The sequence below is a fragment of the Lissotriton helveticus genome, chromosome 1_1 (assembly GCF_964261635.1).
Source record: "Lissotriton helveticus chromosome 1_1, aLisHel1.1, whole genome shotgun sequence".
In the NCBI taxonomy this organism is placed as follows: Eukaryota; Metazoa; Chordata; class Amphibia; order Caudata; family Salamandridae; genus Lissotriton; species Lissotriton helveticus.
In genome coordinates, this window is record NC_136057.1 from 1,738,961,824 (window position 1) to 1,739,033,912 (window position 72,089).

At 48.4% G+C, this 72,089-nt stretch overlaps 1 protein-coding gene across 1 annotated transcript; it reads left to right on the forward strand.

The window, feature by feature from the left end:
• The first annotated feature begins 34,759 nt into the window (after nucleotides 1–34,759).
• LOC144834087 (RING finger protein 11-like) lies at nucleotides 34,760–60,315 on the forward strand. Its single transcript, XM_078689214.1, has 3 exons — nucleotides 34,760–34,925; nucleotides 35,494–35,663; nucleotides 59,110–60,315. Exons 1-3 carry the CDS (start codon nucleotides 34,827–34,829, stop codon nucleotides 59,279–59,281), a joined length of 441 nt encoding a protein of 146 aa, XP_078545340.1. The 5' UTR covers nucleotides 34,760–34,826; the 3' UTR covers nucleotides 59,282–60,315.
• The last annotated feature ends 11,774 nt before the right edge of the window (nucleotides 60,316–72,089 follow it).

Genomic DNA, 72,089 nt, shown 5'->3' on the forward strand with positions numbered 1-72,089 from the left:
CTCTGTTGCACGGCCGGGCTTGGCTCCGCCTACAATCACCGCGAGCGACCGGCCGGGCTTGGCTCCGCCGGTCTGACACAAGGACCACAATCCCCAGGATCCCTTGGGGCGCAACGCCGCCGCCGCTGCTGAGCGCGCCAGGAGGCGCTTAAAGCAGAGCCAGGTGCTGAGTCCTTTGACAATCACTCTTTTGCTGCCGGGGCTCACTGCTGAATTCTTGCTTCTCTGTTGCACGGCCGGGCTTGGCTCCGCCTACAATCACCGCGAGCGACCGGCCGGGCTTGGCTCCGCCGGTCTGACACAAGGACCACAATCCCCAGGATCCCTTGGGGCGCAACGACGCCGCCGCTGCAGAGTGCGCCAGCAGGCGCTTAAAGCAGAGCCAGGTGCTGAGTCCTTTGACAATCACTCTTTTGCTGCCGGGGCTCACTGCTGAATTCTTGCTTCTCTGTTGCACGGCCGGGCTTGGCTCCGCCTACAATCACCGCGAGCGACCGGCCGGGCTTGGCTCCGCCGGTCTGACACAAGGACCACAATCCCCAGGATCCCTTGGGGCGCAACGACGACGAAGCTGCTGAGCGCGTCAGGAGGCGCTTAAAGCAGAGCCAGGTGCTGAGTCCTTTGACAATCACTCTTTTGCTGCCGGGGCTCACTGCTGAATTCTTCCTTCTCTGTTGCACGGCCGGGCTTGGCTCCGCCTACAATCACCGCGAGCGACCGGCCGGGCTTGGCTCCGCCGGTCTGACACAAGGACCACAATCCCCAGGATCCCTTGGGGCGCAACGACGACGACGCTGCTGAGCGCGCCAGGAGGCGCTTAAAGCAGAGCCAGGTGCTGAGTCCTTTGACAATCACTCTTTTGCTGCCGGGGCTCACTGATGAATTCTTGCTTCTCTGTTGCACGGCCGGGCTTGGCTCCGCCTACAATCACCGCGAGCGACCGGCCGGGCTTGGCTCCGCCGGTCTGACACAAGGATCACAATCCCCAGGATCCCTTGGGGCGCAACGACGACGACGCTGCTGAGCGCGCCAGGAGGCGCTTAAAGCAGAGCCAGGTGCTGAGTCCTTTGACAATCACTCTTTTGCTGCCGGGGCTCACTGCTGAATTCTTGCTTCTCTGTTGCACAGCCGGGCTTGGCTCCGCCTACAATCACTGCGAGCGACCGGCCGGGCTTGGCTCCGCCGGTCTGACACAAGGACCACAATCCCCAGGATCCCTTGGGGCGCAACGCCGCCGCCGCTGCTGAGCGCCAGGAGGCGCTTAAAGCAGAGCCAGGTCCCTCTTCCCGCGAGGACGCGCGCGGGACGTGCCAGACGAAGCCCGGACAAAGGGCGGACAGTCTTAGACAGTCCGAGACTGGCCGCGACTGGACTGGGCCGACCACGCTGCCCATATTAAGTTCGAGGCATCTTCTTGCAGTAAGACTATTTTGCCTAAATCTTATAGAGGATTGTTGTTGTGTCCTCCCTTTTTCTAGTTTGAGTACTGCTTATTCTGGGCTATAAACTTCCAATATTCTTTTGAGCGCTAACCTGCAATTGTGTAGCATGCCGAAAAAACTAGCTCCAACCACGTCCAACACGATGGATAATTACATGGTCCAAGTGGTAACGAAAATCAATAGCGAAAGGCGACAGTCATTAGGACTAAGTCAATCCCCAGTTCTCCCTCCTTTGAGTCCATCTCCATCATCCTTCATGGTTGATACATCCTTACAGGCTGCTGGCAGTGATGCTCCTGAAACCGATCTTCATGCAAGTGGCAAGTATGATCAAAGCGCACTCCCAGCGGTTGACTTAGAAATTGACCCTGAAAGTGATGCTGATTCTGAGACACATGTCCATGTCATAGAAGATGATCTTTCCTCTGCAGAGCAGGAAACTAGGACAGCTAGAACATGTAAAAAGACCCAACCCAAGCGTGGCGGGCTACGCTCAGGGTTAAGGAGGAAAAGGGCTTCACCACTACGGAAAACTAAGGATAAGAATATGGATGCCGGGGAGGATAGCGCAAAGCATATTATGGATGATGAGCTATTTCTTAGGATAGCAGATATGATTGAGTGTAAAATCAAAGCTATTATCAAACCAATGGTAGCCAAAATTGATAAGCTCACTGCGGAGGTGCAAAAATTGGGTGGGATTCAAAATAAGGTAAAGGGGGAGGTTGGTAACATAGCAACTCTGGTTTCAAATCTAGCAGGTATATCTGGGGAGAATGGTGTGAGTGTGGTAGAGGCTGAGAGGAGTACGACAGCAATCATCCCCTCTGATCAGGCACCAGCGAATGTAGATAATCACCCTGTAGTAAGAGAGGAGGTTTTGCCAATATCAACCGTACCACCTGTATTTTGTCAAGAGACAGACTCTCCCCAATTTATAGTAGAAGCTTCACCTTTGGTGTTGGTACTGGCAAACGTCCCACCTTTGGTACCTGGGCAGCCAGAATCCCCAACATCTCTCTCTAGTAAGGCGCTGCACTGGCTGTCAGGTAACATGCAGATGGCCCCTGGAAGGAAACAGCAGTTAGCAGGGGAGATTACGTCGGCTAGAAGGGCAGCCTGGATAGGGAACAGACAGAAAAAGTTTAAAGGAGATTGTGTAGTGGTGAACTTCTCCCATTCGGCTGTGCTCCCTAATGTTTTGTCAAATATACTCCCCGCTCAACGCAGGAGTGGCACCATTGTTCCCCTCACCTTAAAATTCTTTTATGGTGAGCGGCAAAATGTGACGTATCCTAAGACTCCAGGGCCAAGGTGGGACACCATGATGAATAGGTGGGGTGCGGGCGCTCCAGCTAATGAATGGGGGATTAGCCTAGGAAATAGGTTTGGGATCCTGTCAGGCCTAAACGACTGCGACTGACTCTTGAGCGATCGTAATACGGCGTGTATTAGAGTATCTGAGGTCTGTGAAATGAATGACACTATAGCTCAGAGTGCTGCCCTTACAAGTGACATCCGCACGCTCCGGACCAACACAATGGGTAAATGTAATATCTCAGTGGATCTGGAAGGGACAAATGGCCTTAATCAACCACTTGATTGTATGGTTGACAACACAGCACAAAACAAAATTGATTTAAATCAGGAGGCATTAGATACTAGTCTATGCGGGGGTTTACTACCCAAAGAGGGCATGGTTAGTGTTGACCCCCACACCGAATTTGAAAGTACGAATTCTCTTGCCCTATCAACTCTGGTGTCATGGAATGTGGCAGGGCTGAGAAGTAAGGTAACATCTCTGGACTGGCTAGCCTTTCTGGATAATAAGGATATAATCCTCCTTCAGGAAACATGGCAGGTAACTCCGGAATTTAAGCAAGGATATCTAAACTTTTACACTTCTGCCATTGCTAGCTTACGGGGAAGACCGAAGGGAGGCTTGCTGACATGGGTTAAGCAGGACAGTAGATATTCCGTTACTCAGCTGGTCACAAATAGCCCAGATATTTTGCTAATCAAACTCAAAAGCTCAGACTTTAAGGACCTCCTTGTCTTTAATATTTATTCCAGGGGGCTCCCAGGTGGTAAACCCACCGAAGCAGTTGATCAGTTAGATATTCTCCTTGAGCGATACCGCTCAAAAGGTAACATCATTGTGGCAGGAGATTTTAATTGCTGTTTTGAACCCCTAGACAGCTATGATATGGATCTTACAGTGGAAGAGGATTACATTTGGAAGATCCCTCAGCTGACAATACCACCTATTAAAAAATGGTCAGAGGCAGCACTACAACTCAAAGTCCTGTGTGTGGAGCATGGCCTACGTGCCACTAATGGAAGAATGGGTTCCGACAAACATGGTGCCTCTACCTTTAACAACGGTATATCTCATAGCCGCATAGATTATATCCTTACAAATAAGGAGAACTGGTCTATTATTGATGACATGCGGATAGAGGAACGGGTAGAGGCTGATCATAACCCATTAATCATGTCATTCAGGTTATTTGAGCTACTAAAACGCGAGGGCCTGGGGGATTGTGTGGAGATAGCCATCTCAAATAACCATAGACGAATCAGATGGGCAAACTCTGTAATGAATGAGGGGTTGCTGCCATGAGGGATCTGACTGTTCAGGCTGTAGTGGAATTAAGGAACAATTCCACTGTGGAGGCAATCATGTCAAATGCTAGTCGGATTCACGACAGTTTTTTTAATCAGTTAAGATCTTTCTTCGTCAAAAAGGTGACCAAAAAACAGAGTAGGCCAGCGAGAAAGGAGGATCAATGGTATGACAAATCCTGTAGGGTTGCATACAGGGTCCTATCAGATGCATTAAAAACCAAAGATATAGTTAAGATCAAGACCGCCCGAGTCACGTACAAAAAAACACAACTTAAGGCCAGAAGTGACTGGGACAATGAATACTGGAGGGAGCTCCTGAGTGCTAGTAAAGAAAGATCTATGTGCTCCTTTTGGGATATGGTCAAATGGGGTAGGGGGATTAAAAGGGGTGAACCTATCAATTATGTTTCACCAAATGCTTGGGTCTCTCACTATGCGTCCCAGTTTGCCGCTGTGGACGAGGAGGGAGAAGAGAGCGAGGCTCTTCTAAAAACAATTGAGGGCACAAATTACCTTTCCTTTACCAAAGCTGATATCACGAAAACTTTGAACAATATCCCTAAAGCTAGGGCACCAGGCCTGGACTCCGTTCCAGCAGACCTTTTTATGCATGATAAGGACCTTTGGGCCTCTTATATCCATCTGCTAGCTAATGGCATTGCGATGGGCTCACCAATGCCTAAGTCCTGGAAGGGTGCCGAGATTATTCCAATTTTTAAAAAGGGGGAGTGCTCGAACCCAGGAAAATACAGGCCAATTAGCTTGATTGCTTGCATACAAAAGGTAGTGTCAAGGCTCTTACTGCAGCGTATTCAGGGCTGGATAGAGGAAAAGGATATTCTGTCGCCTCTACAGGCAGGGTTTCGTAGTCACACCAGTACCATTGACCAAGTTTTTAGATTTGTTTTATTATATTGGCGTGTAGTGTTACTAGGGGGGGGTATGCTTTTTGCAGTTTTCGTTGATCTTAAATCAGCGTTTGATTTGGTGCCTCGTACTAAGCTGTGGGCAGCCTTACAAGAGCAGGGCATCCCCCTTGATATTTTGTCACTTTTAATTAGACTGCATGAAAATAATTATGCCCGGGTCCGCTGGAACCAGCAGGGAAGTGTAACTGATAAATTCCCTATCGCCAGGGGGGTTCGCCAAGGGTGTGTACTTGACCCTACACTCTTCTCACTATACATCAACAGGGTGATCGGCTATTTTGAACAGCAACCAACCGATGCTCCCAAGCTGGATGGCAAGCCGATCCCCCTGTTGATGTTTGCAGACGATACGCTATTAATTTCGAAGACACAGCATGGCCTCCAAAAGGCTGTTGGAGTCTTTGAAGCTTTTTGCAAAGACCATGGTCTTGTCATTAATACATCTAAGACAAAGTACATGGTCCTACATAAAAATAAATTCGTCAGTGGGAAGATGGTTATGGATGGGGTTCAACTGGAGCAGACCCAAGTATTTAATTATCTGGGCATAACCTTATCATCCAAATTAGATTGGAAACAGTACACCAACCAGCTGGTCACGAAACAAGCACAATTGACAGGAGCACTCACTAAGGAATTTTACTTATCTCATACTAGGCCAATTACACCGGTTCTAAAGATTTATGACACTAAAGTTGGAGCAGCAGTTCTCTATGGGGCGGAACTGTGGCGGCTCAGCAACTTGAAAAGGCTGACGGTTGCGCAAAATAAATTTTTGCGCAACATCACAGGCTTACCGGCTTCCACTCCACTGATCCCTCTCCATTACGACCTAGGGTCTCATAGCCTCGAGGATATGGCCAGATATAGATCGGCTGCCTACTGGAGGAGATTATGGGTTACTCCAGAACTCTCCCAGTATGCACAGGCCTTCCTCGAGGTAAGAGACTTCGATAAGGCTCACAAAATATTATGGATGAGGGAGGTAAAGGCAATATACAAGGCTATGGGATTATCTCCATTGTGGGATGACCCAGTAGGGAATCTCTTTCCACCTAGAAAAACATTTCGAGACATGTACTGGAACATGCTTGAGGTAAAGAGATTTGGCCGCTGTACTGAACCATCTTTTACGGCAGATTTCCAAGAACTTAAGCATTCTCCGGCCATAGAGGCATATTGGGATTGGATTACCATCCCAGGGGACAGGAAGAAATATCATCAGCTTAGGGTGGGGACACTACCATTAAATGCTCTCACCGCAAAATGGCGAGGGGGACAAGGATCGGCCTGTCCCTTTTGTCCTGATCAGCGGGAAGTCATTGGGCATGTTCTCTTTGCCTGTCCAGAATATAAGGTTCCTAGGAGATCTTGGTTAAAACCTATTTGTGTCCAGTTAGGTCTTAAAACGGGTTGTGAGGCAGTCAGGATTCTACGTACTGACAACTTCCAAGCCGTAGTTATAGCCATAGCTAAATTTCTCCACTGGATGTGGATAATTCGGGCTCGTAAAATGAGCCTACAGTAATTTTGGCCTAGTGACACTTGAAACTGTAAAATGTATCTAGTGAGTAATGTACCTAGTGATGAATTTTGAAAAATTTTAAAATATTTATGTCTTCTTTTTAACATAACTTATTTAATGATTGTAATCTATGGATTTTAGTTGGGTGGTTGGCCAATAATTGTTAATCGAGAGACGAAGTGATGAACTGTGGATTTTACAAGCTGTCAATGAAGGGTAATTTTAAAAGATTTTAAATTGTAAAAATTTCTGAAAATGTTCAAGGTTGTAATCGTCTTTTATGATTGAAAAAATCGAAATAAAGACTTTTTTGATTTTTGATTTGATTTGGATAAAGCTGCAACTGATGATATATGCTTCTTAAATCAAGTTTAGAAAAATATTTCTCCCATGACAACATCAACAATATTTCATTTATGTTGGGCAGTGGAAAAATATCCATTATCGCATTATCATTTAAACTTCACAAATCCACACAAAAACAAAGTGACTCATCTGACTTCTTGGTGATAACTACCTACGCCAACCATTCTGTTACCTCCACTGCCTCTACGACTTTATCATCTAACAGTTGCTGAATTATTTCTTTCACGTATGCTCTTGCTGCCAGGGTGTTGAAAGGCCTGATAATGGAGGGGCGAGGGAAAAAATTGCCTGAATGGACAAATTTAGTAGCCCCACAATCCTTTAAAGGACTCTCAAGAAGACCTTCTGAGATGAGAGGGCCCATCTCAGCTCCTTCTTGAGCAACATAATCTTTTGGGTTGGAGGTTTTAGATGGGCTTGGATAGAATCTATTTGGAAACACAGAAATTCCAGAGACTGGGATGGAATCAGACTTGTTTTAGAGGTATTGATGATGAACCCCAAATCTTATAAATCGTCTAGTTGAGGTGGAGCAGTACCTTCTCTCAATTCTGCACCATTATGATAATGCCTTCTTGATAGATTATTAGTTTTACACACCTCAGCCTGAGGGTCTCAACTACCGATCTCATTAGTTTGGTGAAACACCATGGGACTTATAGGAGCCCAAAAGGAAGGATGGTGAATTTGTACCAATGCAGGAAAATAGGCACTGCCAGGTACGCATCTTTCAAGTCTAGTCTGACTAGCCAATCTGTTTCCTGAAGAATGCCTCTCAACAGAAGAATCCCCTCCATTTTGAAATGGCGATAGATACCCCAGGCAATGAATTGTTTGAAGTTCAGAACCAACCTGCAACCACCTCCTATCTTCTGTAATAGAAAGATGTACTGACAGAATCTTTGGGTGAGGCTGCATTAGTATAATCAGCCTCCTTCCACAAGAATTACTGAATCTCGATGCTTATGAAGAGTGTTTTTTTTTTTTTAAATATCTGTAGTGCGGCTGTGCCTAGGGCTGGAGGGATGTAGACCGAAATGACATTCAGTGGTTTGCCTTCCCAGGTGGCCTCCAGTACAGCGAAGCGACCCAGGGGGTCAGCCCATGTTTTTGTACGTGTCAGGGCCACATTCTTCCGAACCAGGATACCGGTCCCTCTAGACCCAGAGGTGAAGCCTGCATGCACGAGTAATTTATAGCCTCCCCGGTGTAGTGCTTGGCACGCATTGCCCATTAGGTGCGTTTCCTGGAGGAGAACCAGGTCTGGAGAATTGCGTTTGAGATATTGCATGACCACCCCTCTTTTAATTCTATTGCCAAGGCCGTTAACGTTCCATGTCATGACGGCAAGGGACGTTGTCAATGGGGGTGTCATGGTGGCCTACAGAATTGAGATCGTGCACGGATCAGTGGTTCGTGGTGCAATGAGTGTAGCTTGTAGGAAATTACTCTTAAGAAGGGGGCTACGGTGGAACATTCGCGAGGCCCAGCATACCCAAATTTTGGGCAATAAGTGTACTGTGATGGCATATGGCGATGTGTAGCTGGGCTCGTATTTGAGAAGTCGCAATAGGTAGCGCGTGAGGTTGCGGCCTGCTGTGTGACACGCTCCATGATCAAGAATCCTCTGCAATGTGTGAACAAAAACAAAAACAGAAACCATACCAGTTTCTTCATAAACATCCCAACAACTCCCAACCCTCCCAAACCCACCCCCCTTACCACTTCCCCCCCGCCAACCCCCCTCCCTGCCCCCCTGCCCGCGGACTTGAAACTATCCACTCCCCAACTAGGCAGAGTGCCTGTCCCCCACCCAAACATTGATGAGGAGCGTGGAGAGCCGAAGTTGCCCTCGTCAGCTATTGACAGGATAATATCGTCTAGTGCAATTATAAACAACTGAAATCAGCAGTAGCATTCACATAGCAGAAATTATTAATAACATGTAGGCCCAGGTCAGCCCCACGCCCAGGGTCTCGTGTAAATCAGTTCAGGCGAGGGACAGCGTCTGAAAGCGCCGCTTAGTGTACCCAGACTGTATTTAACAATTAACATGGGAAGGATAGACAGAGTCTGTATCGATTCACATCTTTCTCGAGCATATCGTTAACACCTCTTCATAGTTTATTGAATGGCTTCTGGGGTCAAGATTTGTTCCCCCTGTAGGGGTACCAGGAGTGTAAGTCTGCCCCACCTGAGAGTAGTCAGTTAGAACAGTATCATCCATAGGTCACCTGGAGACAACAGGCGGAGTAACCTGTACAAGAGGAAAAAAAAACAGCAAAAGGATACATAGGAGTCAAGGCGTGCTGCAAGTATGAGGTGGACTGTTTTCCAGTTTAAAGGGTCAATGAGCTACATGGTTTGGTTCATAGCAGCAGTCCAGGAGAACAGTCTGAAGGTCGAAACAGCGAGGAGGTCGCTGCCAGGGAGGCAGGATATGGTGGCTGAAGGCCGTCCTGATGAACTTGGAGAGTCTAAGTAGCAGAGGTACTATGACGGACCTATGAAAGGGTGGTGACCTACTCTAGAGGGCAGCGTGTGGCCTTAGGGCGGGTGGAAGCAGCATCATGAACGGTGTGGAGCCAGTCGGCCCGAGGAAGAGTGATCAAATTGTTGATTAGTCTTGGACTCCTAGGTCACAGCTCCTCTTGCGCGTTGTTTGTGAACAGGTCCTGACTTTCCGGTGGCCCCATTTCGTCAGAGCGATCTGCGGATTTCCTGCGTCGATTCTGGATGGTTGCCGACTGACGCCATCCCTCAAGCCAGTCCCACACCTCAGCCGGGGACTCAAAGAACCAGGTCTTGCCATCTGATTCAATACGGAGCTTCGCGGGAAACAACATGGAGTATTTAATGGATTGTGCACGGAGTGCCTTCTTCACTTCCAGGAAACTGCGTCGACGAGCCTGCACTTTCATGGTGAAGTCCGGGAAGATCGTGATCTGTGCATTGTCAATTCGTAAAGGCGGTCCCGCTCGTGCCGTCTGGAGGATGACATCTCGTCACGGAAGTTGAACACACGGGCCACGATAGGGCGGGGGGGGGGGGCGCCCAGCTTCGGTTGACCCCCAGGGACCCTGTGGGCCCTTTCAATGGAGAAATAGTTGGAGAGGTGCTTTGGTTGAAGGTGTTGTAGGACCAGTTTCTCCACGAAGAGATCAGCAGCGGACTCCTCAAGGCACTCCGGAACACCCAGGATGCGGAGATTGTTGCGCCGAGCGCGTCCTTCGTATTCATCAAGGAGCACCTCCATTTGATGCTGTTGTTTCTGTAGTTGGGCTACCTGCTGTTGCAGTGTGGAGGTATCATCGACGAGTGCCAGGGTTTTGATTTCAATGTCTTTCACTTTGGAGTCCATTTTACGAAGGTCTGCACGTAACAATGTCACTTCAATGTTTACCGAATCAACGCGGGTTTCCAATGAGGAGCGGACCCCGCAATTGCCTCCATGACATCATCCAGGGTGGGGGAGGGCCTCACTTGCAGAGGGGGGGGTCGCTGCCTTGAGGGTAGCGTCTGGAGCCGTGTCTTTAGGTTCCCCCTTGGAGCCCCATGATAGCTTGTTTAGTTGCCTTTGGTTGGAAGGCCGATTCCCTTTATTGGAGGCCATCTTGAGATTAGGTCTTGAAGGGTGTCTGGGGGGGACAAGGAAGCGTACCCCACGTGTCTGCGGTCTCAGTTTCGAAGGGGGCCGTGATTTTCCTAGGCCCAGGTGGAGGCAAACACAAGGAGCCGTTTATTGACAAGGAGCTGGGGGTCGGGAGGAACCACCCACTGTGAGGTCAGCAAGCAGGATACAGGGCAACAGCAAGTGTCTCTCCGGGCAGTTGGAAGGTCCCTGAGGGAGTCGAGCGCCACAGCGTTAGGTCCCAACTATTGCTGGGCATCTCCAGTGGTGGGGGTGCACTCAGGCAGTAGAGGCAGTAGGTGAGCTGGAGAGGCGAGCGTCTGGTGCAGCGCGCCCTAACAGGCCCAAGGTAGTGAGTCGTGGCATCGTTGCGGGCCCCAATGGTTCACTGACTCTTCCCCGTCACAGCCATTCGGATTGGAGTGTGAGTGGGGGGTGGGCCAGGGTAAGAGAAAGCAGCAGTGGCAGACGGAGAATAAGGGTCTCCGGTGGTAGGCCCCGAGCCGGGGACTCGCTTAGATGTTGACGCCGGGTGGGTGGGGGAGGCCGTTGTCTATCGTCTGCTCCTTACCCGTGGGGGCCACCGATGCGTGGACGGGCTGCAAAGATGGGGAATTGCCTCCCCGAGACTCGACTGGGCTATTTGCGCTCAATTAGGACCGGCCGGTGTGCGGGGCGGCCTCGGAGTATTATACGGAATATCAGTTCGTTGCAGCCGCCATCTTGGGCCGATGTGGTCCGATCGCCGGGACCCGATCGCGGCAGCTAGGGAGATCCAGCGGGCATCGGGGGTCAGGCGGGAGCACCCAGTGAGGCAGTGATATGTCTCGAGTTGACCCTGGGCATGGAGGAAGCACTAGCGAAGGTCTGAAGGCAGGTTCGACCATTCTCTCCGGCTACAAGCCACGCCCCCCCATTAAGAGTGTTTCTTGATGGGGAAAAAAGTAAGGTGGGAGGAGGCATGTGCTGTATGGGTGTTTCGTTGTACCCCAATTTGTACACCTGAACTGTCTCTAGCACCTATATATCCATCGTGATTTGCCACCAATTGGAAAAGATATGGCAAACCCTGCCCCACAAAGTGACCCCTGAGGGAGAATTTATGGGTTCTGAAAAAGAGGAGTCAGCATTCCCAGCTGCTTCCTCTCGATAGATGGTCATGTTGAAACGACCTTGGCCGTCTCATGCTCTGGTTGAAAAGAAACTGCCATGGCCTGGGGAGTTATTCCAACTCCCTCTGGGGTGGGAACCTCCATATGAGACCCAGCTATATACTTGGTTTAATGTTTGGCCTCTATAGCATCCGGCTCTGGTAAAAAGGCTATTGCAGAAGACCTTTTTAAGCGAAGCTTGAGCCTTGTCCAGTGTTGAAAATGTTGAGCCAAATTACCCTAAAACCTTTATGAAGTTGTCTTCATAAAATGGTCAATTTGCCAGGGGGCCTGCTTCTGACGGAGCCAACTCCTCCAATTTGGGGTCAATGCACATTAAGATGAAACGTTGCCTTTCCGGTGATATAGCGCAGTTGGCATGACCCAGCAAACATATTGCTCACTGGGTCCATCCCATGATGATATCTGGGTCCAAGGAAGAGCCTGTCTCCTTCGCCTGAATGGCCATCTCAAGAACTTTGGTTAGTGGACCGGATATGTCAAAGACCTTGTCTTGATACCTGCGCCAGGTGCTGTTAATTACCTTTTTTGGGGACTTTTGAGAACTTTTTCATAAAGACCGGCATACCCTGATTGATTTCAGGAGTGTCTGCTACTTTGTCCGGCAGGGATAGACGGGTACATTTGGTACGCAGTTTTGCTCTGACCTCTTTCTCTGACCATTTACCGAGCCTAAACTGAACACACTCCGCCACTTCACTCCTTTGACCTGGGATATATAATCTCTTCTGGATTTAAATCCAGGAGCCTGTTGTGGATTCCTTGCAAATCAAGACAGTGGGTCTTGTGCTTGCGCTTCAGCGTCAGTGGGTGGGATGAATCGTCATCCTGAGCCTTTATGCATTGAAGAGCTGGAAGGCCGAGGCTGCTCAGAGATGCCATATCCATGATCAAGCAAAGCGTCCTTCGCAAACTTGTCCAGAGGCTTCCTGTGTGGCCATGACGGCTCACTTGTTTTAGTCGTAGAGGAGTTGGTTGTGTTATTAGCTACATGGGGTTCTCTGCCCAGATCTCATAGCTCATTAGAAGGAGTCTAAATAGTTGCAGCGCAACCACCAAAGCCTTGTTTACAGACTTCTGCATAGAGCTGTCAATCGCCTCAACCAATTGCTCTTCCAAGTGGTAGTCATTGGGGGCATTGTACTCGTCATAGCCCTCATACACCAAGGATAGTACTCTGCCTTGATGAGAATGTAATATCAGCATTGTGTACTGATCTCCGAAAAAGGGGTGGGGGCAACCCCAAATAGGCTAGATGGTGTAAAGATTGTTGAATGTGCACTATCAATAATACATATACCCAGCCAGTATCCTGAGGAGGGAGCAGTCTATAGCCCCTATAACCCAGCTCTAACTCAGTAACAGTACTGAGCTGCACTGCTTAAATGTTGCGGGCCCCACATGCATGCTCGATTGGGCACCCACTAATAAAAATAGGACTGCGTGCACTCCAAGGGATTGGTTGTGCTTCTTCTTGCTCCTCGCTCCACACAAAGGGATCACAGGGACCATGGTCTCATGAAACCTGTGGTAAGGATATTTGCCTAGGTATCAAAGAAATATGGAGAGCAAATGCCACACACACTTGGGAGGTGACCCGCATGGCCGATCGCGTGATAGCGAGCTATTCACAGACTTCACTACATAAACAAAAATACCGATTCAATACATGAGCAAGTACATGATCATCTCCCAGCATGGCATCAAGCATTCAGTAAGATATACTTTATAGTAATTACTTAGACTAGAAAAGCACTTAGCTAATGGCTGCTGGAGCAGCAAAGAACGATGTTATAGCTCTGTAAGGGCCCTGATTGGTGGAAAGGGTATGGTGTCATGGTGCAGATTATGGGAAATTAAGTTCTAATATGTTTACTGTAATATGATTGGCTGCTGTTTTTAGGTCTCGGCCTGCGATGGCTGCGCAGACATGCACAGTCGAGCTGGCGAGATTTAATGATTTACGGTATTTTTCACTAGCGGGGGGCGCTAGAGGGCGCACACGCAGTATGGCCGCACCTCAGTGAGGCTCCTGCTGCCTGGACACTTTATCCTACAATTATCCTACTTTATGTGATTAATGCGGCTGTAACTGGTGTGTGTGCTGTGTCAGAGTCATATCTCGCCTCGACAAAAGTTTGGAGAAGATCCGATGAAGTGGTGAGCACCGGAGAGGTCCGCAGCCTATTGCCGAGCCCTAGCGGGAAATGGGCGGTGGGAGTCCGGCGGCATCCTGAGATCACGACACCCCGCGGCTCTACACGTGGGTGGTAGGCCACCCCGGGACGGACTGCGGAAACGGATGTACACCCCCGCACAATTGTAACGCAGCAAGCACCAAGGAGACCTGTAATCGGCTGCCGAGCACTAACTGGAGGGGGGCGACCTGATGGACACGATAGCCGCGGAGCTACTCATGTGAGGTAGACCATTCTGGGACCGATCGCAATATCGGATGTAAGCCAATACGTAGCTGTGGCGTGACCGGATCAGCGCTATGGTAGGAGACATTGGGAGAATACATCGCACCTGGGTTATGCTATCGACTGCGACCACGCATAGCGGCTCAAACTCCCTAGCCCAGCGCGACACACAGGGGAGCTGTATGCGCCAGTCTCGGAACACCCTAATTGGAGCGGCGTCATAAGCCCTACACACGCACGACTCAGACCCGAGGCCTCTGCAACGACAGCCCGCGCGAGGGTACTACAGAACACAAACGCCCAAATCATAGAGAGCTGAAAGAGAGCACCCGGCGAATCCCACTTCAAGGCACTCATCCCTAACCTGAGCAAAAGAGATACGGCCCACCGCATCCGGCAGGCTAGCAAGCCACTTCGTTGCTCTATGCTGGACTGTTCAAGAGGGGCTGCAACTAACTCCAGGACCAAGTAGCGTTAATTAGGTGACTTGTTCCAGAGATCTGGCAGACGCTACCTTGCCACCACTGACCGCTACAGCCAACCTTACAACTGTGTGAACTGCGGACTGCCTGTTCTGCCTCAGGTGTGGTGGACATATTAGGGTTGGGAGCCGAAACGCCGAGTCTTCCACTGACACTGTCCATGGCTGAACATTCGTGAGTTCCGCAGAGTGCATGCACCACAACCCAAGCGCTTTGGGAGAAAGCTACACACACGCTACTACCCGGCATACAACTCAGACAACGTAGTGGTCATATAAAGTAGTGTCCAAGTACGGCGGAAACGCGACAGCGTGAATAGTGCAAGAACCACCGACTAGCGCTGATATCGCGAAGACATCATGGGTAAGCAAGAGACCCAACAACCGAAGATCAGCTTCGATACTGCAGGAAAGAGGGGCCTTATACCCACGTCCAGCCCGGGCAGCCCAAGCAGAGCAGACTTGGCAGGGGGAAGTCCAGCGGCACCAGACGTGGACATGCAGCAGATAATGCTGGAAATGCGACAAGGATTTGCGACGGTTGTGGACAAAGTAGACCGTATGTCTTCAAGAATGGACGCTATAGCCCATAAACTTGACCTCCATGAAGAGCGGATTACGGAGGCTGAAAGGCGAATATCTGATGGTGATGACGTCGTGGCATCCCACACATCGCAACTTACAAGGATGAACAATCTCCTCCGAGTGATTGCAGCCAAAAATGAGGACTTGGAAGCCCGTAGCTGACGCAACAACATTCGCGTGACGGACATTCCAGAATCCACAAATACTGGGCGAATGGAAGACTATATAGAAAAACTTCTTCTCACTGCTATCGGCTCAGAAGCATTCTCTTCGCAGTTCATAGTTGAGAGGGCCCACAGATCACTTGGGCCACGGCCCAAACCCGGAGCACCACCGCGACCCATCATAGCGCGCTTATTGAATTACTGAGATCGCGACGTGGCTCTGAAGGCAGCGCGCACCCAAAAAACTTTGTCCTGTAACGGAGTTTCCTTCTCGATCTATCCTGATTTTACGCCAATGGTGCAAGAAGAACGGCGCAAGTTTGTAGAAGTGAAGAAGAAATTACGTGCAACGCAAATTGATTATGCACTACTCTACCCTGGGCACCTACGTGTGACACACCAAGGGAAAAAACGTTTTTTCACCAACCCGCAGCAAGTGGATGACTACCTGCGTACTGTGAGACGATCACCACAGAATGCCGAAGAACGGAATCCAACGCCGCAAAATGAAGCACGAGAAACAGATGAAGAGTCCTAGGGCACGAACATCAAACTCACTCACTGCGAACCGCTGCATGAGTTTTGTTGAACAGAGTTTTTCCTTTAAGATTACTATCACGGCTGGAAGCGCTGGTTGGCTGACACGCACCCGAAGCTTGCAACTCCGCCAGTGGTAATGTATTCCAGGCCCGCTTCCCCTCCTCAGACAAGCCCAGAGGTCACCCAGGTCGTGGGCTCGAGGTGTGGGAGGCGCCCGTGCAGCTCCCTCTGACTGCGCCCCTGTGGGTATTCCCCCATACTGGTTTGAGACGTTTTAGACTAATGTGGTTGTTACAAGGGTGGGAGGGAGGGGGTTGGGTATCTCATGCTGGCGAGTTGGGGACGCTTCAGTGGGTGGGGGGAGGGTCACAAGACCAAAAAGGTGCGCTCACTTGTTCTGATGTATGTTTTTTCCTTGGAATTTGGAATGTTAATACACCTGTTATTGAAAATGGCATGCATAAGATGACAGATACATATGGGGAGGGAGAAGGGGGGGATTGTTACAGCGTACAGTGTTCTGATATTACACGACTGACATGTCTGGACCAAAGAACTATTGATGTAGTACAGTGGGAGGAGCAGGACGATGTGAGCCCAGTGTCCCAAGGCTCCAGCGTTGGGGGTTGTAACGGGGAGGGTATACCCCTTGACGACATGTTTTGCAGGCAGTTAGGCAGGAACACATAGCCCACACGATGATCTTGACTGAACTAAACGACATCACTTGGAATGTCCGAGGGATGGGGAACCCAAGAAAGAAACGCCATATACTGTCATACCTGGACAGGCATAACATCCATGTAGCCTGCTTACAAGAGACTCACTTTAACCCAAACGCTGACAGCGCATTTGCAAGACGGTGGGCAGAACACAGGGTGTTCGCCTCATACTCCTCATATGCTCGGGGCACAGCGATAGTCATAAAGCGAGGCACGCAATTTAAGATGGTAGGACACAGAAGTGATTCTTCTGGAAGGTATTGTATAGTGTGGGGAAGACTGGGGCACCTATCGCTAACCATTGTTTGTTGCTATGGTCCAAATATTGATGACCCTCGATTCTTTACAGAGCTCTGGGCTGCAATATTGGCTACGGGCCCAGACAGTATCATATGGGGAGGAGATTTTAATGTGGCCCATGACCCAGCGGTCGACCGGTCGCACCCAGCCCCACACCACTACACTAAATCCCGCACTGAACTACGAGCGATATTGCTGGAATATGGGTTGGTGGCCACTTGGAGGCACCTACACCCTGACACATTAGAAGGTACACACTTCTGTGGATAGTGTTGAGGTAATCTGGGAGGCTTTTAAAGTGACGCTGAGGGGTATTTGCATAGCAAAAGGGGCAGGAGTCCTAAAAAGTATAAAGACAGTACTCACCAATCTTGAACGCGATCTAAAACAGTTGGAACAGTCACTGACAATGCACCCTACAGCTGTGGTACGCTCCCAAATTAGAGAGAAAATCACAGAATACAAAGAAGAGGCTGATAGGGAAGCGAAGTTCAGAGGCCGCTACTGGACAGCGCGTAGATATGGGGAGGGGGAGCGACCGGGGAAGGTACTAGCAGTGACAGTGAAACTGATGCGTCCTGTGAACGTAATACTTGAAATAGAGGGGGGAGATGGAAAGGTCTACAGAGATACGATGAATGTCCTCAACGCCTTTACTTCACACTACACTAAACTATATACTTCGACTAGGAAAAGCAGGCTTAATCTTGCTGATTTTCTGGGAGATGTATCACTGGCATGGCTAAGTGACACACAACAGCGCTTTCTCAGCACCCCGTTCGAGCTAGATGAAGTGAGAGATGCCATAATGCATATGCAATCAGGCAAGGTCACAGGATCAGACGGCATCCCCATAGAATTTTATAAAACGTACATAGACTTCATGGCCCCGGTGCTGCGGGAGGTTTATGAAGATGCACTCGAGGTGGGCCACCTACCCCCCTCCATGAGACTGGCCTTAATAACATCACTTTTAAAGCCGAGAAAACCGCCACAGCATTGTGACTCATATAGGCCATTATCTCTACTTAATTGTGATGTCAAGATATTGGCTAAAATTATAGCCACGCGTCTGAACCTTCTCATGGAGAACTTAGTCTTGCCTGACCAATCAGGCTTTGTACCCGGCAGGGCAACATCGCACAATTTAAGAACCTTCTTTACGATCCTGAATAATGTTTCTGAAGAGCTACCCATGGCAGCCCTGTTACTAGACGCTACAAAAGTCTTTGATTCCCTGGAATGGGATTACCTATTGGCAGTTATGGAGCGTATGGGATTCCCCCCCGATATTCCTTGCCTAGATCAGGTTACTGTATGACTCGCCCACAGCCAAAGTGGTTATTAATGGGAAATTGTCACAAACCATACCTATAACAAGAGGCACTAGGCAGGGATGCCCACTATCGCCCCTATTATTTGCGATTGCAGTGGAGCCATTAGCAGCGAAGCTGCGACAACATCATAATGATAAGGCCCTGCAGTGTAACTTACGACAAATTCTTGTCTCATTATATGCGGATGACATTACATTATATATTCGAGACCCGCAACAAAATATGAATCCTATACTTAGGGAATTCATAAAATTTTGTAGACTCTCCGGAGTTCAAATAAATTGGAGTAAGTTGTGCTGTGTTCCCCTTACAGTGGCTACGACTAGATTCTCTATGGACTATCCCATACCCTGGTGTGATGACGAGTTTAAATACTTAGGAATCCACGTTTCCAGGGACAGGGATGAACTGATGAGAGCGAACTATGGAACCACAATGGTCCAAATTTCGGACAAGGTGACACGATGGATTGCTTTACCCCTCTCTATGGCGGGCAGAGCCTCACTGATAAAGATGGTGCTGTTACCAAAATTGTTGTACCTATTCCTTAACATCCCTTTTTATCCCGGAAAGTACTTTTTCCAAAAGTTAAAGTCTGAATTAATTCGACCGGTTTGGGGAGGCAAAAACCCAAGGCTGAATTGGGACACTCTTATGAGACCATATATACAAGGAGGATTTGGCATCCCTGACCTTGAGCTTTACTATTATAGCGCGCAGGCCCACTATGCCTTCTACTGGATACATCAGCCCCGATACATGCCTCAAATTGCAGCGGAGCACTGGCTGATACACCCAGTCCCTATAGAAGGCGCTGTGTATGTCCCACTCTCGGGCAGGGACAGGTCCCCATCCACAGTGATGAGCACAAACAACGCATGGGCCCATCTGCGAGATCTACTAGGAACGTCCCTGTTATATTCGCCTCTCTTACCACTAGTGTATCACCCCAATATGCCCCTGTTACAAGAAGTGATCTTTTACAAACTACTGGAACACACTAAGATTAAGACATGGGGGATTTTTATCATGAAGGCACATTTAGAACCCGGGAACATATGTTCATGGGTGTGCAACAGTCACCGCTGGACACATTCTTATATATCAGGCTTCGACAGGGTCTTAGAGCGCTCACGACAGACTTCCCTAACGAACCTCCCACCTTTGCACCGCTACATAGGATTTTACTAGGAGGAGCAGCCAAGAAATTAGTATCAACTATTTATAAAACCGTGCAAGGATTAAGAGAATTTGCCCCCCCCAAGTGCCAGGGCCAAATGGGACCTGGAGCTGGGTGTAGAACTCTCGGACAGCCAATGGGACTTCTGCACACAACAAACAGAATGCATATCGGCGAGCAGTAGGCTTAGAATTATCCACTATAAATTCCTCCACAGATTATATTATACCCCCGCGCGCATGCATAGGCGGCGGCTACGAGACACAGACACCTTTGCCCGCTGCCACACTCCGAGGGCGGATTTTCTGCATCTGGAATGGGAGTGTGAAGTACGGGAATACTGGATGCAGATCTTTAGGGCCTTGTCAGATATGATTAATGAGGAGATATCTCCCTCCCCTGTCCTGGCACTCCTGGGTTACGTGGAGCCACTTCAGGCGGTGCATTGTAAATATATTGTATTGGCATTACTTATGGCCAAAAGACGAGTCGCGTGTAGGTGGGGGAGGGGAAGGGCTCCAAAATTCAAGGATTGGTTAGACGATCTTATCTATTGTCAGGAACAGCTAACAGTGTACGCTGAACTACTCCCACCAACATCAAGACCGACAGATATCTGGGCACCCCTGACATGCTACCTACTATCGCAAACAGGCGCGGAAGACTCGTAGACTGATGATTATTATTATTATTATTATGATTGGTTACTCAGAATATAATGTGCAACTCCTTGCTTACATCTTAAGGTTGGGACACATGAAATCGCTTAGGATGGGGAGGGGCTAATCAAGATTACTTGATGGTTGCCCTTTGAACACCTTACACTACTGAGCCCGACATTGACATATGAGCCTTCACTGATTGCTTTTGACCCCACTACTGATGGTATTTTAACATTGATATGATGATTGAGCGTTGCGCACTATAAACGAATATTATGATGTTAATGCTTGTACTATATGCCCTTGGATCGCCCATTGAGACTGTATTGTTGGGTTACATTTGGGGGATGCCCCCCCTACATAACTATGCTCGCTTTGTGCCTGCATGTACCTATACTTGCTACGAATGGTATAGACTGTCCTTATCCTTCTTGGCCGCACTGTACGCTAGTTAATGTATTGGGTTGTGTTATGCCTTGTACGCTTAAAAATTCAATAAACAAAGTTTTAAAAAAAAAGGGTATTTTTCACTAGCGAGGTTAAGCCCCGGCCCTCTTTTCCATTGTCTGGCGTCACCGTTCATGCTAAACGGTGGCCAGCCATTGGAAAAGAAGTCCTAGTGACGTTCTTCTTTCTCTTTTAGCCCCGTCCCTTTCAGATTGGGTTCCTTGACTTACTGCTGTGGTAAAAGCTTTCTTATCTTCTTTATGGGGCCATCTGTTTCGCCTCATAAAGAAGATAAGGAAAGGAACCTTTTACTCCAGCAGTAAGTCAAGGAAGCCAGTGGCAAAGGGACGCGGCTAAAAGAGAAATTTCTTTCATTTTAGGGGACTGTTGGACCCGGCCTCCTGGCGTGGTCCTACCCCTCCCGCATGGAGGGCCCAGGACGACATCGGCCCTCCATCGAGCCACGGTCGCCCCCTTGGCACAACCCTACACGAACTACCGACGAGAGCAACCACCCTGGCAACCCACGGCTCTCCCCCCTGGAACACGGTGAACCCTGCACGCCCCAACCCTGCCGGTCCGGCTACCACTCCGGACCACCCCTACAGGCCCGACTCCATCTTGGGCCCATCACGCTACGAGCACGAGGCCTCGCCCGACTCCATCTTGGGCCCACCACGTCCCGAGCACGTGACCTCGGCCCCGGCCAAGGCCCCAGCGAAGCCCCGACATCGAGGCACCAAGATCCCCCCAGGTGGTAGAGTGGCCACTCAACGGATCCAAGAGGAGGGGAGTTTCGATGGCCCTCCAGCCGTCCCCGGACGCCTGGTATCGATCGCCCCCGGCCTCCCTGGGCGCTGGCTCCACCCCCCTGCTGGGTGTCTGGACACCACCATCCCGGCCCCTCTGACCCCCAGGCGCGAGGGTCCGGACATCAAAGGACTCCAGTCCTATATCTGGGCCAGCCCTGGAGTAGGACGGCAGTTGTATCCTGGAGTCAAGAGCCCTGCTGACGCTGTCGCGACTGACCCCGAGAAGAACTCAGTACCCTGAAGCCTGAACCATCTTTGGAGCCTGCTGGCGCTGCCGCGGTCCATCCTCGCTGAACCATCTTGGAGCCTGCTGGCGCTGCCGCGGCCCATCTTCGCTGAACCATCTTTGGAGCCTGCTGGCGCTGCCGCGGTCCATCTTCGCTGAACCATCTTTGGAGCCTGCTGGCGCTGCCGCGGCCCATCTTCGCTGAACCATCTTTGGAGCCTGCTGGCGCTGCCGCGGCCCATCCTTGCCGAAACCACCTCGAGGCCTGCTGGCGCTGCCGCGGCTCCCTCTCCGGTGAAGACCACCTGTCGAGTCCTGCTGGCGCTGCCGCGGCTCGACCTCTCGGAACCCCCCGGCTCGAGGATTGAGAGCTGTGCGCAGGGTATCCCTTCCGTCACCCGTGCTGAGACTTTCCCGCTACCCTGTCCCTTATTTACGAGACTTTTCAGATCCCTCGATCTGCCTGTATATATGGTTAAAGACAAGCAACCTTTATTCTTGATAAAGCCTAAGAACTTATCCTCTTGTGTGGTGTCCATTTGTAGTGGTGTGGTTACTCTGCTGTACGATCCTAGGAGAGTGCCCTCACCCAGGAGGCCTCTCGATAGCGCTCGGCTACTTCTAGACGGAGGGGCGGACATAGGAGTGGTCAGTCAGACATCTTCTGCCTCCCCCGGGATCGCCTTTCTAACAGGGACTCCGTGAATCTCCCGGATCGTCGCAGGCTTTTCTTTCTCCTTCTGCATCAGCGTGACATTGGTGGACCGGCTCTTCGTGGTGTGGCCGTCGTGGGCGCACTTAACAGTGATGCCTGAGGTCGGAGGAAGTTGTTGTTCTTCTGGAGGAGGAGTGCGGCGCAGCCGCTAAGAAGAATCGGCATGATGTCAGTGAACCCCAGCACACACAGAAACAGAGGGCCGCTAAACAGACAAGGGAGCTGAGGTGGTTTGCATCAAGGAATGTGAATCAAAGGCTGGGGTTCTAATCCCAGCTCCCCTGGGAAACCACTTTGTGGGATCCTGGGCAGATTTGTGTATTTCACCACGCTTCAGTTCCTTTATCTGACGAGGAAGGCTGAACACCGTGTAAACAATTAGACACTGACGTGTACGGATGTATTCGCAAACGCAGGTCATATGCAGAGTAGTATCAGCCCAGAGCCATGGATCCCCCGCAGCCAGTCACACAGCTGTGTGCAGCGTGTGGGTACACACTGTTGATCCCGCGCAGGGGGCTGGCAGCCTTTCTGCAGTGTGCCCGTTATCCGGGCTCCCCCCGCTGCTGCCCCCTCGCGTGCACTGCTCACGATACATCTCTGGAGAATGGATCTGCGGTGTCACTCGGGACTCCTAAATAGATTTGTAAGCCGCATCCGATGAACCATTAACATTTAGCACAACATGTTAGCAACACTTGCGACTGCTGTCGTCCTGGGTGCTGGCAACTTAGCCTGCATGCGCAGAGGGGGGTGGGCGGAGGGGAAGAGAGGGCTTCGAATACATTGCAGCCTGCTCTATGCCAAGGCTGCGTCCGTTCTTAGGTGGCATTTCTTGCACGGGCGTGCATATCCTAGCACGCGCGTGCTTGTAATCACAAGCAAAAGGCGAAGCGAGTTGCAAACCCGAGGGACTTCTGACTTCGAGGCACCTTTCGCTCACAGACTTCTTCCAAAGATGAGCGCTTTAACTAGTTCCTAAGGAAGAACTGGTGCATTTCCCGGCACCAGCATCGCCTTTCCAACTGCCACGCCTGCTTTAAAGGGGTCTTTCAGCGGGGTCTGAGGCCAGAAGTTTCTGCTCGCCACCAGCTCATGTCCTAATAGTTTCTAACAGATCTTGGAGCAGCCCTCCTTAAGGCACAATCTTTAAAGCTCTCTTTCAGGCGCTGGGAGATGTTCTGATTCCGATGTGTTATTGTTGTTTAAAAGCCGCGTTAGCCACTGTGACTTCATTTACGTGGCTTCTGCTTTATTTGAAGTTTTGTTGCAGACCCTATTCCTTTTTCACACTCAGACCTGCACTTCACGTCGTTTAGACAAGTGACTTGCCAGGTTTTAGACGCCGTATATTTCTCTTGTTTTACCACTGCCGTGTTAGGCTCGGTTAGGCGCTGTTGGAGGTGTTGTGAAGTTAGCAGACTAGTGGTTGTGGGTGGAGACAAGGGGAGGGCAGGAAGAGGAGGAGCAGGGGCGAGGGAAGTTAGTTAGAGTAGGGACAGGAGACAGGCAGGGAGCACAGTAATAAAGCTCCATAGAAACTACCAATATGTGTCTGTGATTATTGTAGCAGGATGCTACAACTGGCGACGAGGATGGGATACAGCAAGCCCCACTGTGTGCAGAGCCCCACGAAGACGCCCTGTCCCAAGCAGCTGTGAAAACGCTGCTGAATAGAACCACGCTGCCGCCCGGAGGTCGAGGCCAGCAGCTGTTGAGAGTAACCCCCAAAGTCTGTGAGGGAGCAGAGGGGCCGAAGAAACGTGCGCTGAACTGCTCGAGAGCAAAGCAGTTCGTCGCGCTGAAAGAGCGCCTCACGCTGGAAGCGTGCGTCCTAGGTGCAGAGCCGGTGTGCAGGAATCGGGAGCCCACTGCGACCCTGTGGAGTGCCCAGAGAGGTAGAAGAAGTGCCCCAGAGGTGTGGACGGCGTCCACAACGAGCCGCCAGCAAGCGCTGCTGAGAGCGCTGCAATCCGAGCCCGGGCGACATCGGACGTCGGAAAACCTCACGCCTGATGCGTGAGGTTTGGGAGGTCATCGGCGAAACAAAAGCGGGAACTGCGGAGGCGAGCCGGGAGCCCACCCCGATCTCACCTGAGGTCCGTGGTGGCGGAGGAGAAGTGAATCCTGGCGTGGACTGCCTCAGAAGCCGACCGCCGGTGAGTCCTGAGTGCCCCCGAGTGAATGAGCCTGGAGAGCCAGCCTCGTGTGTGCCTGCAGTGACGGCGGCCATCTTAAAGTCAGGCGGCTGGGAAGTACAACCCTGTATAGAGCAAAGGCGGCCATTTTGAAGTCAGGCACTGATGACAGAAACAAGCATTGGCGAAGAAACAAGCATTGGTACCTGTGAACAAACAAGCATTGGCAAATAAACAAGCATTGGTACCCAGGAATAAACAAGCATTGGCGAAGAAACAAGCACTGGTACCTGAAAACTAACAAACCTGGACCAGAGAAACAAGCATTGGTACCCGAAAATAAACAAGCATTGGTGAGTCCAAGTGAGTGTGACAAAGACACCTGCAAACCTTGCCAAGATGTCCGGTGATGAGAGAAATCAGCCTAAGGCTCCAGGTGGGTCGCACCTGCGAGCGCCTGAACCCCTAAAAGTGACCACTGGGGGCACCATGGGTCCCAAATGGCAAGAATGGTTCGAAGAATTCGAGGATTATATCGAAGGATCAGAAGTGACTGAGGACAAAAAGAAGTTGATTGCCCTGCGTAACCTGGCGGGGCGAGAGATTGTTAAAATAATTAAGGACCTTCCTGCCACAGAGGCAGATACTTATGACAAAGTGCGTGACGCTCTGAATAAGAGGTTCCTTCACAAAAAGAACGTCGACTATGAACGACACACCTTCCACTCAGCACGTCAAGGGAAGGAGGAACCAATGAGCGCTTTCATGAGGCGACTGAGGAGACTAGCCAGGCACTGTGCATTTGATAACTTCTCCACGGATGCTGCAGTAAAATCACAAATAATTGATGGATGTCACTCCGATCAACTGAGGAGACGGTTGCTGAGGAAAGAACACACACTAGATGAGATCGAGGAGATGACACGGATCTTTGATCAAGCAGAGGAGCATGCGGCTGCCATTGAAACAGGGCACAAAGGGAGTCGCGAGGTAGTGCAACGTGTGCATGCCAGAAGTGACAAGCGAAGAAGCTCGAGAGACAAGCAGTGGAGGTCACGCCCTTCATCTCGTCGAGAACAATCGCGACATCAGCGGCGAGAACCATGGAAGAAAGAAAGGAGATCTGAAAATATAAGGAAGTGTTTCCGGTGTGGATATGACTACCCCCATGTGGATAGCTGCCCTGCCATGGGCCAGAAATGCCGGAAATGTGGCAGAACCAATCATTTTGAAGCAATGTGTGGAGAGTACCACCAAGAGAGAAGAGGCGGAACCAACAGGACAGTTCAACCTGAGCCACGAGGAGGTACCTCAAGAATATCCCGATCTGACGGCCGAAGACACTATGCACGAGCGGTTCAAGATCAAACTGAGCTGTCGTCAGGGTCGTCCCACTCCAGCAGGGAGTCACGTCGGTCCAGGTGGGACCGGAGATCACCGTCCAGGGAGTCCAGGCCGTCATCCAGAGACTCTGTATACACCATTGAATATTTGAACTTAGCTGCGGATCCTGATCAGCTCAAAACATACCCAAGGCTGGACATCAAGGTTGGCAATCATGACACCAAATTTGTACTGGACTCAGGTGCGTCTCTGAACTATATTCCAGTCACTGAATACGAAAGAATGAGCCCGCGTCCCCCTCTGTCGTTCGCACCCGTCAGAGTTTTCACCTGGATGGCCAAGAAGCCACTTCCTTGCCTGGGGAAATTCTCGACAACCCTTACACATGAAGACACAACCATCTCGGCAGTCATCCACGTTATCAAAGGCCCTGAAGCAGACTGTCTATTGAGCTTACCAACAGCAGAACGCCTTCACCTTGTAGAAATTCTTTTCAAGGTCAGTGGAAACCGAGACGTGACCAGTCAATTCCCCAGACTATTTCAAGGGCTAGGCAAGTTGAAGGGCTGTCAAGTGCGGCTGCACATCAACGAACAAGTCAGGCCAGTTGCTCAGCATCCACGAAGGGTGCCGTTCCATTTGCAGACCGCAGTGGAAGAAGAACTCCAGGACCTGTTAGCCGCTGACATCATCGAGCGCACTGAAGGCCCAACTCCATGGGTATCTCCAGTAGTCATTGTCCCTAAAAAGGGCACCGCCAACAAAGTCAGACTCTGTGTAGACATGCGGTTGCCCAACACTGCTATTGAAAGAGAGAGACACCCAGGACCACACTTGAGCGACATGATCTCAGCTCTCAACGGGGCTAAGGTGTTCTCCAAATTGGACTTAAATAAGGGGTACCATCAACTGGAACTAGAGGCAAAATCCAGATACATCACCACATTTGCAACTCATCTTGGGTTGTTCAGATATAGAGGCTCAGCTTTGGAGTTTCCTCAGCAGCTGAAATATTTCAAGAGGCTATTAGACAAGTCATCCAGAACATTCCTAATACGCTCAACTATAGCGATGACATTCTTGTGTATGGCTCTGATCTACGAGAACATGACATTGCACTCAATCGTGTCTGTCACGCACTACTGGAAGCTAACCTGACCCTGAACAAGGACAAATGTGAATTTCATCAGGACACATTAAAATTCTTTGGTCATATCTTCTCCGGTGCTGGCATGAAGCCTGACCCCGACAAAATTGGGACTCTGAACAACACCAAGAGTCCTCAAGACGTCAACGAGCTCCGGTCATTCCTCGGGATGGCCAGTTACTGTGCCCTGTATATCCAGGACTATGCAACGATCAGCCACCCCCTCCGCATCCTGACCAAACAGGGTCAACCATTTGAATGGACTCCACAATGTGAGACAGCATTCAAAGACATCAAGAAGGCGGTGGCAACTGCGGATCACCTGTCATACTTCAATCCACAACGGAAAACGGAAATAACTGTGGACGCCAGCCCCGTTGGGCTTGGAGCCATCCTGGCCCAGTATGACAACGATTCAGATCAACGTCGAATCATTGCTTATGCGAGTCGCAGTCTAACTGACCCAGAGAGGGCATACTCGCAGCCCGAGAAAGAAAGTCTTGCCGTAGTGTGGGCATGTGAACATTTTCATGTTTTCATATATGGTAAGCACTTCACTCTAATTACAGACCACCAAGCCCTTGTCACCATCTACGGAAATCCCCGGTCCAAGATGCCCCCAAGAATCGAGAGGTGGGGCCTAAGGTTACAGGAATACACATTTACAATAGTCCACAAGCCGGGGAAGTCAGAAAACCCGGCTGACTACATGTCCAGACATCCACTCGCATCGTCAGCCTCTAATCCCTCTATTGCGGAAGAATATATACACTTTGTGACAGATCAAGCTCTCCTTCCTGCCATTCCAATGGACACCATCCGTGAATGTACGTCCCAAGACGTTGTCATGCAGAAGGTCTTGCGCCGCCTTCGACACAACAGGTGGAGACACGATCCTACGGATACAGAGACTGATCCACTCCTCAAACAGGAAATGCAAGCTTTCCAACATGTAAGTGGTGAACTGTCTGCCACCACTGATGGCATACTGCTGAGAGACCAGCGAATTGTGATCCCTACCAAGCTGAGACAAGGAGTAGTTGCACTTGCTCATGAAGGTCATCGGGGTATTGTATCAACCAAGCGTGCACTGAGAGAGCGAGTATGGTTTCCATACCTTGACCAAATGGTGGAAGCCACATTGAAGGATTGTCACCTCTGTCAGCTCACAAGCAAAAATGACCCTCCAGCACCATTGAACATGACCCCCCTTCCACCGGGAGTGTGGCAAGAGATTGCCATTGATTTCTATGGACCCCTGTCATCGGGCAAATACGTGTTGGCCATCATTGATGAACACTCCAGATATCCATTTGCACACTTTGTACCGTCAACCAATGCCGCGAGCACTCTCAAGGTGCTTGATGAAGTCTTTGTGGCTTGGGGAGTTCCTTCTAAAGTGAAGACAGACAATGGGCCCCCATTCAATGGACAAGACTTTGCAGCGTTTGCAAAACACCTAGATTTCCACCACCGTAAGATCACGCCCCTCTGGCCACAGGCCAATGGAACAATCGAAAGATTCATGGCCACGCTCAAAAAGACTTTTCAGCATGCAACGGCAGAGGGAAAGGACTTACAAGTAGCCCTCAATGAGGTCCTCCGAGCCTATCGGACAACCCCTCATGCAACCACAGGGCAATGCCCAGCGACTCTCATGCTGGGACGTCCCATGCGGAACCGCATTCCAACATGGGAAGGGGCCTTACGACCGTCAGTGTCACCGGCTCGAGAACATCAAGAGATGATGGTGACTGACAAACACCGGAAAGACAAGATGAAGACATACGCAGATCGACGGAGGAGAGCAAGGTCACTCTCGTTACATGAAGGGGACCAGGTACTTGTCAGACAAGAGCAGCAGAGGAAGACTGACTGCCCTTTCAAGGATGAACCGTTAGTAATCACAAAACGGAAAGGAACTATGTTGACTGCCGAATCGGAGCAGCGACGCATCACCAGAAACATTTCACACTTCAAGAAACTATCGCAGGACACCACCGAAACTGCATCCAGTGAAATAGCCATTCCTGGTTCGGCTGAACCACGGACAGATGATTGTGAGAACAGTAGTCCTGCCGATGAAACACCGAACAGCATTGGTCCGAGTGTTAAATCGCCGCGACCTCATAGGAATACCCGTCCACCCAGGAGACTTATTGCAGAAATGGACTAAGAAGTCAGAGTTTCATTTGTTTTGTTACAAAGGGGGGAGATGTTGTGAAGTTAGCAGACTAGTGGTTGTGGGTGGAGACAAGGGGAGGGCAGGAAGAGGAGGAGCAGGGGCGAGGGAAGTTAGTTAGAGTAGGGACAGGAGACAGGCAGGGAGCACAGTAATAAAGCTCCATAGAAACTACCAATATGTGTCTGTGATTATTGTAGCAGGATGCTACAGGAGGTTGTCCTCTTCCTTATTCGGGATGCAGCTGGACACATCTCCATTCCAATCTCCGCACGTCACATGGAGACCTTGAAAGATTCTTGGGCAAGATTGCAAATATGACAATCTCTCTACGGTGCATTGACGAATGGTAAAGCACGCCCTATGCTTAGAGCACAGGAGTAGCGTAAGATCCGCGCCTGTGAGGAGCGAAGGAAGATGTAGAAATGCCACATACAAGAGCGGCGGGGACACGACTGCTCACTCGCAGCCCCCAGCAGCAAACACTCTCACAGGGAAAAGACACATTGAGAAACACATTGCCCAAAATGGAAGAGAGGAGGCAGAAAGAGAATCATACTGAGGGGCTGAGGCAAAGAGTGAGAATGAGATAGATGGATAGATGGACAGACGGACATTCTCTTGTTGCTGGTGTGCGCACATAAGTAAAACATTTAACACCCTTTAAGTTCAGCACCCCCGCCCAATGGGACGGGCTCTGTCTTAACCAGGGGTCTAAACTTAGAAAATCTCACGAGGCCAGCAATAGACCCACTGCCCTCGATCGCATCGTCCCACAGATTCTTCCTGAAAAAGGCAGGATCAGGTCAAACTTTACACTTGACATCGAAAACAGCGAGGGAGCACACTACTACCCTCTCAGCCGGATAGCCCCTTTGCATTCAGGTAAATGCAGTTCGTATGATTCAGGACAAAGTTCGTAAGTATTTCACCAAGGTTGGTGCAAGTAGGTACTTGGTATAAGGTATCTCTAGACACGAGACACGACTCGTGTTTCTGGATAATATCCTTCATCAGTAGAGATCAGTTTGGGGTGGCTTTGAAAGCTGCCAAACAACACTAACAGGCTTCGTTGCCTCTCGGGTGCGCAGGTGCATCACCAATAGCTCGTCAGCTACGGAGGCTCACGGGAGCCCTTTAACAGGAAACAGCGAGGGAGCACACTACTACACTCTCAGCCGGATCGCCCGTTTGCATTCCGGTACATGCAGTTTGTATGATTCAGGACAAAGTTCGTAAGTATTTCACCAAGGTTGGTGCAAGTAGGTACTTGGTATAAGGTATCTCTAGACACGAGACACGACTCGTGTTTCTGGATAATATCCTTCATCAGTAGAGAACAGTTTGGGGTGGCTTTGAAGGCTGCCAAACAACACTAACAGGCTTCGTTGCCTCTCGGGCACGCAGGTGCATCGGCAACGAAGCCTGTTAGTGTTGTTTGGCAGCCTTCAAAGCCACCCCAAACTGATCTCTACTGATGAAGGATATTATCCAGAAACACAAGTCGTGTCTCGTGTCTAGAGATACTTTATACCAAGTACCTACTTGCACCAACCTTGGTGAAATACTTACGAACTTTGTCCTGAATCATTCGAACTGCATGTACCTGAATGCAAAGGGGCGATCCGGCTGAGAGGGTAGGAGTGTGCTCCCTCGCTGTTTCCTGTTAAAGGGCTCACGTGAGCCTCCGTAGCTGACGAGCTATTGGTGATGCACCTGCGCGCCCGAGAGGCAACGAAGCCTGTTAGTGTTGTTTGGCAGCCTTCAAAGCCACCCCAAACTGATCTCTACTGATGAAGGATATTATCCAGAAACACAAGTCGTGTCTCGTGTCTAGAGATACCTTATACCAAGTACCTACTTGCACCAACCTTGGTGAAATACTTACGAACTTTGTCCTGAATCATACGAACTGCATGTACCAGAATGCAAAGGGGCGATCCGGCTGAGAGGGTAGGAGTGTGCTCCCTCGCTGTTTCCTTCACACTTGACATCGCCCGACTGCCCAAGAGGGCCGGGGTCCTCATTGCAGGACAGCTGGGGTCCGGCTGCAGGGCAGCGAGACAGCACGAGGGCAGGGGCCTCCACGACACATCTAATGTGGCAGGGGGTTAAGGCCGGGCTAACCCCAGCTCCCGTCATGCATGCTGAATCTTTTTAATTTTGCACTTCGTGCAATTCCAGATTAAAATAGCTCTGGCTATTGATCCGGCCAGTGGAATTGACATTAATTTTACTTCACTTCTCACTTTGCAAAGAGATCGATGCCGAGTAATAACAGCTGACATCTCTGCTGAAAGGAGGAGAAAGGAGAGCCGACCAGAGAAATCCAAAATGCAACCAAATAAATCACTAACCACTTTCCCGGGAGCGGAGTCGGTTCAGCCATGGCCAGGAGAAGGGGCATTCGAGCCTGTCTGTGGAGGTGGCTGCTGGGGAACAGGGGCAGAAGCCAGAAGGGGCACGGAGCCTGCCTGTGGAGGGGGCGCAGGGGCACCCCCACCCCCACATAGAGAGCTAAATAAAGGGGATATCTATTGTGTCTGCTGCCCCCTCCATGACCCAGCTTAACTGTGTGTATTTTATTAAAACTAATGTAAGGCACCTAGATTTATCAGAGGCCATTAATTCTGAATGAACTTCTACTTATTAATGAATATATGAAATACATATTTATTTTATCCTAATTTATTTGTATTTTGTTCAGACGAACAATATAACTAGCTAGGGTACAAAGAAGCGGGCGAGTGAAAACAAGAGTGTTCCCGCAAATGAGTACTTTTTCTGTTAGGAAAAGGTCAATACCACCTTTAGGATCTGAGGCGAGTGATTTAAAACATTTGCAATCACACAGGTAAAAATGATACTGTACATGTACGTGTGCACGCGTGCTCTCAGAGTCTTGTGGTTACAGTGCCCAGGACCTGTGTAAATCACTCTTTACACCAACATCAACCCAGCCACTAAGGAACTTTTCAACAACAAATACACGGGGACCGGCACAGTCCCACCTCTACGTGTTGAGCACTCTGTGAAACATCAGGGGCGTGGAGGCACCGTGGGTGAGTCTTGAAGGGTGCGGTTGGCAGTGAAGTGGCCGGCACAGTCCCGCCTCTACGTGTTGAGCACTCTGTGAAACATCAGGAGTCGTGGAGGCACCGTGGGTGAGTCTGATGGGTGCGGGTGGCAGTGAAGTGGCCGGCACAGTCCCACCTCTAAGTAGAGCTAACTCTGTTCAACGGTGGTGTGGGTGGGACAAAAAAAATCTGTGCTGTTCATGAGCCCGGGGCCCACCTCTGAGCTCCACCTCACTGCAGCCCCTTCTCCTGGGGCTTTAGGTAAAGCGCTATTAGCTAAACACTGGCAGCTCAAGATGCTTCTAGTCGCTACAAACTGGATGCTGTGTTCTGTTTTAATTGCATAATTTGGATCAATGCACAAATGGGATGCTTTGGGTGTGCAGCAGCATCCTGAACACCCACTGACAAAGCCAATAGGGCAGGCTGACTACAGTGAAAAGCTGCAGTGAGGTGTAAGTGAAGATGTTGGTTGTCGGGTTGTATCATGTTTAGTATCTGGCGACGGGACGTGTTGGTCATCTCAGCTGCGAGGGCAGGAGATGGCGGAAACACGGGGCCTGGCTGTGTGCATCTGAGCCGGTGTGGGGCACACTGGGAGGAGGGGGCCTTCTCGGAAGGGCTTGTGTATTCTGAACGAGAGACCCGTGATTTCACAGCAGTGCTGCCGGTGTACATGGGTGTGGATGAATCTGTGTGTTTGCTTGCTTGTGTGTGGGTGCGTTTGTGGGTGTGTGAGAGAGACAGAATATTTGTTTGTGTATGTGCATGTATATCTGTGTGTGTGTGTAAGGTATTCCTGGGTGCGTGCGTGTGTGTGTGTGAGAGAGACAGAATATTTGTTTGTGTATGTGCATGTATATCTGTGTGTGTGTGTGTGTGTGTGTAAGGTCTTACTGTGTGTGTGGTTGTTTTGATTGTATTCTACAACATGCTTGCTTGAATGCCAGCCAAATGCAAGTTCATTACCTGAGATTTTTGACAGAATGACAAATAATAACTAACAATAATAATAATAATAACTCGCCATCACGATCCTTCAGAGCTTGCAGAAAATAATTCAGACTGGCAGTAATTAGCATTGTGATGGCTGTCAGTTTACGGTTTTATTACACTGGGATTAGCACTGCCTGGGTGAGAGCGCTCAGCAAAGCGGTCCAAAAACATCAGTTCACGAATCACGTAGAATGCCCATTACAAAAGAACACAGGGCACAAAATATATAAATTGCCACCAGCGGACCAGGAAAGTTTAAGAGAAACTTTAAAGAATGGTTAAAGTTTTACTAAATTATTGGCTAAAAAAAAACAACAACAAAACATGCCCCTTAAACCATGGGATTACCCAAAAACGTCACCATAAGTCATCATAGTTAATGTCATGCCCGCCTGTTCATCCACCTTTTGGCACCTACATTCATCCACCCACCCATCACTCATCCACCCACCCTATTCATCAGTCTTCTCACTCTCTACTACTCTCTAGTACTCTCTACTCCCTCTCTACTACTCAATACTACTCACTCTCTAATCACTCTCTACTAATCACACTGAAAAAACAGTGTGACCTTACTCCAACTCTTTGCCTAAAGGCACTAGTGAAAAAACATTCAAAATGCAATAGGTCTCATCTTTATTACACTTAAAGCAATTCTGTTTGTAATTAGGTGGCTTTTTACCTTTACTTTTATTAGTGTTTGTAAAACTTTGATGTACATAACATTCGTATATATGCATATATATATATATATATATATATATATATATGCATATGTATGTGTATATATATATATATATATATACACACATACATATATAGACAGATATAAACATATAAACAACGGCATATCTATATAAACACAAATATTAATGCATGTATACATATCCATGGTATGTACATAAACGTTTAAAGAAACAATAATAAAAGCAAAGCTAAAAGCGACCTAATTACAAACATAATTGCTTAAGCTTAACACCTTCGCTGCGGCGGCTATTCCACCGCAGCGCTAAGGGGGCGGGGGTGCGCGCGGCGCGCCCATGCTGGTGACGGAACCGCTCCGTCACCAGCCTCGGTTGAAGCTGTGCTCATGATGGAGCGGTTCCATCATGGCCCCGCCCGCTCAATAGAACGTGCCGCGCAGGCGTGAAATCAGCGCCGCGCAGGAACGGCCGGGCGGGCCATGACGGAACCGCTTCGTCATCAGCACAGCGCCACCGCGGCTGATGATGGAGCGGTTCCGTCATCAGCATCGAAAAGGTTAACTAAAGCCGAGACCATTGCATTGCAAATGCTTGTTTACAGTAAAGTAGGGGAAGCATAATAAAAAAAATTCTAGCTATCGCGACAGAGAATTTTCAATTCTATTAAGGACACGTTTTTGCAGTAAAGCAAAGAGAAGCATAATTTGAGCCTCTGTATGCTGACATAGAAACTGATGCCTCCCTGTCTTGATACAGAATAGTTGCCTCCTCACACGACGCCACGTCACACAATGCGTTCCCCAGAGAGCGTGTCTGCTTCTGGCGGGCTGTGCACTACACTCCCCATGGTTCCTTGCGGCTTCCGGTGGGCGGAACACTACACTCCCCATGGTGCCCTGCTGCTTCCGGTGAGACTGTAAACACCGGGCCCGGATGGGGCTCTGAGCCTCGATGGGGAACTGTCTGTCCTCGCAGAGCGCTGACGACTTATCTCTGCTGAACGAATCTGAAGGGGCCAGCCTGCCGGGAGAGCCGCCACCCCCATACCGGGTATAGAAAGTCCAAGGGTACAGGGAGACTTGCGAGCCTGCCTGGGTAGCTGCTCCCCTCCTCAACAGGCGGCCTAGTGAATCTGGGGCAGCAAGAATGGAGAGCCTGTTTGTGGACACGGCGGAGAGGGAGGGTCTTTAGGGAGAGAAAGAGTCATGAGTGCCACGAAATCCTCTATCGCCTGAAGAGCGGTAGCGAACCATAGAGGGGAAGGCAGCTGGAGCTTCTATAGTAGTTTATTATGCACAGAAACCTGGTGGAGGGAGCCATTTCCTCTTTGCAGATTGGCCGGTGAACTACGTGGAAGGTAGAGAGTTTCTCAGGCTATTTGCCTCCACTTTGTTAGTGTAGATGGGCAGAAAAGGAAGAGTCCCCTGAGTTGGCGAATAGCCTAATGGGGTGACCAAAAGACCATGTATAGGGCAGGGGGAGTGGAATGGAATCCCTGTGGAGAGGTTACTCTTCCCCCTTCTGCCTCCACTCCAACCAGATATTGAGGGCGCGAGATAAGTGTCAAAGAATCATCGGGCACCTTATAATTACTTTCTATCTTTTGTTTCTTTGTCAGGAGCATGAGCAGGTTCCGGTCTATCACCCTACCCCGAGCCAGAGCCGCCTGGCCACACAGCTTACTGAAGAGGAGCAGATTCGTATCGCCCAGAGGATCGGACTCATTCAGCACCTTCCCAAAGGCATCTATGACCCAGGGTCCGAGCCTTCAGAGAAAAAAGTGAAAGAGTAAGTTGAGAGTGGGAACCGTAAACCTTTTTAAACATGTGAGAGAGAGAGGTGTGTGTATGGTGTGCGACTTTACTATTTAAATGGATGGTTATCAGCGATGGGGAGCTTATGCGAGGGATACACACACCATTGCATCAGAAGCATTTTAGTTGCAACTTAGCTGTATATTAACAGCATGCCTTAACCTTCTCTTTGCAAATCTTGACACGGGCGACATTTTTCACTACTGCAAAGCATATATTTCCTCGTCCATTAGACTTGCGTGTTTTTCTTTTTTTAGGGGCGAGGTTGCCGGTGGTGGGGGACACATCGCCCACTACACTAAGCGAGTTCAATGTTCGCCAGGCCTGCATTTGCTATGCAAACTCCACATTTATTAGTTGTGGTCTTTGAGGCCGCATTAGCTGTTGTGCTAGATTATTGTTTATCCCAAAATCTATGCATGATACACATATGTAGAAGAGCGTTTGGTTACCATGCGTTACCCATTGGTCTGATTAATTGTCATTTGCATCGCAGAATATAGAATGCGGTTGCGGGTTAGCCTACTTTATCCATCGGCTCCTTTCTCTTGACTGCACAAAGCTTGTGCACATTATTCACATCCAACTACAAATAGTTCCTTACTGTACATTGATACGTCTGTTCCAGGTGTGTTTTTTATTTTACTTATTTTTTATATTAACTTTAAGTAGCAGCTGTAAATTGCACCTACCCTTTAGGTGCCTGTAGGAGAGTAGGGTCTGCAATCCTATGATCACCCAGATTTTTGCTTTTTGCTGCACTGGTTTACGACTTTCCCTGGCTGTGGGCCTGCTAATCAGACCCACAGCCTAGCTGTTCTCTCTATCCAAATTGTACTCAGGTACTGAATTGGCACTGGGCCCTCTCCAAGTCCCTGTACCCAGGGCTGAGGTGCACCCAGAAGTCTCCCAGGGGCTGAAGCATGTATTGTGCCACCCCTGGACTGACTAACTAAACTGACACAACTGGCTGCACGACAGCCGGGGCAAGGTGGTGTACTCACCCTTTGCTTTAGATATAGTATACCTATATCTAACCCTAAAATGGACACACAGATCTCCTATCAGTCACTCCTATGGCAGGCCTTAACAATCCTGAAGGCAGAGTGCTTGGAATCGTGTGAGATGGTGCTCTGGCATGAGCTGAGCCTGTCTGCGGCTTTCGGGATCTATCCCTTAGCCGTTTCCATGATATCGCATACCATATACTCTTAAGTGCATTATAATCCTCGCGGTTAAATGCCAACTCTGGTATCGCTTTATCAAAACATGTCGAGTAAGGTGTCATACGAATTGGAATACTAACCCCTCGCCAATTCTGGCGACGGGGTTAGCATTCCACCCTTCTAGAGGGACACGACATGTATGTAACCCCTAACCCCGGTTAAAGTCAAACAGAGCCTCAGCTCCACAAAATGGATGCTGCCACCGAGACACAAGTCTGCCCTCCTGCTGCTGGGAGTCCTCCCAGAGCAGGAGATAAGGACAAAGGGTTTCCTGCCAGGGGCGGTGCCAGCACCGTCCCAGACAGGATTTTGTGTATTGTAGGTAGGCAGGGCTACAGAGGAAGGTGACTGCACGTGGCACCCCGGTGCTCACTCTGCATAGGCTGGCTTGAACCAGTTCCAGGGACACTCCAGACCCTGTGCTGGGGAAAAGCCCGCCAAGGAAGTGGGTGTAACCACCCCCCTCCTGGTCCCACCCATAGGGCAGGACCTAGTCGCGTGCCAGCCCCCTTTTCCCAGATAAAGGTAGGGACTGGCCCCCTTCCAAATCAGATCATCTTTGAATCCTGAAACTACTTTCTACGAAAGGAACTCAAGACTTCTTCCTAAGATTTCTACCTTGTGGCTAAGGAGTAGTCACCCTGCATCCGCAGGCACCATCGCAAGAACACTGCGGTCTGCTGCAAGTCCTTCCTCCGGAATCCGACTGCCCAGCTCGACGAGAACCGGCTTCCCTGGCACCTCTGACCTCTACCCACCTCTACAGCCCAGCTGAGAACCGTGGGTGCGACGAGACCTCGAGGGACCGGCCATCTGCAAGACTGCACGACTTCTGCACAGCAAGCCCGCCGAGTAATTTCCTGGTGAGTGCTTTGGGGTCCGAGAAGCCCCGACCCTGAGCAGCTCCAGCACCGAAGTGCAGCCTCCCAGCATCTCCACGATCTGCGTGGGGCCCTTCTGCTTTTTGCTGCTCACCGCGTTGTTTGGCTACTAGCCCGCTGGCTTGTGGCCTTCTGAACGACGCCCGACGACATCACTGCTGCTGGTCTGGTTGCTCCAGACTGGCCCTTGCTCCCTTTCCGAAGAGGAGCACCCCGGACCCTCCTGGTCCACTCAAGACGCCATTTTGAGTCCACCGCGTGGGCTTGAATTAGCCAAGGCTTGTTGCCCAATCCTGGGTGACTTCGAGGCCGACAGCTTCATCCATCGTGGGACAGCTCGCCTCTCCATCCTGGTCGCCGACAACGCCTCCTGGTCCGTGAGATCTGCAGAGCCAGCGTCGCCCACTCACCTAGTCGAGGTGACTACCATCCGGTGCCCTCCTGGTGCCCACTGACTACTGGCTAGTAGTCACGAACTTGGTCCCCTCTGCTTTCAGGTGTCATCTATCTTCGAGATCCAGGCTTGGATCAACTCGAACTATCTTCACTGGTCGCCTGCCAGCATCTTTCCTTCCAGGCTCCGGGTCCGGCAACGAGGATTCCCGACGTCTTTTGAGACCTATGCAGCTGCAGCCCCTGGGCTAGGTAACTTCGGCACTTCGGTGTCCCAGCATAGCCTCACTATCCAAGGGTCAGGATCCACTGTCGTTTTCTCCCTACCAGGTCGGGTTCGCCCGTGAACACTAACTTTACCTTTACTAGCTTCCATAGACTTTGTCCCGCATCCCGCGTGAGAGTGCACACTCTGCACCCGAGTCCCCTAGGCCTCCTAGAAGTAATCTAACGATTCCCTAGTCAAGTCCTAGCGATTCCAAAGCCTATTAGTACTGTACTTACCTGCTAGTAATTTCGCATTCCACTTTTAGAGTATATGGTTTTTCGTGCCCCTCGGGCATTTGTATATACTGTGCTAACTTAGGTATTTTCGTAAGAGTTTTGTTGTGTGCCTAGCACCCTGTCCTCATAAAGAGTACAGGGTTGTTGTGATTCTAATAAATACACTGTTTATTTTCATAACACTTGTGTGGTGTCCTTTCACTGGGTGTTCAAGGGGTAATGTGATGGTAAAACAGCTGGCTTAACACGCCCTCTAGAGTCTTAGCCTTAGACTGCTCGTATCCATGCTACTAGGATAGCTGGTCTATAAGGTTGACTTACAACCAATCATCAATAAGGGTTGTTTGGACTGATATATAGTGATCACTAGAATAGTGAGCACTGCACATCAGGCCAACTTCTCACATTGGTGAGCAGCGGTTGGGATTTGAGCTTGCTGTTGTTTTGCCACACATGCCCTAAGAATATCTTGTGAAAGATCACATAAGTACTAAAGGTACATATAACTTCGCTTAGAATACTCTGAGTTCTACTGAACCAGCTGTTGTAGCTCCTAGGGCCTAGCACACCCTAAACTACAACTCTAGCAAGGGATCAGTAGGCAAACACATAGTGTAGGTAAGTGCACCACTTACACCTCACTAGAAAAGCATGTCTACCCAGGGAGAATCTACTGAGACTCCCCTGGTCAGTGTTGACCCTCCACAGGTCACTTCAAGATATGCAGCTCTCAGTTTCCAGGAGATAAGACAAGTCTGTACCTCCAGGAAACTGAAGCAGGGGTCTAACCCCACCATTCCCTTTCTGATAGGTCTCTTAGAGACATATGATGCCAGAAAGATTTCTCAGTTACATGAGAATATGCCAGCCTTAGAGGGAACCACTGGGGATCCAGACCTCCCCAACACTGCTACTGCAGTTGAGGAGGAGGATCAAGAGGAACTCTCTGGGGATGAGGTAGACAAAGGTCTTGAGGTAGTCAGAAGGCTAACCAGGGCCAACTTAGACTTACTTGGGCTAGGATCTGGGGGACCCCCAGTACTAACCCTAAGTGGGCCTAACCTTGGAGTTAGGAGAGAGAGATCTCTTTCTAGGGACTCCAATAGATCTCTGCACTCTAATGCCTCTTCCCAGAGGAGAAGGAATCCTCCACAGAGGAGATTCACTTCCCCTCAGAGAATGGAGCATGAAGCTAGGATGAGACAAGCTGAACTGAGGATTGAAAGGGAAGAACTTGCCCTGGCCAAAGAGAAGCTTGCCTTTGCTAGAGAGCAGCAGATGAGCGGGCTAGCTCCCACTGGTGGCAGCAATCTCCCAAGAGATAGAGAGAAGGGTTTAGATACTAAACACCTGACTAAAATAGTGCCCCCCTTTAAGCAAGGGGATGATATCCAGAAATGGATGGCTGCTCTGGAGAGGGCCTGCACTGTGCAGTGCATTCCCCAGAGTCAGTGGGCAGCTATACTGTGGCTCTCCTTTGATGGTAAAGGTAGAGATAAGCTCCTCACTTCAAGAGTGGAGGATGCTAACAATTACCAGGTCCTGAAGAATACACTGGTTGATGGGTTTGGTTTAACCACTGAGCAGTACAGGTTGCTGTTCAGAGACACCCAGAAAACTCAGTCTCAGGACTGGTCTGACTTTGTGGATTGTGCCACTAAGGCTTTGGAGGGCTGGTTGCTGGGTAGCAAGGTTACAGATTACACAGGATTGTATAATCTAATGCCGCCTCTGGTTAGAGGCGGCAGACCCGAGAGCAGAGAACGGGCTGGGACCAGGGTTCGATTCCCGACGTGGCAGGGTCTTGGACCAGGATCAGCGGACTCGATAATTCTCGCCTCGGTGCCTGCTCTATCCAGGGACCACACTCGGTAACTCTGGGCATTAAGCTTGCCTCATCTCCACAACGGCCCCTCACAAACGTCAGGGATGCCTGGTTTCACCTTGGAGACTCCCAGGAGGAACTATCTCACAGGGAAAGCCAGGACGGGTTCCCCAGCGGTCTATAGCGCTACGAGGCCTGCGGTGCGGGTAGCAGTGCGCTTTTCATTCATTTCATCTAATGATGAGAGAACAAATTTTAAACAATTGTCAGAACCAGTTGTTGCACCAGCACCTTGTTGATTCAGATCTGACCTCTCCCCAAGAATTGGGAAAGAAGGCAGACAAATGGGTTAGGACAAGGATCAAGCAGAACCAGAACCAGGGTGGTCAGAAGAAAGCAGACCAGAAGGGTAATGTTAAGAATGAGCAAAATGACCAGAAGTCTTCACCAGGTCCCCAACAAACCAAAGAGGGTGGGGGTCAGGCTTCCCAGAAGAAGAAGACTCAAGAAGGCCAGTCAAAAAGGTGGTGCCAGTACTGCAAAAGTAAATCTCACTGGTTTAGTGAGTGCACCAAAAGAGGAGGACAAACTCCTGCCACTACAGCCCCTAAGGCAACTGCACCCCCTAGTACAGTCAGTAGTGGTAGTGTACCTCCCAAGGCATTAGTTGGGTTAACCTTGGGTACTGAGGGGTCTGACAACTTAGTTGGCACACTCACTCAGGCTGTCCTTGTCTGTACAGGGGATATGGATATGTCCCCTGAAATAAGTCCCAATACTTTGGGCAAATACAGGCAGACACCTTTGATAAATGGCTCAGGCCTATAGGGACACTTGTGCCAGTGTCACCATGGTGACACCTAACTTTGTGGACCCTGGACAGATCATGCCAGGTACTGATTTCCTGGTGACCAATGCCAGCAATGTCACTACTAGTCATAGTGTGGCAATTGTGGCTTTCTCCTGGGGTGGAGTGAAGGGACAAAAGAAAGTTGTAGTCAGTTCAGACCTCCCAGTTGATTGTTTGTTGGGCAATGATTTGGAGTCATCACAATGGTCAGAAGTGGAGCAGAGGACTCACATGGAAATGTTAGGCTTGCCAGCACATGTGCTTGCTGTGACTAGGTCACAGGCCAGAAGATGCCCCACTGAACAGGTGCTGGATCCTGAAATTATGGACCAGACACCTCCCAAGAAGAAGACCAGTAGGGTTAAGGCTTTGCCTTCCCCCTTGCCCCAGGTTGAGGATCAAGTCTCTGAGGAGGCTGATCTGAGAGAGCTGAGGGAAACTGAGCCTAAAGAGCTTGAACTTGATCAAGTTGAGTTTCTGGGCTCAGGGGGACCCTCCAGAGCAGACCTGGGGAAGGCACAGTTAGACTGCCCTTCCCTTGAACCCCTCAGACAGCAGGCTGCTGCTGAGGCTGCAGGGAATGCCACAGGTGCCCACAGGGTATACTGGGAAGATGGACTCCTGTACTCTGAGTCAAGAGACCCCAAGCCTGGTGCAACCAGGAGGCTGGTCATCCCCTTGTCTCTGAGAGGTTTCCTTCTCACCTTGGCCCATGAGATTCCCCTTGCAGGTCACTTAGGTCAGACAAAGACTTGGAACAGGCTTGTCTCACACATTCACTGGCCCCATATGAATGAGAATACCAAGGAGTTTTGTCGCTCCTGTGTCACTTGCCAAGCCAGTGGTAAGTCAGGTGGCACAACAAAGGCCCCCCTCATACCACTACCTGTGGTGGGGGTTCCCTTTGAAAGAGTGGGGATTGACATTGTTGGTCCAATGGAACCCCAGACAGCATCAGGGCACAAGTTTATACTGGTGGTGGTGGACCATGCCACCAGGTATCCTGAAGCTATTCCCCTGAGGACCACCACAGCCCCTGTGGTGGCAAGAGCCCTAGTTGGAGTGTTCTCCAGAGTGGGTTTTCCAAAGGAGGTCGTTTCTGACAGAGGTACAAACTTCATGTCAGGATATCTGACTGCAATGTGGAAGGAGTGTGGTGTGAACTACAAGTTCACCACACCCTACCACCCACAATGCAATGGGCTTGTTGAGAGATTCAACAGGACCCTGAAAGGGATGATTCATGGACTACCTGAAACTCTTAGGAGAAGATGGGATGTCCTGATCCCCTGCCTCTTGTTTGCAGAGAGGTCCCACAGAAGGGGGTTGGCTACAGCCCTTTTGAGCTTCTGTATGGGCATCCTGTAAGAGGACCCCTGTGTTTGGTGAAGGAAGGATGGGAGAGACCTCTCAAAAAGCCTGCAACCAACATAGTGGACTATGTACTTGGTCTCCGCTCCAGGATGGCTGAGTATATGGAAAAGGCATCTAAAAACCTTGAGGCCAGCCAAGAACTTCAAAAAGCTTGGCATGACCAAAAGGCTGTTCTGACTGTGTACCAGCCAGGACAGAAGGTGTGGGTGCTGGAGCCAGTGGCCCCAGCAGCTCTGAAAGACAAATGTCTGGGCCCCACACCATCATTGAGCAAAAGGGAGAGGTTACCTACTTGGTGGACCTTGGAACTCCCAGGGGCCCTCTCAGAGTGCTCCATGTTAACAGGCTCAAGGCATATGTTGACAGGAAGGACATGAGCTTGCTCATTGCCACAGATGAGGGACAGGAGGAAGAGAGTGACCCTCTCCCAGACCTGCTCACTCAGAATCCTGATGATGGATCAGTTGATGGTGTTGTCTTTTGTGGCAGCCTCACTGAACATCAGCAACAGGATTGCAGGCAAGTTCTGCAATCCTTCAGACATATGTTCTCTCTGACACCCAGCCAAACTGATTGGTGTACCCATGATGTTGACACTGGGGACAGTCTGCCTGTCAAGAGTAAAATCTACAGACAGCCTGATCATGTTAGAGACTGCATCAAAACAGAAGTGCAGAAAATGTTGGAGCTGGGAGTCATTGAGCCCTCAGATAGCCCTTGGGCTAGCCCAGTAGTTCTAGTGCCAAAGCCTCACACCCAGGGTAGTAAGAGAGAGATGAGGTTTTGCGTAGACTACAGAGGCCTCAATGCAGTCACTAAGACTGATGCCCACCCAATTCCAAGAGCAGATGAACTTATAGATAAATTGGCTTCTGCCAAATTCTTAAGTACATTTGATTTGACAGCTGGGTATTGGCAAATCAGGTAACTGAGGAGGCCAAACCCAAGACAGCATTTTCTACCCCTGGTGGGCATTATCAGTTTGTGGTAATGCCCTTTGGTTTGAAAAATGCACCTGCCACCTTCCAAAGGTTGGTGAATCAAGTCCTCACTGGGCTGGATGACTTCTGTGCAGCATATCTTGATGATATTGCTGTCTTTAGCTCCACCTGGGAGGATCACCTGGTCCACCTGAGGAAAGTGTTAGAGGCTCTGCAAAAGGCAGGCCTCACTATCAAGGCCACAAAGTGCCAGATAGGGCAGACACAGGTTGTATACCTGGGCCACCTTGTAGGTGGAGGCCAGGTTCAGCCACTGGAGAGTAAGATACAGGCCATCAAGGACTGGACTCCTCCAATCACCCAGACTCAAGTTCGAGCTTTCTTGGGCCTGACTGGGTACTATAGGAAGTTTGTCAGAAATTATGGGTCCATAGTGACCCCTCTTAATGACCTGACAAGCAAAAAGATGCCAAAGAAAGTTCAGTGGACAGCAAGCTGTCAGAAAGCATTCAATGACCTAAAGCAGGCCATGTGCACAGCACCTATCCTAAAGAGTCCAGATTACTCCAAGCCATTCATTGTCCAAACAGATGCTTCTGAGTTGGGTGTGGGGGCTGTTCTGTCTCAACTGAATTTTGATGGTAATGATCAGCCTATTGCTTTCATTAGTAGGAGGTTGACACCCAGAGAGAAAAATTGGTCAGCTATCGAGAGGGAGGCCTTTGCTGTGGTCTGGGCCCTGAAGAAGCTGAGGGCCTACTTGTTTGGCACTCACTTCACCATTCAGACAGACCATAAGCCCCTCTTGTGGCTAAATCAGATGAAGGGTGAAAACCCCAAACTGCTTAGGTGGTCCATTTCCCTACAGTGGATGGATTTTACAGTGGAGCATAGACCTGGTACTGATCACAGCAATGCTGATGGGCTCTCCAGGTATTTCCACTTAGAGCAAGAAGACTCACCTGGTCAAGGTTAGTTTATTGTCCCAAAGTTTGGGGGGGGGTCATGTAGGAGAGTAGGGTCTGCAATCCTATGATCACCCAGATTTTTGCTTTTTGCTGCACTGGTTTACGACTTTCCCTGGCTGTGGGCCTGCTAATCAGACCCACAGCCTAGCTGTTCTCTCTATCCAAATTGTACTCAGGTACTGAATTGGCACTGGGCCCTCTCCAAGTCCCTGTACCCAGGGCTGAGGTGCACCCAGAAGTCTCCCAGGGGCTGAAGCATGTATTGTGCCACCCCTGGACTGACTAACTAAACTGACACAACTGGCTGCACGACAGCCGGGGCAAGGTGGTGTACTCACCCTTTGCTTTAGATATAGTATACCTATATCTAACCCTAAAATGGACACACAGATCTCCTATCAGTCACTCCTATGGCAGGCCTTAACAATCCTGAAGGCAGAGTGCTTGGAATCGTGTGAGATGGTGCTCTGGCATGAGCTGAGCCTGTCTGCGGCTTTCGGGATCTATCCCTTAGCCGTTTCCATGATATCGCATACCATATACTCTTAAGTGCATTATAATCCTCGCGGTTAAATGCCAACTCTGGTATCGCTTTATCAAAACATGTCGAGTAAGGTGTCATACGAATTGGAATACTAACCCCTCGCCAATTCTGGCGACGGGGTTAGCATTCCACCCTTCTAGAGGGACACGACATGTATGTAACCCCTAACCCCGGTTAAAGTCAAACAGAGCCTCAGCTCCACAAAATGGATGCTGCCACCGAGACACAAGTCTGCCCTCCTGCTGCTGGGAGTCCTCCCAGAGCAGGAGATAAGGACAAAGGGTTTCCTGCCAGGGGCGGTGCCAGCACCGTCCCAGACAGGATTTTGTGTATTGTAGGTAGGCAGGGCTACAGAGGAAGGTGACTGCACGTGGCACCCCGGTGCTCACTGTGCATAGGCTGGCTTGAACCAGTTCCAGGGACACTCCAGACCCTGTGCTGGGGAAAAGCCCGCCAAGGAAGTGGGTGTAACCACCCTCCTCCTGGTCCCACCCATAGGGCAGGACCTAGTCGCGTGCCAGCCCCCTTTTCCCAGATAAAGGTAGGGACTGGCCCCCTTCCAAATCAGATCATCTTTGAATCCTGAAACTACTTTCTACGAAAGGAACTCAAGACTTCTTCCTAAGATTTCTCCCTTGTGGCTAAGGAGTAGTCACCCTGCATCCGCAGGCACCATCGCAAGAACACTGCGGTCTGCTGCAAGTCCTTCCTCCGGAATCCGACTGCCCAGCTCGACGAGAACCAGCTTCCCTGGCACCTCTGACCTCTACCCACCTCTACAGCCCAGCTGAGAACCGTGGGTGCGACGAGACCTCGAGGGACCGGCCATCTGCAAGACTGCACGACTTCTGCACAGCAAGCCCGCCGAGTAATTTCCTGGTGAGTGCTTTGGGGTCCGAGAAGCCCCGACCCTGAGCAGCTCCAGCACCGAAGTGCAGCCTCCAAGCATCTCCACGATCTGCGTGGGGCCCTTCTGCTTTTTGCTGCTCACCGCGTTATTTGGCTACTAGCCCGCTGGCTTGTGGCCTTCTGAACGACGCCCGACGACATCACTGCTGCTGGTCTGGTTGCTCCAGACTGGCCCTTGCTCCCTTTCCGAAGAGGAGCACCCCGGACCCTCCTGGTCCACTCAAGACGCCGTTTTGAGTCCACCGCGTGGGCTTGAATTAGCCAAGGCTTGTTGCCCAATCCTGGGTGACTTCGACGCCGACAGCTTCATCCATCGTGGGACAGCTCGCCTCTCCATCCTGGTCGCCGACAACGCCTCCTGGTCCGTGAGATCTGCAGAGCCAGCGTCGCCCACTCACCTAGTCGAGGTGACTACCATCCGGTGCCCTCCTGGTGCCCACTGACTACTGGCTAGTAGTCACGAACTTGGTCCCCTCTGCTTTCAGGTGTCATCTATCTTCGAGATCCAGGCTTGGATCAACTCGAACTATCTTCACTGGTCGCCTGCCAGCATCTTTCCTTCCAGGCTCCGGGTCCGGCAACGAGGATTCCCGACGTCTTTTGAGACCTATGCAGCTGCAGCCCCTGGGCTAGGTAACTTCGGCACTTCGGTGTCCCAGCATAGCCTCACTATCCAAGGGTCAGGATCCACTGTCGTTTTCTCCCTACAAGGTCGGGTTCGCCCGTGAACACTAACTTTACCTTTACTAGCTTCCATAGACTTTGTCCCGCATCCCGCGTGAGAGTGCACACTCTGCACCCGAGTCCCCTAGGCCTCCTAGAAGTAATCTAACGATTCCCTAGTCAAGTCCTAGCGATTCCAAAGCCTATTAGTACTGTACTTACCTGCTAGTAATTTCGCATTCCACTTTTAGAGTATATGGTTTTTCGTGCCCCTCGGGCATTTGTATATACTGTGCTAACTTAAGTATTTTCGTAAGAGTTTTGTTGTGTGCCTAGCACCCTGTCCTCATAAAGAGTACAGGGTTGTTGTGATTCTAATAAATACACTGTTTATTTTCATAACACTTGTGTGGTGTCCTTTCACTGGGTGTTCAAGGGGTAATGTGATGGTAAAACAGCTGGCTTAACACGCCCTCTAGAGTCTTAGCCTTAGACTGCTCGTATCCATGCTACTAGGATAGCTGGTCTATAAGGTTGACTTACAACCAATCATCAATAAGGGTTGTTTGGACTGATATATAGTGATCACTAGAATAGTGAGCACTGCACATCAGGCCAACTTCTCACAGTGCCCAATTAGCTGATATATTATTTGTCTCATTTATTTCTTTATTAGGTTTCGTCCTGGCGTTGCAGCTGCGTAGCAGTTGCTCCGCCCAGGCGAAATCTAATGGTATCTCTATATTGGGGACTTGAAACCGCCCCTTCTTCCATTGGCTAGCTCCATAAATGGAGGCTAGCCATTGGAAGAGATTGGCCGTCAATCACGTTTTCCAGAGAAAACGCGATTCGGGGGCGTTTCTGGGTCTTTTTTTAAGCCCCGCCCCTGCCCCGCGTTGCCGTGTGTCCCAGGCCGCGCTGTGATTGGCTGCAGGCCCGGGACACCCCAGTGACGTCATTTCCCGGGCCGCGCTGTGATTGGCTGCCGGCCCGGGACACCCCCGTGACGTCAGCCAATCACAGCACGGCCCGGGACCTGACTTGTTTATGTGGGTTTAGATGTGCGGGCACGCTGCTCTGTACCAGGGCAATTTCATGGCGGAGAAACAGGGAAATAATTTGGAGAGATGGGTTTTATTAGCAGGCGGCTTGCAGTTATACAGATATGCACTTTCTAAATTGCTCCTTTGGTAAATTGGCGTTTAGCGGTTCAGGGCACTGTGCCTGTTCGTCCTTTCTGGGACGTGCCGTAAAGATGCTTTCAAAGCTCCCCATGCCGTTATTTATTCATGAACAAAGAATGTGAGCTGGCAATCTGCCAGCGTCAGAGTGTAGCTCCAGCGAGGCTTCTCCCATTATGAGCGGTCAGTAATTTGCCTGCTTCTTATTGGGTGGCTTGCACGTGTCCCTCCCATGAGCATGGCCTCTCCGATGAAGAGGATGGTGACCTTTCTTCTCCCTCTGCTCATTCCTCGAGGTGGTTCCGCCCCCATTTCTTCGCATGCACTCATGAGATGCGCTTTCCCTGGTCTTGTGTGCAGTTTCTGCCCCACACTCACCGCGGCTTCACAACCAGCCCAGGTTGATGGAGAAAAGATAATAGGGAAATATTTATGGAGATAGTTGTAAAGGAGGTGGGGGGGCTTAAAGGGGTACGGGGATGAGTAAGGTTTTACAAATAGTCTCTGTGTTCCAAATGCTGCAGGAAAGCACAGACGTACAGAGGCTTCTAGTTGGGGTGCAAGGCTGGCTACTGCCAGCCCTCAGAAGGGACACACACCGACTTCTCCTGGAGACTCAGACGGGGTCTCGGGTGCAGTGAATTAGCCGGTGGACGCCTGGAGCCGCCCTAAACTGCTTAGAGCTCAGATCGGGAGAGGTGTGGCGCCGCGGCCAGGGCGACTGACGCTGGAATCTGGGGATCGGGTTCGATCCCCGGCTCCGGCGGCAGGTTAGCCCAGCACCATGTTACTCTGGGCAATAGCTCGCTTAATCTTCCCAATGGCCCCCACGCCTAGAGACCCTTACGGGTGATTGTGCGCTTTACAAATGTGGATTATTATTATTATTAGATTAGTTGTATACAAAGTAATAAAACGTACCAGAAATGTGAACTAATTTGGAATTGGAGGTTATAAATCAAGTGGGAGCAACGCAAGTGCAGCAAACAGAATACACTACGAAAAATTAGTCACCAATAGATTTTGGAAAAGCTCCAACCTCCCATAAAAATGCGTTTTCATGTTTGTGAAGTAAACATTTGATCATTTGAGTGTTTGCTAAATGCTTGTTTTTTTTGGAGCTTAAAATCGAAAAGGCTAACGCCGGGGTCCCTGCCTTTCAGCAAGTGGGGCAACTGACTCCACTAATAATGTATAGGTTTTATATAGCGCTAGCTGGACCCAAAGGTGTCACAGCGCTTTACATAAAATTCACGCTACATAGGTTCAGGTACGAGTCTAAATAGAGACAAAGAATTGTTAATTAGGGAGGTTACAGTATGCCGACAATTAGAACACGAATTAAAGGAGTAAATTACATTAGACACCTGAAACAAATCAAACAACCGCCTGCCACAAAAGGGTCTAGTCATAGGGAGAGTGCGCTATTGGAACTGGTCGGTTATCCTGAGTGTTACAGTATTTGTCGAGGAGAAGTGGTTTCTGGCCACTTCTTGAATGAGGGGTTGCATCGGATACCACTGAGGTGAATCAGGGCTCCATGCAAGTCAAAAGCAGAACTTGAAATAGAATAGTAGTGCAGGTACTCTGTTGCAGAGTACCTGCATGTTTCTGAGAAGTGTCAGTACCCTCCCTCTTGAAATTAAAGGTGCCGGTACTCCGTACCGACCCATTTAAGTCACTGGTCAAAAAGGTGAAGAACCTCTGCTCTAATCTACTGCAGAGAACCAAATGCAAAGTGGTCATGCCTTGGAAAGTTCTCATTGAAACTGACACGAACTCTAAATCTTGTCAGTTTGCAGAGTGGAACTATCTGGAAATATAAGCCATGTAACGTATACAAGGATAAGGAATTCGATGTGCAGCTTTGAAATTCCTGCAAATATACTCTTCTTCCAGTATCTGGAAAGAAGAAAAAAAAACATTTTTAAAAGTGTGATTAAGAAAGTAAGGGTGAGATAAGGAGATGTGGGTGCGGGTGGAATCTAGACTGGGCAGCCCTGGTATTAATCAACCCTGGCTTTGGACAGCATCGGAGGGTGGGCACCCGAGAATGAGTTGGAGCTCCTGCCCTGCCAGATCAAAGACTGCGATTATTACAAAGGCCACCCTTGCGTCACTGCAGGCGCAGGGCTCAGGGACCCTCCACCCTCCTGGGAGGGACTGCCACAGACCGTGAGGTCTGTAATTTAGGTCTGGCCTGACAGTCGGTAAGCGTCTCACCCACATTGTGCCTTTGTCCACAACATACATCGCGGGCATTACCATTGGCGCTGCAGGCCTGTCTGGGGTGGCATTTTGCGGATCACGTATACTAGAAAGGCTTGGCGGTGGGGAGAAGGGGGGGGGTGAAGCATTTTTAGTTTGCTACTTTCGGGCCTTGCGTTTCCGAGCAACTGGGCTACTATATTAACACAACGTTTATCTACTCATTTGCAACAATTGATACAGTACAACTAACAGGTTGGCACGGTCAGGTAAACGGCTCGTTTAAAGTCTCAAGTAGGTACATTTTAAGCAGAAAAAAACACAGTAATGCATCACATAAAGTCAAGTTGTTGAACATCTCCCATTTTGAGGCTGTTCTGAGCCGGTTCTTAAGGTGCTTGATGTTAGAAATCCAGAGCAGTCTCATTAAGGCACTACAAGTACCAGAATGCTTTGCGTTACATAAAACTACATGCCTGGATATAGTCCTTATGACAGGGGGTTGGTCGTTCGCTAGGGCACTCCAAATCAAACTGGCTCAGCAGACGCCGTACTGGAGCAGGGAGGGATGCTTAACAGGGACCCACACAACTCACTATGGGGCATATTATCAAGCTAGGCGTTAAAATTATCGCCGTTTTAGCGGTGATAATGGGCTTGATAAAATGCCCTGGAGAATTCCAATAGAAACCCGGGTTCACACCAGAACATGGGTTTCTATTGGAATTCACACGGCCATATTATCAAGCCCATTATCGCCGCTTTAGCTCCAGTTTTATGCCGCTAAAACGGCGATAATTTTTAACGCCTGGTTTGATAATATGCCCCTATATTACGTGACTTTTTATTTTTAATCTAGCATTAACAGCACCCCCGGCAAAAGCAGCCCTCATATACGATTGGGGGGAGAGGGGGTGGGGTGGGGAGATGAGGCGCTATTTACTGTTATGTACAGATGGAAATCAGTTTATCATGTGGACTTTAAGGGCTTCGTAACCCCCGTTCTCATGAAAGGTAGAGCGGCGCGTGCAGCACGGCGCCGCAGGCCGCCCTTTGGACACCCCACGCCACGGGAACTGTCACCAGCGACAGTATTTCCGACAATGTCATGCATACACCTCAGACTGAAAGCCAAGGCCGAGGGCACCCTGCGAGAAACGAGTTACACTTCTCATCAGCAAGCGCCAAACCTACAGAACTGTCGGACCAGCTGAAGTGGGGCCTCAGAGAATGGGCCAAAGGGAGCGGAGATAAAGTCGCTGAGGTAGGTACAGGATCCATCGACAGAAACCCTCCCAGCCCTTCAAAAGGGAGATTGCGCGGGAGAGGGTACCAACCCACTTCCTTGCAAAATAAGGCTTGACGAGAGGAAAAGAACCAATCAAAGATGAAAAAAATCACAAACAGGGCCTGCGTCTGAACATGGCAGAAAATAGACAAACGTGTTTTTTCTATTTTAAAGCAAAAAAAAAAACATACATTACCAGAGAGACGACTCGGTCCAACCTCGACAGCCAGTGACAAATAAAAGCGCAAATTGCAGACACAACCCTGGCCCACCAAATGGGCGTTATATAGGCCGAGAGCGACCGCAGCTGAGACAAATTAACCTCTTCCCGCCACTCAGTGAGAGCCTCCCTAAGACCCGCCCCCTCCTGTCACCCGGTGAGAGACTTCCTAAAACCCGCCCCCTCACCTGTTCCCTCCTCACAGCCATGGTTAAGAGCTCTAACCTGTTCCTTCGTTCCCTCGCTTGTATCCCACCCTTGAAGCTGAGCCCTCACGTGCCTCCCCCCCACCCTTCAGCCCCTGCTCTCACTTCTCGTACCCAGCATGCCCTGGGAACTCTTTCGCAGCAGCATATAGAAGACAAGAGAGGCCTCTGTAAAACAAGCTCCAACAACATCGCTGATAGGCAGTTCCATGTTTGTTCTATCTAATCGCATGCTGGTACTTGTGGTCCTAAATTGATGATGGTGACACAAAAACGGACAGGGCAGCTCAGGGCAGGCTGTAGCACTGGTGGCGCCCTCCCAATGATCACCCCGCCACGGATTCCCTCACTACGACCATTTGACAGTGGCCCATCAAGTATCAATTACCACCACTGCCTCTCAGATTCATTTAGTTTTATCGCGCCACTCATACCAGTTTAAGATGTCATAACACTTTACATCACACACACATTGCACAGAGACAATCAAGCATTTGTGTGTAAATCCGTTTATAGAAAATGTTACATAAGACAGAGGCCTACAAGGAGTAGGAGTCACATTTCATCCATACTGGTAGAGAATATAGTTTAAGAGTCCTAGGACTGCAAAAGCACAAATTCAGGATTTATAAATGTGACACCATTGTTAAGGTTTTCTTTAATAATAAGAATTGATTTCTACCCATAAGAACCCCTTTTGCAATATTAGGACAACAAAAAATTGGGCAAAAAATATATAGCTAAATATTTTCCTTGCAGTTTGCATGCAGCTCTTTGTTGGCAGCTAATAGCTCACTGCTCTATATTATGATCTTAATCTATAAACGGCAAGTAACAAAAGGATCTCTGACAAAAGTGGTAGCCCATCGACCTTTTTAGGTTTCGTCCTGGCGTTGCAACTGCGTAGCAGTTGCTCCGCCCAGGCGAAATCTAATGTTATCTCTATATTGGGGACTTGAAACCGCCCCTTCTTCCATTGGCTAGCTCCATAAATGGAGGCTAGCCATTGGAAGAGATTGGCCGTCAATCACGTTTTCCAGAGAAAACGCGATTCGGGGGCGTTTCTGGGTCTTTTTTAAGCCCCGCCCCTTGTTGCCGTGTGTCCCGGGCCGCGCTGTGATTGGCTGCAGGCCAGGGACACCCCAGTGACGTCATTTCCCGGGCCGCGCTGTGATTGGCTGCCGGCCCGGGACACCCCCGTGACGTCAGCCAATCACAGCACGGCCCGGGACCTGACTTGTTTATGTGGGTTTAGATGTGCGGGCACGCTGCTCTGTACCAGGGCAATTTCATGGCGGAGAAACAGGGAAATAATTTGGAGAGATGGGTTTTATTAGCAGGCGGCTTGCAGTTATGCAGATATGCACTTTCTGAATTGCTCCTTTGGTAAATTGGCGTTTAACGGTTCAGGGCACTGTGCCTGTTCGTCCTTTCTGTGACGTGCCGTAAAGATGCTTTCAAAGCTCCCCATGCCGTTATTTATTCATGAACAAAGAATGTGAGCTGGCAATCTGCCAGCGTCAGAGTGTAGCTCCAGCGAGGCTTCTCCCATTATGAGATCTGATCATCATTGGTCTGACAGCTTAAAATGGCGTCGCAGGAATCCGGGGCTAATGGCAGGTATCAGGGCATGCTGCGAGACGAGGCAGCAGCTGTCCTTGTAAGGCTCGCACAGCAAGAAAGGAGCTGTTGACCAGGTGGTGTTAACAGGACGAGGAAGGTCATGTCCTTGACATTCTGAATCTGTGAGACGGCTGCAGGAAGCTGCTTCATTGTAATGTTACACGCAGTGGCAAGGGCAGCCTGGGCCGTAGTGTAAACAAGGAAAACGGACATTCATATGCGGGTTTCATAGAAACAAATCGCTGCATTTGTAGTGCAGTGGGTTTCTCAAGCCTTTGAGCCCTGGTCAGTGCCGATTAAACCCTGTGGAGGCCCCTAGGCAGTCGAAATTTCGTCCCCTCTCCCCCTATTATCTCCTAATACATTTTTAATTTTATCAGTCAACAATTTTAAAAAACTGTTTTATTACACAAAACGAAACATTAACAATTATTAATGTTATTAAACAAAAAAAAGAAATGTTAACATTTTTAATAAACCAACAAAGCTTTAAATATTCAATGGGTACATTACATTAACGCTTCATTTTATATATCGAGTCTTTAATGTAAAGTTGTCGTTTCTTTGAGTTGATTATTTTTTTTCTATATTTGGGAAACAATTCAGGACACCTTGATTGTAATTTTCTTTCAAGATCAAACCAATATTATTTTGATTAATCGTCGCGTGCCCCTCAAAGGGGTGGGGCCCATAGGCCAGTGCCCACTTTGCCTATTTGGTAATCCGGAACTTGCCCTCGAGCCACTGCACCTGCTGCACCCCTGGACTCAAGGGTACAGTTGGAGTAGTTGCGGTACTTGGAATTCTGGCAGAGCAGGGCAGGATTCCTAGGTGCTATGGTATGTTATGTTTGTGCAATTTGCAAAGCGCATGCCTACCATTTGTAGGGCACAGTAACGTTGTTTGGGGTCTGCACATCCATTGCATTCAGTCCCACGGTTTTCACTGACTGACCAGGTGTGTTTGGTTGTGTTTGCTCACTAAAGACTGCTTTGTCCAGAGTCTTACATAATGATGGCTCAATTTGGTACAAATGTGCCCGTTAGGGATGTTCATTGAGTACTAAGTGAATACATGTGTGTCCCGAAGGATTTTGTCATTTATTTAGTTCTACTCGGGAAAACAGATATCTATTAACTGTCTTGAACAGCTGTTCTGTATGTTTGCTTCCCTGCCCCCTGGCTGTGCTTGCTTCCCTGCCCCCTGGCTGTGCTTGCTTCCCTGCCCCCTGGCTGTGCTTGCTTCCCTTCCCCCTGGCTGTGCTTGCTTCCCTGCCCCCTGGCTGTGCTTGCTTCCCTGCCCCCTGGCTGTGCTTGCTTCCCTGCCCCCTGGCTGTGCTTGCTTCCCTGGCTGTGCTTGCTTCCCTGCCCCCTGGCTGTGCTTGCTTCCCTGCCCCCTGGCTGTCCTTGCTTCCCTGCCCCCTGGCTGTCCTTGCTTCCCTGCCTGTGCTTGCTTCCCTGCCCCCTGGCTGTGCTTGCTACCCTGCCCCCTGGCTGTGCTTGCTATTGGCAATGTAAATGACAATGCCATTTATTTATCTGTTTTCAAAACCAAGACATAAACAAAAAATTGTCATTTACAATGCCAATAGCTCTAACTTTTGAAAAGGCGAAACCGTTGCATTGTAAATGCTTGTTGTGGTTTTCACCTTGTGTCACAGATAATCCTCTATTCCAGCAGTTCTTAACATGACCTCTGGGGGTCTTTGACACCCACCGATGGGGTCGGCGACTCTTTAGGAAATTATGTATTTACCAGTGAATAAAGTGTGTGTAAATAAAGAAGTAAAATTGAAAAACATTCTGTTAATGTAAAATAATGTAAAATTGGAGGCTAAATATTAAGTTGGTATTCTCAGATTGATCAGTGGGAGCAATGCAATTGCATCAAACAGAATATAGTGTGGAATATGAGTGACCTCGATTGAATTTAGAAAATATCTAACCTTCCCATTAAAATGTAGATTTTTTTTTTCTCATATTTGTTAAAGAAAATAGTTCATCACTGGTGAATTTGTTTGATAAATGCTTGTTTCTGTATTTTTGTGTATTGTTTTACGGTTCAAATCGTAAAAATTGCTTAGGCCGGGGTCCCCAGATTCCACTAATGACTCAGTGGGGGACCCCGGATTTCAATAATGATTCATTGTTGGTCCCTGGGTTCCAGTAATGATTTAGTGGGGCTCTACAGAAGTCAAACGGTTAAGAACGACTACTCTACCCTGTCTCTTTTTTAAAGTTATAAAGTGTTTAAGTGTCATTACATCATTGTAGCTGCCTGTAATTTGAGTACTTGATTAACGGTTTTCATTTTCTCTCTTTCACAAATAGGAATGTGATATATATATAGAGTTGCAGGATGTTATTGTAAGGAATTAACATTTTAACCCCTTCCATGCTGATGACGGCCCCCAGCCGTCATGCACTACGGGGCTCGTATGCTGATGACGGCTGGGGGCCGTCGTAAACCCTCCCACTCGCGATTTTGCCGCACAGGCGCAGAATCGCGGCCGCATGAAAGGGGTTAATAAAGAATAGAAATTCGCTGAAAATAAACAAAGGTTACAGGAACGTTATTGTTATGCTGACATTTCACTTGTACAAAAGCTGTGAAAAATCAGCTGTTATAGTTAGCTGAGCTAACTGTAACTCGTGCCTCCGCAATGCACTGCTGAAGACGTCACATATTACATCACTCATGACATGGTCAGTGACATCACTGATGACATCATCCACATAAACTCTGATGCACCTACTCGCACCCCAATATAATCTTTCACATACGCCCTCCAAATTTTAGACTACCATTCTGGAAACCATAGACACACCAATACATACATACTCACTCACTGATTCATAGGTCTACACACTCACTCACCCATACAGCCACTCACCAATACAGCCACTGATATATCCACTCATTCACCCATACAGACACACACACCGCCACTCACCCATAGTTCTTCACATACCTAGTCACTCACCCAAAGAGTCAATCACACTGCTATTTACTCATCTATACAGTTATACACACACCACCTTACTTATTCATACAGATACGAACACATACTCTCTTATACAATCACTAACACAAGCACATACAGTCAATTATATACTCCAGCACTCAACTATCCTGCCTTTCACATATGCAGTTACTCCCCCATATACCACTGAGACATCCATCCACTCACTGACACAGCCATACGCACACTCGCTCACCCATACAGACCCTCGCAGACGCACCCAGTGAATCACCCACTCACACATCCATGCAGGGAGTCTCACACCGCACACAGACACTCAGGCACCAATACAGGTACTCAGACAACCAATCAAAACCCATATAGACACTCATGTAGCTACTCACCAACCCATGAAGCCACTTACACACCAACTGACAGACTGATGCAGATATTCACACAGATCCGTCACTTACCCATACATTCACTGAGACACGTATAGTCACTCAGTCAATCACGCACCCACTGAATCATCCATATACTCATACACCCGTTCATTCTTCAATACACCTTAGTGTACATGTATATATGTATATGTGTGTGTGTATATAATATATATATATATATATATATATATATATATATATATATATATATATATACAATTCTTAAACTTTTTACAAACATCAGCCACTGGATGATGTCATCAGTGATGTCACTGACCATTTCATGAGTGATGTAATATGTGACGTCATCAGCAGTACATTGCGGGAGCGTGAGCATAGCTAACTATAACGGCTGAAATGTCAGCCTAACTAATTTCTAAGCTATTTTTAAATGCTAATTCCTAACTATAATGTCCCTGTAACCTTTGGGTTTTTTTTCAGTGAATTAATAAAGATTTTTAGCTAGGAGTCACGTTTGCAGAGGGATGGAGAAAGGGCGCTGTGCCTCTGACTAGTTCTCAGGAATTACACAGCGCAGGGTGTACCAGGAGGGCCTTTTGGCCCTCAAGGTCCCTCTGGAGCCAAGGGGACTTTAATCCCCCATATTATTAGTGCGCCATGCAGCACATTTGCAGAGTGATGGAGAAAGAGGGTGTGGCCTCTGACAACTTCTCAGCAATCCTGCTGTGTAGGACCTACTGGAGGTGACAGGAGGGGTAGTTGGCCCCCACTACCCCTCCTGTTACCTCCAGTAAGTCCCATAGAGCAGGATTACTGAATACTGATAACAGGCCACGCCCCCTTTCACAGCCACTCTGCATAGTGAAAGCAAAGTGCTTCACTTTGAACAAGTGACTTGTTCAAAGTGGAGCACTTGTTTGCTATGGGATGACGGGAGCAGTGCTCCAGCCATCCCATAGCCTACTGCAATGCCCCGGAGGTGGGCACCTGGGGCTGGGGGGAGGCAGGGGCTTGAGCCACCCCCCACACATTATTCTAAACATAGACCCGGGTAAGTGGCGGTCCCCGGAGCTGTGTGTGGGGGGGGGGGGGCAGGAGTCTTCACCCCCCCCCCCGCCCCTCCCCCATGCCTACTTATCTACATATCCACAGGGGGGTGGTGGTGCGCGTGGCCCCCTTCATTTCACAAACGTGGACCACCAGACTCTCAATAAGGTGCGTAACAGATATTTTTAATGGTTTATGCATTTCTCATTGTCAACTTAAGCAGGTAGAGCAAACCTTTTGTGCATATTGGCTTCAGAGTTGCGTTGGTTGTGTTGCTGTTGGTACGATCGCTAATCTGGTTAAGCTATCTTCAAAACAGAGCTGAACAAAGTTTCATTCTTATATCGCATCTTATTTGCAGTCAGCTGAGCCTGTTCTGGCACACAATAACCCTTGCACGAATCTGGCATAATGGCAACTGTATAGTAGCAAAAGTTTAACCAAGTGTGAGTGAACTTACCACATAAAATATAGAATGAATGCATATTACTTTAAAGAAACACTTTCTGTTGGTGGGGTCCCACTTATCACTCTGTTGGCTGTTAATGATTTTAGAGGTGGCTAAATTGGATCTTTCCAGAAAAAAATGCTCTAATTTCCAGGTTACAAAATCAAGTTTACGGTGACTCTTGTTTGCTGATTTGTCTGTTTGATAGCAATTGCTTTTGCCTGTCCTAAATGTTCACATATGTAAACTAGTGAATCGCAGGTATTTTGTCTGGAAACACTCAAACGCTAATATCATTGAAGTGCTGCACCTTATTCCCAATAGTCTCCTATGATGAGCTGTGCAAAATAGTATATTAATATTAAAACAATGAATGCATAAAAAATTGATTCATAAATGTGCACAGGCTATCCTTCATACTAATATATTTCTTTAAAAACCATCCATATTAAATTCCTAACTCTAACCAGACCGATTTTTCAATGATAGGGCAGGTTAATTTATTAGTCTGAGTCCAGTCAAAGAAAATAAAAAGACAACTACACAACATATGATATAGGTGTCTTCTGTTGTTTTTGAAGGGAAATTGTATGTATGGCAGATGTTTTGGAAATCGGTGTTTTTTGTAGGTTTCACATTCTACCAGAAAAAATCAGCTTAAGTCGCTCATATAGGAAGCAGCATGTTAGATAGGAAGGGTAAAAAAACATTATTAACCAGGCTGTGACTAAACATATATTGTTTCCCTTTCTTAGGTGCGTGATCTGCATGTTGGATTTTGTTTATGGTGATCCGATCCGGTTCCTGCCCTGTATGCATATCTACCACATGGAATGTATCGATGACTGGCTGATGCGCTCCTTCACATGTCCTTCTTGTATGGAGCCTGTAGACGCTGCCTTGCTCTCATCTTATGAGGCCAACTGAGAGGAGTGCTGCATTAGATTGGTTGACTTTTGCTTGTTTGCACTTTAAAAAAAATGCCAGGGCGAGGCAATGGAGAAGAGCTGCACTAAATTTGCACTTTTCAGGACAAACCAAAGACCTTTACGGCTGTTCAGCTTCTGTCAGACTGCCAGAGAACTCGCCAGCTGTGAGCCTCCACAAGCAGTCCTAGTTTACCAATGCCGTTTAGGTTGCGGAGCTCCTGCACTCAGTTTGCTGGAACTTCTTTTCATGACTAGCTGGACGGCATTTATTGCTTGGATGGGACTCTGATAGTTATTACACGCACATTTGTAGATGGGCTGTGGCTTTGATCATGGAAATCTACTCTGCCACGCATCCCAGCTACTGATAAACTGATTCTCTTTTAGCTGTCTATGCCTTGTCTCATCAAACACTTGCCTAGCATCGGCTGTCCAAAAGAAGCCTGCAATTTAAACAAAATGATAGACCCTTCTTCCTCGCTAAAAAAAGAGAATTAATTGACGGGCAGAATAGCCTGAAAGGACCAACAGCTGCACGCATGACTTGTCAGATTCCTACATGTATCCTGGATTAGGACTGTGATTGATTATCTGCAGTCTGTGAACATGGAATCCACAATACTTCTGGGCCTACGGTCAATTTTACCTTTTTCACTTTGGTTTAAAAAAAAAAGTGGCTCATCACCACATATTCACATACTTCTATGCTAGGTTTGTTTAGCTCCCTGCAAAGAAAAGTCAGAGAAAAAGCTTTGCTGCTTTCGTCATATACCTTACAAGCTTTGAACCAGTGTCCCAAACACCATCTTCTGAGGGGGAAGCTCAATGCGTAGCTTTGAGTGTAAACAGTTTACCTATAATGGCTGCACGTGCAGCTTGACTGGATGTAATTTCAGAAGAAGTGACTCCCCCTACCATAATCATGCTCATAACAAATGATTGTACAGGCCCTTTCTCCAGTACTACTCCTCAATCATGTGTTTATTGATAGGATTTTGTGCAAGTAATCAATAAAAAAAACTGTGCTCAGTGTGTCAGTAGTTTTTGTCTGTTTTGGTTTTCAGCCAAGCCAATTACTGCTTGGGAAAGAAAGCGTAAACGCACCTCAGATATAAAAAACAATGTATGTTCATGCTCCCATACTCCGGCACTCCACACTGATTTGTCTCTATGCGCTCTTGATACCTGCTAGTAGCTGAGGACCATATTAAGAAGGTCTGACTGATTTACTGTTTGCAACTTCACACTTTGTGCTACAATCTCAAGACAAGTGTGTATTTAAGGCCAAAAAATACATCCAGTAATTTAGAAAGCTGTGACACCGCATGTTTTCCTTAAGTCTACCATCCTCACAAAACAAGGACCTGTTAAAGTCTCCTTTTGTTGTTGTCATAAAGATGGATTTAGGTAGGCCTGGGTGGTGTATTCCCCTCCGTTTGCAGAGTTTTCTGCACTCTGCTCTCCACAGTGCTAGCGGAGTGCAGAAAACTCCGCTCCGCGTAGTGGAGTTTTTCCTCGCTTGCATTCCCCAGCGGTAAGTTGACGAATGCAACCTGCCGCTCGGGAAGAATTCTACACGAACGGCAGGAGAGTCCGCGCGAATGGGAGTTCCTGCTGCACTCCGGCACTTGCGGAACGGATTTTTTTGTCACTACGCAGAACTCTGCGACTCTGCCCAGGCCTAGTTTCTGGCATAGTTGGGTTCTAATCCATCTAGGAATGGAAACACTGAATTGTTTAGTTGCAATGATTTCCATTTATAGACACATTTGTCAAAGTATCCCTGATAGGGACAAATCCATGTGGTTGCTCTGACACCAGGTCATGCAAGAGAGGAGCCAGGCGTGTTGCCAGCATTTTAGAAAATACATTTGCGTTGATCCAAAATATGGGTCGATATGAGCTTCTTTCTCCGGGTGTTTTAACGTTTTTAAGAAACACTAATACATTTGTCACCCCTCAGCATACAGGGGCATCACCTCTGCCCTCCATATATTTAAACTTCAGGTACAAAAATTTCCCTGAATACTTTATAAAATTCCAGGGTAATTGTGTCCTCCACTGCAGCTTTCCCTCAGGACAGAGCACTGATAGCAGATCTGATCTCCGAGAAGACGAGGTCCCCTTGGAAGTGTGGATTCCTGCTGTGAATCAAGCTTGCGGTAAGATGCTCCCCTGCAGATACTCTGTTATGATAGAATATTCGGGGCCATCTGGTTTACTATAGACCTCTTGATAAAAAAGCCTAAACTGTTCTTCAATAGAATGAGGTTGTGTATAAACCACCCCGTCACCGCACTTAATGCACCTGATGTGCCTGAAAGAGGCCAACTTTCTCACTGTATTCGTATTGAAACATTTTGTTCTTCTGATCGCTAGCTGCCACCTTCTCCGTCAGTCCCTCATTAATCATTAGCCGCTTTTCATTTAGCCTAAGGTATACAACCTGCATGTTTTGGTCTCTATAGAGCTTTGCCAGTGCGTGCTGTACTTCTCACTCCAGGTAATCCTTCCAACATTGGGCAACTTCCTTGCGGAGAGATCGCTTTTTGTTTAAAATAAACGGAAGTGTTACCCCCCTGATATAAGCCTTTATACAGTCCCATACAACAGCTACTGAAACAGATCCTTAATTAATTCTTAAGAGTTCGTCCAGTGAGCCTTTGAGGTACCACCAAAACTCCAAATTAGCAAGAAGATGATGAGGGAACGAGAATGAACAAAGACTTCCCCTGTCTCCTAATGTACTGAACTGTCCACATAATAGGGTTATGATCTAATGTAATCTTGAAGGCATATCTCAATACATGCACCCCATCCCCACCCAATGACTGGCCTTTAGTGAAGATCATGTATACTGCTTATGGGGAGAGGAATAGTAAGTATACCCTGGTGTTGGACTATAGCGTTCTCCACACATCCACTATCCAGTGCAATTGCAGAAGTTCCAAAATAGAAGCACAAGTTTTAACCATCCTTGTGTGCACCTGATAGTCAATTATACAGTTAAAATCCCCTATGATTTAGCTTACCCGACCATTCCAATAACTCCAGACTTAAGTAGTCAAATATATCGGGATTGTCAGAATTTGCACCATGCACCACACAGATAGTGACCTTCGCCCAAGAAATATCCGCTTTAGATGCCTCCCGGTGGGGATTTTTTTTACCTATCACCAGAGCCACAGGTAAAATGTAATTGTGGGGATGTGGCGTTTTCTGCGTGAATATGAATTTGCCACATAGGTCATCATCTGCTACATAATTTGCACAAAAAGCTCAATATGACCCAAAGTTATTGTAATTGAGGCCAGTGGGGCACCAGCTACTCAAAACAATTAAATTTAATTTAGGGAAGGCGATTATAATGGTTCTTCTATGGTTACGATTTAATATTTTCACTGCGAACTCCTATTTACTTTACAGATCCACTTTTCAAAAATGCAGTTATTTCAGGTCAGATGTTAGAAGAATCTCCGATGTGTTGCCTTTTTTATGGTACAATATCTCGAATCCTAAAGTAGCTTCTAGTTAAACATATACCTAATAACTACGAAATGTACTAAACTGTGCTGTTTGTTAAATGAAGTGAGTTGCTGTTAAACTGGCACCTTCTCTACATGCTCATAATTTGGTCCTTCACTCCTGCATTATTCCAGTGGCCCTGTCTGTAATGCCTTCAGCTGCTCCCTGAGTGGCTACGAAGATGATGCTATTTCACAGTGAAAATCCAGAAGTCAAACGCTCAGCCTCGACACACTGAGTGAAGTGAACATTAGCCAAGTTTTCCCTCATTAAGAGAGTCTGAAGACTGTTTGGTAACACTAAAAGCCTCAACCAGAAGACTCACAGCCGGTCGAGCCGGATGAAATGTAGAGATTCACACAATCCTTCAAATTTTCATGTTACAATTACGAAAACCAGACCTCTGCTTTCTCAGCATATGGTCTTTGAATGATACCTTCAAGAAGAGTTTTAGAGAAGGAAAATGGTGATATTAATTCTCATTTCTATCAGATCTTACTAGTGCTTGTTTTTATAGTCCCCTTCTAACCAACTTAATGTGAGCTATAAAATGTAGGTAGTTCATGATTTGCTTCAAGAAAAGGCAATATACAGAGGGGAGTAAAATCCGCTATATAAGCACCTATCAATTCTTTTAGAATATATTATAGTCCTGAGTTTATGGGTTAAAAGGTTCCACACATGCTTAGCTTTCAATGAGGGCCGATGTGTTTCTCTGCTTACGTAGGATCAGTCTAATCCAGCGAATTCGTCGCAACCTATGGAATTTTTTTCCAACACTCGGTACAAAATTGAGTTGTGAGATTTTATAGCTTTGACCCAATCAAAACACTTTGGATCCTTCAGAAATATAATTGATTCCAATAATTCATATAACATTGACCTAGTTTGATACTCTGAAAACAGCATCCCAACTACATTGCTTAATTGTTGCATAGCTTTGAATCTAAGCGCACCCTGTTAAGCCTAAAACATTTGGAGAGTAATTTTCTGGCTTGTAAATACAATAAATGGCTTCACTTTACCATGAAACCTATTCTTACTAAGTGCTTATTTGTACTGTTGCATATCTATCGAGGTGCATGTAGACTGTTCTTCCATAACAAGCGAATATTGTGTACATCAAGAAAAGTAATTCATACTTTAGGTCTTGCCTGAGAGTGCATTTGAGTCTATTGTTACTTTAAAAAAAATAACTAAAAAGGGCTTAGTGCCCGCCCAACACTTAACAGTATTTGTCACTCTTTTTTCCTTATTTTGCATTGGTCAGCTTGTGGGGTTTCACTTTCTCTCTTCCCTGGTTTGTCTCTTCAATGGACCATGGACCAAATACTGATTAATGCCTTTTTTAGTGTCCTTCCATTGCTCCCACTAGGATTGAGGTACGTATTTTTTTTTCTCATTCTGTCATCTCTAAACTGGCTCCCCTCCATGTCTAAGATTAGGACTGCAGCTAATATTGACTTTTGCTTTATGGAATCTGGAAGGGGGTTTCTTCAGAGGAGAATTTCTTTTGAGGCTTTTGATGTAACAAATAGAAAGCACACAAAACATGGAAAAGGAATACACGTAGCACGGGGTCTCAGACGAGGTGGCTACTTCAGGCTAGTCATTGGTGCTGTGCTGTAGTGAAACACAGTGTTTTTGTTGACTGTGCATACTTCAAACTCTGAGTGCCCGTGACTGACTTTCAAAACATGTGGCTAATGGCTCCATCACACTCCTATCACTGCAATTTAAAGCCTTTATTTGGGTGCATGTTTATGAACAAAATCGAGCAATGTAGGGCCTTTGTTTAACCTCTTCACTGCGACGCGAATTCCGCTGCAGTGCGGGACATTCTGGCTGCGGGCGTGGTCATAACGGCTCCCAGCCGCCACCAGCACACGCCCACCGTGACTCATTTTGTTTTTGTAAACAAATGTTATTCAGTTACAGCACAGTAAATAGGTTCTATACAGAGGAATGGAAGAATGCCAGCATGATGTTGATAATAGTCATTGACAGTCATGTTAATGAGTATACATTGCTAAGTACGGCTTCTCATCAAGTGTCACTGTTTTTTAAGGTACATCGGCATCCATCCATCCATCCTATTGGTATTCACAGGAGAATTGCGTTCTATACCGGGAAATCAACTTCATAAGCGTCCGTACCAGTCCTTACCAGTTCTCATTCATATCAACCCCAACAACCAATGAAGTAACAAAGATGCCCACTGTGACTTTCGCCGTTGGAAATTTACAAGTTAAGGACACAAACCCTTTGGAACATAGGAGGTTCTAAGGCCAACCCAGCAGTGAATACTGAGGTACCCATGTTACCTATCCCAGAGGAGCCTGGTGCAACGGTGTCAAGTGGTGTCAGAAACCTTCGTCGTTTTCAATGGAGAGCTGTAAAGAAGTACTGCTGCCAGGAAGGTGAAGAGTGTCCGGTGGAATCCAAGCCTCGATTCAAGGTGAGAGGAAAGCAGAGGGGACAGAGTATGAGTCACTTCTGGTGACTAGGGGCTCGGTAGTCGAATACCTACGATGTCTGGTGCTTCAGGTGCAAAGAAGGGTTGCTTGACTCTGCAGCCGCGGGGACCAGGAGACGTGTAGGATGACCAAAATCCGGAGGTGAGCTGTCCCACGAAGGATGTCGAGAGCTGAGGGGTTGATGCCTGCGCGTTCGAGAACCCACTGCACCTTTTAAACTTCATGATATTCAGCACCAGTTGTCGTTTACATTTGATAGCAACGGCACATAAACTCATTGACCGAGCACTGTGAAATCAACTCACAATTCTACCACGGACGTTCCCCGTCACCCGAGGGCTAAGGTTGTTCACACATTGACCGAGCTCTGTGAAATTAACTCATAATTCTTTTAAGGACACTCCCCGTCATTCGAGGGCTAAGGTTGTTCATATCTTGAGTTTATCAACCATCAGTGGCATTCTTCTGCTTGATTAAACTTACATTAGTTCACATTTAATTAGATAATCCCCAGATGAAGGCCAATCGGCCGAAATGCATTGGGATTAAAGAAGTTTGGGATTTATGAAACCTGTATACCAGTAATACTGCATTCTGGGAATTGAAGTTTGAACTTCTTGGAAAATGAAGATATAATATTGTGATGTAACAATAATATTAAAAATTGAAGCCAACGGAAGTTGTGCGTCTTATTGAACAACACTATAAAAAGTTGAAACCTCTTTGAAGGACTCTTTCACCTGTGCATGGGGGAACATACCCCACGTATATGGGGATGCAACCAGCCTGATACTACTACACTCTGGTTCAGAGAGTGATACCCTGGAGCACGGTGCACCTTCACAACCTACTTGAACTAGGGGCAGTGCACATACTATTTACTTTATTATCAACTCACTTGTTATATGGACATCATCTGACTTCTACTGAACCTCAGCAACTACGATAATCTAGGAACCAACAGAGACCTTTTGCTCCTCCGGTGCTGGCTTTTGTGCAGTGCGAGTGGTGCCACCGCACCGGGTGCCAAGGTCAGGGTTGGGCGCCATTTGTGCTCTGAAATCTGCGCCAGTCACACTGCCCAAAAGCCTGCACTGTTGAACACTTGTCCCTCTTTCTTTTCCACAATGTTAATCTTCGTAGGAATATAAGAGAGATAACAGTGTTAAACAGACCAGGAGGCACGTTTATATGCCCACCAATGAGCTGCAGTAAATATTTGCTTTGCTTTTGGGCCATAAAATAAAATAAAAGGTTTCGCGTGCATGTTCGGGTGTATCATTTAATTGATCTAGCCACATAGAGCCGAGCTTTGCTCTCTACTCGCACCATCAGTATGGCTCCTTACCTTGATTACTAGAGATATTCTACGCCAGCTCAATTTTGTGCAATTCACTTTTGGTTTGTGAATTGAAAACCAAGGAAGTTGTAGGCGGGGCTGGCTCTGTGGCAGTGCTACATATATTATGGTTTTAAAAGCACCTGCTGCTGCATTCGTTGCCTCTAGGCGCCAGTAAACATGTCACGATCACTCTGGTGATTAATGTTCTTTCAGGAGAGACTAGAGTTTTGTCTAGTGGAAGTTTTGATTCAACGTAAGGTAGCACAGAGGGTTAATATGCCTGCGGCAAAGAACGTGTACCATACACTTCACAAAGAGCATATCATGTAAATAAGTCAATAGTTTACTGCTTTTATTAGAGATATTCTATTGTTACTTGCAATTTATAAGTTAAAATCCTAATGTAGAACAGTAAGCGATTAACTGTCATCAAAGAGCTGCATGAAAACTGCATGGTATAGGCTAGATCATTATGATTTTCTCCCCACTCTTTCATTTTCCTAATGTTGCAAAATTGGTTCTTTTGGGCAGAAATCAATTCTTATTAAAGAGAACCCCCAACCACCGTGTTAGGTTTTATATTCTAAGTGTGTGCTTCTCCAGACCAAGCACTCTTAAACTATACTGCCTACAAGTATGGATGACATGACTCCTACTGTAGTCCTCTGTCTTATGTAATGTTTCCCATACACTGATTTACATATGTTTACTTGATTCAGTGGCATAGTTTTAGCGGAGGCAGTCTACCCCGCTCTTACCTGCCGCCTCGGGGCGGAAATCCCCCACACTCTTCAATTGGCCGCTGTGGGGAGGCAACCCCAGTGACCGCCACGGGCAGCCAAAGGGCTAGCAAGGCCCTGGATTGATTGTCTATGTGTGATGTAAAAGGCTCTGACACCCTACACTGGTATCAGTTTTGCTATACAACTAATTTAATGCATCTGTGAGAGAGTAGTTATGGAGATTTAAGGGGCACTGTTGAAGGGTGGTAGTGAGTGAATCCATGACGGACATTGGGGGCGCAAACAAACATTGTCGCACAGGGCGCCACCAGCGCTAAAGCCGGCCCTGTGCTCCTCCAGCACATCAACCTGAATAAGACCTAGGAACCTTGCTGTGTGATGTTTTTCTTTTCGGAAAAATAGAGAAGCATCAGAGGTCGCAACCCTGCCAGTCAACAATGTCAAAATAAATCACCAGGGGTGATGCGGAGCAAAAGGAGGGGACAGTTCCAACAGCTTCAATCATAGTTCATCTTTTAGACTACCAACTTTTGGAGGTGGAAACGAGTCCCGAATAAGGAATTTTGATTTATTCCTGATCCTCGACATGACCCCTTCCGATTTCTTTCAATTAGAATTCCAAGCTAGCATGTAGAAAATCAAGCAGCACAGGTGTTTGGTGGCACTACAGATTGACTGCGACACCAACCCTTGGAGAGATTGTGACTACATGGACATGTCCTGCAGCCTGTATACTGTATTAGTATACACCTAGGAGGGCACTAGCATATGCCTCTTCATCTGGGGCACAGGCAAGTAGGACAGCCTCATTTTTTGATGTTTGTTGTGTGGCTGGTGTGGTGATAATTGCTAAGAGACAGACTCAACACCACAGAATTAATAGTGACATGGATTCTCAATAGGTAATGGTGTTTAACAATAAGTCCTGATGAAAACCTGAGACCCAGTAGGGGCACCGGGGAAGGGCAGAAAAAGATGTTGACAGAGTATGAGGGTACAGGGGAAGTAAACCACTTAATTCACCTGAGCAATTTATTTATATTTTATTCATACCAGTGGCACGCAAAATAAATAGAAACCGGGGTGGCCAGTAGATATCTTTCATATTTATAACCTCCACTGAAGATTAGAACATTATTCAAAGTCATCCTAGAATATGGTATAGCCCACCCTGGTTTTTAGGTACCGGGGTACGACCTGATGATGAAGGATGATACCAATAGTGTGTGTGTGAGGGCCCACAATAATAACACTGAATGTTTCATCAGGGTAGGAGGACAAAGCTACAGCAAACCATTATAAGTAGGGTGGTAGGAAATCTGTTGTAAAGTGAAAATCAAGTTAAACCAGTATTTTCTGAATATACTTATGGCACCACCATCAGTTCATTCTACAGATTTGATGCACGCATTTGACTATACATCACTACAGTCTACTTGGATCAGCAGAGTGGCTAGTGAAGAATTTATTACGCAAAATTATTGAACTGGAATATTGAGGAAGAAGACCTCATAACATCACGAGTACAGAAGAACAGGCAATAAAAAAACATCAAAACACATCCACTATAGTTATCAAACCTACAGGCACGGGAGTGCCATTGTTATTAGAAACAGGGATAATTATCAGAAAGAATCAAGAAGACTACTAAATGGAGAGGAGGAGCTACGCTACGAATCAAGATGGCCGCATAAGCTCCCGGCTCCGTCGACCTCCGCCAACAGCTCGATTATCCTGTCTTTCATCCTGTCTTCACACCTGATTTTCTTGTTTATGAAGGTCTACTGCTTCCAGAGGTGCAATCCCGAGATTTCGACCTTATCGGCTGACGAAGATACGCCGTGTTTCTATTCTCGGCCTAACATCGTGTTGAAGCCGGGGCCTCGATTTCTAGACTACCCGAGTCGGAGTTGAACAACATCGGCCGTGAGACCTGGACTGAGCCCGGTCTCCCGAAGAGTGCCTGAATTGTTGATTTTTCTGACGATCCTTTGAACGATCCACACCCGGGACACGCCAGCGTGCCACGCCGGCTGCTGTGGTGGAGGCCCGGAGCCCTTTCTGCCCCGTGGGGGTCGACGGGCTGGGTCCTCCCCGACGGCGAAGGTGTGTTCTATAAGACGAGGAGCGCCCATTATTTGTGATCAGATTTACGTGGCCTGTGACTCCGGAGCAGCCGGCCTCCGGGGTCCGAACCCGGCTCTGTCGCCTACTGAGAGGAGATGGAGCGGACGGAGGGCACGCCATCACTACGGGCCGTTGTGGCCGCCATTGGGGCGCTCCATTCGCACACAGTCGCTGTGTTCCGGACACTGATGGTGAAAGTGGACGGTATCCTGGCACCTGAGGACGACACCTCGTTTGGTCTCCAGCTGGAGATGGTACCAGCGATGCATGGCATCTCAGAGGTCGGGGTCCCTGTGCATCGCCCGGACTTTATGATTCTCGACGGTCCCCTATTGCCGGCTAGCCAGCCCGTGCTTCTCACTAGTGTCTTTTGCCTGACCCTGCTGCCACCCATCACTTCTATGGACAAACTTCCATGTGGCCACGAGTTACTTGCTGATGGTTTCGGATGCTCTCTGTTCTTGGACATCTTTCCTAGTTCGAGCCATGTACTTTTATCCTGTTTTCGATCCTCTTATGCTGCAAAGAACTTTTATGGACGCTCTGCCTTTTCCATCAAAATGGCGGCTCGAGTGGCAAGGACTCTTAGGACGGACCGTACTGGCCAGGGCTGAACTTTATCGCTGGGTTCTGATATAATAGCTTTTCTTAATGCCGGGGTTGTGCCTATATTGTGATGGGAATTGGGTGGCTGTTATTTATCCTACCGTGACTGGTTTGTATAATTGCTGAATATTGGTTTTATTGTGTCTCCGGGTGGTTGCTGTTGGCGGTGGGCATGGGAGTCCGGGAGTGTGTCTGCTTTCTCCTCCTCCGCTTTCCCTTTTCTTTCCCTCTCCTTTGGGGCAGTTCCTGGGCGACAGGCACGCTGTTAGTGGGGTAGGCCGTAGCCATTACAGTGGTGTAGGGTGGCGGGTGTGGGGGGGGGTTTGTTATTTTAGTTTGTTTTGTTCTATGGTCCCTTTCTTCTTTTTCCGTCTGTTTCTGGGAGGGTTCTTTACCTCTTTAGTAGGCTTGGCTGTCTTTCTTATAAGGCTTCTACACTCAACTATGCCTTTAGGTTACTGGGGGGCGAGTTTTCAGAATGGTGCTCTGCTTTATTGTCTGCTGTCGTATTGTTTTTGCTCTAGGTCCGCCTCGGCGACTGTATCATCAACTGATTCTGTTTGCTCTGCGGGGTACGTCCCCCCCTTACCTCTTCTTATTTTATTATGTGTTGTGACGCCATTGCTCCTGCAGCCGTTCCTACTCTACATAACTTTAAAAAAACGAAAACCTCATGTATCCTTATGCTTTGCAGTGCGCACTCACACGACGTATCTATGATATTGCTTTTTTCGGTCGTGTTCTTGTTTCTACATCCTGATTCATTTGATACGCTTGCGGCCGGCCCCTGTGGTTGTGGGCCTGCGCATGTAATACTTTGCAAGTTTCAATAAAGGTTTAAAAAAAAAAAAAAAAAAAAAAAGAAGACTACTAAATGATGGGAGCAATTACCAACCCTTCCTTCTTACCGCCCAACATCTTTTAGGTCAAGCCTGGGCAACGCGTTCATCACTCTGCAAGGCATGCTGTAATGTACACTGTGGCTCGAAGCCCTTCCTCTCTTCCATTCATGCCTTTCATGCTTCTGTGTGGTCATCATGTCTAATAACTCCTGCATTTTGTTGTTTTTGATCCTCCCAGTGGACTGCCCTGCTACATGTGGTTTTCCACTTCCTTTAATTAACACATATTTGTGCACACTTTGTTTTCTTTGGGTGATGCCTTGGTTTGCAATTGTAGCGCAAACCCAACCTGAAGGTATTGGAGCGCTTTACGTAAGCACCAGTTCTCCATTTCCAAAGTGGCAGCTCGCCACACTAACATTTTCCAATGAGGACATTTGTATTATAATGAGCGTGACTGCTCTGTTCACTAATATGAAGCAGTGTTTAAACTCACTTTGCAACTAGGCATGCAGTTGGGAGAGCATCGGTGTCTAGGCACACTAACAGAGGCGCCTATTTCCTTTTTTAGGTCTCGGCTAGCCGCGCGAAGCGCGTCTCCGCCGAGCCCCTATTGTCGGCATGTGAGCTTCCCAGGAGGCAATCCTGGCCGCGCGCATCGCCTTGGAGGCGATTTGAAAGTGGCACGCGCCGACTGGCACGCGCCGCGCTCGGCCTGGCTGTCTCCTGGGAAGCGCAAACATACCCAGGCACACCTCCCCCTGCACGCATGCGCCCACACACACACACGAGCGGAGACAGACACACAGACAGATACACTCCCCCCCGCTGTCGCACACAGAGACACACACACAGGAGCGAACATACACGCACACACGCGCGCACACACACTCACACACACGAGCGCCCCCCAAGGCCCACTTACCGCTAATCCAGTGTGTTCTGTCGCCTCCGCGGGGCTCTCCGGCATGGGAGCCCCGCATCACACACTGCTCTTGACCAGGAACTCCGTGGGCGCGGGCTTCGCGCACAAGGCGGAAGTCCCGCCCCCACGCTAGGTTTCGTTTTGAATGCGCGCGCAGATATTGCAGTCATCTCGCCTGATCCCCAACAGAAACCGACAGCGCAGGGGTTAATCGCAAGT

Bases quoted from the DNA above. Each gene is read 5' to 3' on its own strand.
- LOC144834087 (XM_078689214.1), top strand. From the start codon at position 34,827: ATGGGGAACTGTCTGTCCTCGCAGAGCGCTGACGACTTATCTCTGCTG. The intron at 34,926-35,493 runs GTATAGAAAGTC...TTTCTTTGTCAG, and splicing joins AGCCGCCACCCCCATACCGG to GAGCATGAGCAGGTTCCGGT. The intron at 35,664-59,109 runs GTAAGTTGAGAG...TCCCTTTCTTAG, and splicing joins TCAGAGAAAAAAGTGAAAGA to GTGCGTGATCTGCATGTTGG.